This window comes from Vicia villosa, linkage group LG4 (genome assembly GCF_029867415.1).
Source record: "Vicia villosa cultivar HV-30 ecotype Madison, WI linkage group LG4, Vvil1.0, whole genome shotgun sequence".
NCBI lineage: Eukaryota > Viridiplantae > Streptophyta > Magnoliopsida > Fabales > Fabaceae > Vicia > Vicia villosa.
The window spans coordinates 91,521,918-91,594,006 of record NC_081183.1 but is presented as its reverse complement, the minus strand read 5'-3'; the positions used below and the strand labels follow the sequence as shown (position 1 = coordinate 91,594,006).

Genomic DNA, 72,089 nt, shown 5'->3' with positions numbered 1-72,089 from the left:
AAATCATGGAAACAAATAGTTCATATGCAGTAAGACTTTAAATCAAATAGGTGAGAAATCGATGTTTCAAGATTACCAGATTGACGAAACCGACAACACCTCGTATGTGGAATCTCGATCCCTCCCTTCATTCGGCTTCGTTTAGATTCTTTCTGATTTCTGCGAGGCGTTATTTCGCTATTGAAGTTCGTGTGCGATATCGGAGGTGCGGTTCGGAGCTTGTGCACTCGGTGATTGGTGCAACTTTGTCGGCACAGGGATGCGATCGGAGGACGGTCGTCGGATGTCTCACGGTCATTATGGTGGAGCGGTGGTGTCGAAGAGTGAGCGATGTTGTAGAGTTGTCGTTTGTTATTGTGTTGACGACGTTTTTGTGCAGTTCGGTGGAGTTGCAAATCGTGTTCGGTGTTGTTTCCTTACGACTTGCGAATCGGTTCCTTTTCTCCTGCAAAAGACTGTTATACGCATGTATTGATACAAAATTGTTAGTATTAAGAAAATCTATTTTCAGTGTTAATCTTTACAGGTTTATTGTGTTAGTTTAATTATTGACTGAAACGTGAATGATGATAGTGTTATTGTTTGGCTGCTGTGAAATTGTGTTTTGATTGTGCAGGTTGGGATTAAAGTGAAAGAGCATATTGATGGTGTTTTTTCTTCTTCTTTTTCCTGCACAGATATTGAAAAACAAAAATCAAGATTGTTGTTAGGTGCTGAAAAATTGTAATGGTGTGCTGAAAAATTGAATGATGTTATGTTAGAGTTTTGTGAGATATGGTTTGAATGGTTTTGTTAAATTTGTAAAAGGTTTAAAATGGTTTAGAATTAGTATTAGGTTGTGAAACAAGTTATGTGAGAAAGATTTGCACTTGCTGGTGCATGGAGAAGTGCTATTGATGGTTTGAATGGGCTTAAAGATGCCATTAGTTGGATTGACAGGACGTTGTCGGAGGTGGGCTTAAAGATGCCACAGGTCTTTTGATAGTATGAAGGTCAGAGTGTAGTCGTATGTTAGACTGCATCAGAAGATGATGAGTATATGAGAACATCAGAATGAACCGTTTGTTAGGCTGTATCTGACTTGCTTATCCTCAATCTCCTCTGAATGGAATTGTTGGCTCCATTGCCGAAGTATTAATATTAGATCATTAACTCCATTGTCTTGACCACCTATAGTTACTAAGAATCAGGACTATATTGGTGGCTCCATTGCCGTAATTCCATTGTCATGATCACTTTGACTCCATTATCGTGATTGGTTGTGACTCCATTGTCGGTGGCTTCATTGCCGGTGGCTCCATTGCCGTGATCATTTTGACTCCATTGTCATGATTCATTATGACTCCATTGTCGTGATCATTTTGAATCCATTGTCATGGTCAATTTGTGACTCCATTGTCGGTGGCTCCATTGCAGTGATCATTTTGATTCCATTGTCATGATCAATTTGTGACTCCATTGTCGGTGGCTCCATTACCGGTCATTTTGACTCCATTGTCATGATCAATTTGTGACTCCATTTTCGGTGGCTCCATTGCCATGATCACTTTGACTCCATTGTCATGATCAATTTGTGACTCCATTGTCGGCGGCTCCATTGTCGGTGTACGAATGGGCTTAAAGATGCCATTCAGTAAGTTGATAGAAAATTGTTTGAGATGGGCTTAAAGATGCCATTCAGATGTTTTAACAAGATGTTTGTCTAAAGCAGATGTTCTTCAGACTGGCTCATATGCATTGATTGTATCTGAATGAGAGATTCATCAAAATGAAGTAATGTCTTACAAAAAATTACCTGGAGAGGTTCCTGAATAGGGTAGATCACTAGCCTAAAGTAGACTATGATAACTGATGTAAAGAAGATTAGGCTTTAAACAAAGCTCGGGAAGAATTGTCTTAGAGAAGACTACCTAAAAAGGTTCCTGGCAAGGATAAGAGATGTCTTAAAGAAGACTACCTAAAAAGGTTTTTGGCAAGGATAAGAGATGTCTTAAAGAAGACTACCTAAAAAGGTTCCTGGAAAGGATAACAGACGTCTTAAAAAAGACTGCCTAAAAAGGTTCCTAGAAAGGATATAAAATGTCTTAGAGAAGACTACCTAGAAAGGTTCCTAGAAAGGATATGAAACGTCTTAGAGAAGACTACCTAGAAAGGTTCCAAGAAAGGATAAGAAATGTCTTAAAGAAGACTACCTAAATAGGTTCCTGGAAAAGATAAGAGACGTCTTAGAAAAGACTGCCTAGAAAGGTTCCTATAGAGGATATGAAATGTCTTAGAGAAGACTACCTAGAAAGGTTCCTAGAAAGGATAAGAAATGTCTTAAAGAAGACTACCTAGAAAGGTCTTAGAGAAGACTACCTAGAAAGGTTCCTAGAGAGGACAAGAAGCGTCTTAAACAAGACTAACCTAGAAAGGCTCCTAGAAACGATGAAAAGCTCTTTGATTGTTTCTGAAATATGTTTGAAGAAAGACCCATAATGAAGTATCAAAATTGTGTTTGTGTCTGGACTGAGCGTTAAGATTAAACGTTGATACGATCGTCTTTGCATCGTATCTGGATGATAACGTTCTTTTGATTGTGAAATGACCTAAAAAGGAAAAATTAGTTTTATGCAATGTCATGATGCATGTATTGTATGATGAGGTTCTCGAAATAAACAAGAATTCTGTATGTTATGTATGTATTGTAAATGATGCAAGGATGGACTATATAGTCGAAGCATATTGGTAGCTCTGTATAGCAACTGCGGGTTGAGAAAATAAATCTCTGTATGCTGCCGGAGATGATGACAAGAGGATTGAGAATTCCTGTCTTCCGTTCGAGGATATCCAGCTGGGGATTTTTGATCTTCGCTTGGGGATGAGAGTGATCTGATCCTGATGTATCCCGGGGACAAGAGAGAAGAATATTCTTTTGATGTACAATCTGACCGGGTTTTAGCTGCGAGCGTCAACTTTAATGGAGATAGTGAGTTTGAATAAACTATGTTGAATAAGAATATTGTGTCGGAGAACCGGTAGTGTCGGAGATGTAAACTTCGTTGGGGAACCAAGTCTCTGTCCCTTAGCATGCTCAGCATGCTTCGTGGAGTACTCATCATCTATCTTATGGTCATTTAGTTATGAACAATGTTTGATGAACAATAAAGTACTCGACTCTACATCTAGGATCTATAGTGGTTTCAGGTCGAAGGGTGGTATACACCATTATCACCATGAGAATAACTTATGACACTTTGCATAGCATTTTATGTAGCATTCTCATAGCGGGTCAATCCAGTATAAATATTACTCATAATATCCATACATATGTTAAGACTTGATAATTACTTATCCATGATCTATAAGATGTGATCATTACTCTATCCACATAATAGTCTCAATGCTTTAATATTATCCCATTTCACAATAAAGCTTGACTACGAATACTTAAAGAATAATGTCCTTATGTTTAATGGGATATCATGATTAATTCACACTTAAATTTTTTTTAAATGGACTAGATATTCTAGGGACTTTATTATTTTGGAAAAACAAACATAATAAATAAATGCATTTTATTATTAATAAATAATTTGATACACGTACCAAAAGTATTGGCCTCTAAGGCTTACACCAACATAACCGCACCAATTTCCCCTTGAGTGACTCCAATTGTCCCTTACAGGCATTGAATAAGAAGAGAAATGATGTACCATCTTTCTAGTCAAATCTTGGTAACTGGTGACGGAGAATCGAGAATTATTTTCAAAAGAAAGAGCTTTATTGGATTTTAAAATTATGTTCGGCAAGACATTACATCTTGTGCCTACATATCTCCTTAGTGCAATGGAGAAGTCAGAGCAAATGTAGTTCCACTTAAAAGGGAATAGGTTTTAAAAACTGGACAGACACTTTATTATCATAGAAGAGAATACTCAGCCAATTATCTTGAATATGAGAACAAATGAGCCCTTTGCATCACAAATGAAAGAAGGGCTCCAACTTGGATAAAATCAACAAGTATGCCACTAACTCCTTCAAGTGGAAAATGTTCCATCATATCAATCAATACCAAGACTTTGGGGTTTTATATCTCACCACAACAATTAATCATGTCTAAACTCTTAAAGAAAAAGCCACTAAGGGTAAAAGATATTTTTAAAGAAAGGTTTTGAAAAGAGTTTGCAAACATAAGAAGTTTTTGGGAAAAGGGAGAAGATATTCAAAATTAAAGAAGGGGGAGGAGATAAAGGGATTATCCTAAAGCATAAAGTAAAAGCTAAGGATAAGAACAATCTAACCAAAAAATAAACCAACACTTGAAATTAAAAAGTTAATGTAGATTTCCCATCCTTTGGACTACCTTAACCAAGCAAACACAATACAAACTTAGATCCAGATAAACTTGATATCTTCATGTACAACTTGTACAAAGCCTTGGAAATACACCATGAGAACCTGAGGCAAAAATTGGGCAGAGTAAAAACTGTGTTCAGATGAATTCCTTATCACAATGCCTTGGAATTAACCATTAAGGACTTTTAAAGAATGACCTACATACATAAAGAGAAATAACCCAATGCCTTGGAGTAAACTCCAAGAACTTCTAGACAAATAAGCATAATACAATCAAAGTATCAAGAACTTAGATGAAACTCCAAAGTGCTAGGGTCAAGATCCTAATTCTAAGTCCATAGATTCATCCTCCAAGCTTAGGGTAAGGCAACCAAATACCAAATTCACATTAAGTCTTTTATGATTCAAGTTGATTATTAGTGTTTTAAGCACACAAATAAAAGTATGGTCCAAGTGGACAAAAGAAAAAGAGCATAAACATAAACTTATGTCCAAGTGGACAAAGGAAAAATTGACATAAACATACAGATGATAATGAATGAGAAATAGTAAAATAAAATCATAAAGCATAGAAAGATGAAGGCAAGATAATAAAAGGCATAAAGTATAGTTAATTGTCAAATGTTAGAAATTAGTAATTAGTAGTTATCTTGAATGATCAATAATGGATGACCAATGAACTTAGGTTAAAGTTTATGAAAACTTGTTAGAAGATTGATAGAATCAAAACCTCTACACAATAAACTTTCAAAGTTTTTGAACCCATTGTCAAATAATCAACCAGCTTTAGGCTTGTAAATATAAGTTTAGGCCACCAATGATCATTCTCTAATAAGGGACAAAGATAAAGAAAAAGGAAGAAGTATATTCGAATTGTGGTATCAAGATGACTTTCTTTTGATTTTAATGGGATTTCATCTTGATGATTCATCAGAGGATTGATAGAATCAAAACCTCTACATTATTAATTCAAACAAAACTTACACCCACTAATAAAGAGAAGGGAAGAAGACAGAGAATAAAACTCAAACTATCATTAATATCATTAATCTAATATTATAGATTTGGTTCTTTCAAACCTATCAACATCCTAGATCCAATGGTATTAATGAAGTTAAGTCAAAGTATCATAAAATATTCACAAAGTCAGAACCAAAGATGAAAAAAATCACTTACTATTTAAAACATAAAAAAGGAATTTTAAAATGGTCTAAAATAAGAAATTATTGATGAAATACTTAAGTGGTATCTAAAAACTATATATGATTTTTAGAATTTTTTTTCATAATTTTCATAAACTCAAAATTATTTATAAATGACCTAAAATGACTAATTAATTGGAAATTTGTGATGAAATACATAAATGGTATCATAACATCAAACAAAACTCCCAAAAATTAACCATTGGTCAAACACAAGTCAACAAGTGTTGAAATTTTTTTATATAATTTTTAAAAGTCTGAAAACAATTTTAAATCAATTAAAATCAAGCTAATAAAGAAAAAATCAAGAAAAATAGTAAAATTAAAAATAAAAATGTGGAAAAATATAAATCAGAAAGAGAAAAATAAAAGAGGATATTAGAAAAAACAATGGTATTTTTAGGAATTAAAATGAAAGAGTTATTAATATTTTAAACTAAATCAAATAAACAAAAAGAAAATATATGGACCGAAGAGAAATGACGAGGGGACAAGGACGACTGAAGAAATCGATGTCGGCATCACCTAATCATCACAGCGACTAGGCAGTTCGTACGACGGTGGAGACTGTAGCTGAAGGTGAAGGGAAAGTAGGTGACACCACCAGTGGATCTACAAGTGGAACGAAGACGGCATATGCTCTTTCTACCCCAATTGCGAACAACACTGAAACCCTAATCAAGGATAAGGGGAAGGAGGTTGAATAGAGGAAATTATGGGTGGATGTTTTGAGTGACAATAGGAATCCGGCGAAGGGGTTGACTATGGAATTCGTTGCTCCTAAAGTGATTGATGGTGAAATTGAAATTGAGATTGTGGCGAAGGATATTGAATCTGAATTGCTCTATTGGGATTCAGTTCTGATCCTGTATGCGCTGGGTGGTGAGATTAGAATGAATATGTTGAAGCATTACTGTCAACACGGTTTTTAAACTTCGGCGAATAAAAAACGAAAAAAAATTGTTTTTTAACATTTTTGAAAAACAACAAAGTGAAGTAAAAAAAATGCTTCGGATAGCAAGAGTCGCCACCGACTTTTATTTTATCCAATTAAGGAAAGGATTATAAAAGAAACAGGAAAAGACCTTTGAGAGATTTTGGGTTCGGGGGGAAGGTTATACAAAGGGAAGGTGTTAGCACCCTTTGTATCCATGGTTATCCATGGGCTCTTAATTGCTTATCTCACTTGTTTGAATCGTTTGATTTGCTTGAAATGCTTGTATGTGGTTTTAAACATTTTGTAAAGAATTAACTTTGTAATGATCCTTGTGCGGATGTATACAAAGTGTTTATCTTTTGAAAGATGTTTTGATGGTTTGAAAAAGATCTTTAACCTTGTAATTATCCTTGTTTGGAATTATACAAAATATAGTCTTTTGAAATTTTGTTTTGAGCAAGCAATTAGGAGGTCTGCCCTAAGTTCGTAAGGTCCTTTTCTTATTCTTTCAGAAAATTTTCCTTTACTGGATATTAACAGGATATTGAATTTGTGATCGAGTAATTGAAATGAGTACTAGAGGGATTACCCTAGGAGGTGCAAGTGTGATTGTGTATTAGATTCAGATATTTTATCTTTGAGATTAGTGATCTAGCGCTTCAGTTTTTATTCTTGCCATACACGCAGTTTTATATGTACAGGAATTAAAGTGCAGAAATGTAAAGAGCGGAAAGTAAATCTACGCTATTACATCGATTGTGCGAGAAATGTAAACTACGCTATTTACATGAATTTTGCAACCTATACACTTATCTAGGAATTGAAATTGCAATAAGTAAATGGAAAATGTTTTTTTGATTTTTGGTGTGGATTTTAGGTTAAATATGTTAATTAAACAAATAATTACACAATTAATTAAACCTAAGAATAAAAATATTATTTTTTATGTTCAAAATTAAGTCATTAAAATATAAACCTAATTCTAAAAGGAAAATATTTTTGGGGTTTTTGATTGGTTGGTTTTGAATTAAAAGCAAAATATTAGTTAGTTTTAATTAAATACGCAGGGGGTGTATTAAGCAGTTTGGAAATTGAACTGAAATCAGTTGTTTTTGTGGAAATTGGGCTCTGGAGGGGTGTGTGAAAAGCAAGCGCGTGCAGGCCCAATCCATGTTTCTTTTATTTTTTCTGAATTTAAGTGAAGTGGGACCCAGCTATTCAAACGAACCAATCACAGCGCTTCCCTCTGCCACGCAAGCGTGACATGGCACCTGCAAGACATAGCGACGCCGGAGCCAAGCTCCGGTCGTCTTCTTCGGCTAGGGCATCTTCCCACCTGCAAAAATACGTTAGATAAATACCAAAGGAGGACCCTACCCCACTAAATCGAGGTCTGGGAATCCATTGGTGAAGTTAGTTTGGACTGAAAGTGGCTTAATCAAGAGATTCGAAGCTCACAACAAAACCACGGTTAAAAATGTTGTTTCAAGTATCAGGGACCTAAAGCTTCATGTAGCACGTCAAAGCTACTCTAAATCACTTCACAAACTCAAACAAAACGTTAGATATAATTTATATATGCATATGAATGAGATATGGATCACGATAAGTAAATGATAACAGAGAGTGATGGAACTCGCGTTTCAGGTCCTTCTGAACTTGGCTATTGATCCAAACTTACCTAAATATGTCCCAAGAGATGATTTATGGACTTAGTTCGCTTTGAAACTACCTGCAAAATCAAATACGAAAATTAAAGTTTCTTGTGATTTTTTTTAGTTTTAGTGTGGGTTTCTGGGCTATGATCTTGATGCTTTGAGGGTTGGGATTTGTTTTGTATGGTGCCAGGTGATGATTTGAGGGTTTGGTTGGAGTTTATGCTGGTTGTATAGCCAAACTCGAATTTATGAAATTCTTGACATATTTTTGGAAATATGAAGCGTGTGAGAGCTATTCTTTTGTGGGATTTTTCGTGTCTTTTGTTGCTGAAGGATGCATGCTATTTATAGAGAAAGATTGAATGTTGAGTTTGCCATTGGATCAAGTGTAGAATATTTTTCCATTTTGTATTCCCACCATGGATAAAACTTTGAATTTTGTGGCCATCTTTGATCATTGCTTTCAACCACTCTTGCCCATAAGTCTTCTGCACCCTCTGCACATAGATAACCATCCTTGAATGGCAACCACTCTAGGACCAAAGACTTTGGCAATATTGAATCATTTCTTCTTAATTTAATTTTAAATGAAGAAAATTAAATCAAAAATGAAATAAAAACATCAGGAATCAAGAATGGGCCGTGGATGGTCATAAGCATCTTAGAAACATGTTTGGATCACAAAAGATTAGGCCCATTCGGAAAAAAAAACAAGTTTGGTCAATGTTGGTTTCATGTATTTTCCCAAACAGTGGCCAACTTCAACAAGGCATAACTCCCTCAATTTTGATCATATGAATGTGTTCTTGTACTTTTTGGAATCGTCAAGATGCCCTATACAAGCCACTTTGGAAGCTTTTTTGCATTTGGAGAAGTTATCTTGATGTTATGGGCTTTGACAAAAAACTGCTTTTTGTTGACTTTGAAAATGACCTGTAATGTCTTGGCTCATATTTCTCAAACGGTGAATCCAATGATCATGGGACCAATTTCATTTGAAAGATAATTGAATTTCCTTCACAATGAGCTTTGGTTGGAATTTTTCTGATGTTCCATGAGAGAGTTACGGCCGGTCAAAGTTCAGTTGACTTTTTAGGTAAAAACCGTAATTTTGATGTGCACATCTTGAGGTGTGGCAGTTGAATTGACTGTTGATACAGATGCGGAGAATTGCGCTGATAACGAGATTTGACTGGTAACTGGTTGTCCGGGTACTAGCGTGACAGTTAAAGTAAAAACTTAACAGTTAAAGTTAATTTTTTTGTTTTTGTTTTTGTTGTGTTAATGGTGAAAAATTATTTACATGATTTGTTAGAAAAACAAAAACATAATAAATAAAAATATATACTGTACGCGCACAAATATTGAAAATAAAACGATAAATGATTTAATGCACAGAAAAATAAATATTTAACTAGCAATAAAACATAAACAATATTTCAATATTTAAATAACAGTACAACAGATAGTACGATATTTAATACAGACAATACAAATATTAAATAACGACAAAAACAATGAACAATACATTATAACACATACCACGAACGATACATTATTTGAAAACGACAAACTTTAATTATGACGATTAAAGACCCACGCTATAAACAACAGTAGATAGATGGCCGGGAGTGAACACAACCGAGGCTGCATTCTTTAGGATTATGAAGATAAAAAAAAAGACATGATCACCACAAAAATAGTGATGACCACAAGAAGAAACGTTTCCGGTACTTTGCCATTTTTTGCCGAGGAAGAAGAGAAAATGATTTTATGGAAGATAATATGATAGAAATTTGGGAGATGAGTGAAAATTTGATGTGAGAAATTATGGGAAAATGAGGAGTATTTATAGAGTGAAAAGAGAGGGATAGAGACGTTGGGGAATGGAGTGGCACCGTAAAAGAGGAAAATTTGAATGATAGTAGGATTTGAAAAAAAGATGGTAGGTTTTGAAAAGAAAGGAGTATAGAATAAAGTTAGGATTTGATTTGAAAGAAGGAGATTTGAAAAGAAAAGAAGATATTTGAAAATAAAGAAAGAGACTTGGAAAATAGTAAGAGTTTTGAAAAAAAAATAGTAGAAGATAAAATAAAAAATTAGTGGGAAATAAAACCAATAATAATTTAATCGTTACCAGTAGAATCTGAAACCCCGGACTCTGCGCCTGCATATTTTAATCATGTACCAACTGTGTCAGCATTATTTATTCGAAAATAAATCTCAAATAAACAGTGTATGAAGTGATAAATAGTATTTGGCGTTTATGTACGAATAAATTCAACAGCGAACCAAAATACTATATAAAAATTTCTAAAAATTGAGTATTCATAAAATTAGGATATTTATGAAATAAAAATCCAAGATTGTAAAAACTTCAAATTTTTAGACAGAAGTCTGTTGACTTCTCTTTGGAAAAAAACGCGGGCGAATTTTGGGGTATAACAATTACATGGAGCGTATGTGGAATTTTGTGCAACTTCCCGATATGGTGTACCATGGGGAGGGATATTTCTTGCTGAAATTCTAATCGTATAGTGATAAGGAGGATGTACTGATGAAAGGACCCTACACCCTGAGAAACATGCCCCTTTTTCTAAGAGATTGAACGCCAGGATTTTGCTTAAAAGATGATATGCTGCGGACACTACCAATCTGGGTGAAGTTTCCACATTTTCCACTACAGCTATGTGGTGTGAGGATCTAAACAAGATTGGGAGTGCCCTAGGGAATCCATTGGTGACAGACGAATGTACTGCAAGCAAAGCTCAGATCTCATATGCGCGTATCTTAGTAGAGATTGATGTCACTCAAGAACTGAAGGATTCAATCACTATTAAAGATGTTGAAGGAAAGAAGATTCAACAACCTGTTGAGTATGAATGGAAACCAAACTTCTGTGGCAAATGCCAGAAATTTGGTCACAATTGCAAAGAGAAGGTTGTTAAGAAATGGATACCAAAAGCCCTTGAAGAGAACAAAAAGGCCCCAGAGGTGAACAAAAAGGCCCCTGGGGTGGTTGTTTATGGATCCTCAGTGCCAGTGGTTCAAAAAGCCCCTACAAGACATGATAATGGAGAGATCAAGATTGAAGACTGTCATACCCCAAAATTTTCCCATCATATTTATGCATATTTCAGTCCATCTGACTTTGAAATGCTCAAAGATACACAAGAAGGAAGCATGCAGTCTCTCTCCTAAACAACAACCTCTAAACTAGGGTTTTGATTCTCTCAAAGTAAAATCAACTTCTGATACCTCAAGTGGACTTCTTGGTCTCTCATATGCCTCAAAGGATCCTCATGCCAAATTTCAAGCTCTGATTCATAGGATTGCTCAGTCAACTGCTCAAACGATCAATAATCGACTGGTTGACCTAAAGACTATGGTCAAACCACAGTCAAAACTTCTGATTTTTGGTCAATATCCTCGTTTTGAAGTATCATTCATCATTTGATCAAGAATTGATCATGATTCATCAAGAAAAGATCAGAAATCAACAAAACCTGAAGTTTCCAAATTAGGGTTTTCATGGGAGAAAGTCAACTGAACTTTGACCAGCCATAACTTTTACATGGAATATCAAAAATTTCCTATCCAAATCTCATTTTGAAGGAAATTGAATTCTCTACAAATTTGTCTCTCACATGCCAAGGCTAAAAATGCTTCATATGAGAGATATGGGTCAAAACATTAGAGGTCCTCCAAAAAGTCAACAAAAACACCTTTTGGGTCAAAGCTCGTAACTTGAGCATGGAAGATCCAATTAAGAAGAAACCAAATGGAGATTTTAGAGGACATCCTAAGCTTTCCAAAAAGTCCTATATCACCTCCATATGATCAAATTTGAAAGAGATATGAGGTGTACAAGTTGGCCAAATTTCAAGAAAGATATGAAACCCTAATTACATAACTTTGTGTTTTTGAACTAATGGGCCTAGGACTTTCACTTCACACATATCCAAGACCTATATAAAGACCCTTAAGTCCATCATCATATTTTATGACTTTTATTTTTTATTTATTTGGATTTTATTCACTTAAATACTAAATAAATTGAATAAAACATAAAAAAATGGGATTTAATTGCATAGTTTGGATTTTAATCCTTTAAAGGCCCATATTGAAACGATGAAGGTCCAAAAAAAACGTTTAGAGCTAGGTTATGAAGAAAATATCTAAAAAATAGTAATTTTCATTTTATTTTTCTTCGAAATTCCAAGTAATAAGAAGGATCCAAGCCCACAAAGAAAAACCCTAAAAGGCTCTCCTATATATGAAAGACACGTTCAGGAAGAGGGAGGAGAATTGGCCAAAGGAGTTAGGGTTTCAAGCTACAAACTTTCAAGAAATAAGGGCACGGCCAAAAATTCTCCATAGCCAGTTTCAGTCCATTCCCATCATTCTATTCAGTCCTTGAAGGTCTCAGTAGCATGCCCATCCATCAATGAAGCCAGAGACATCGTGAATCACCCTCTCCAAACTCACGGTTTTGTTTTTGTTTCCTTTAAAACTCAAACTATCAATTTACTATATTTAAATAAGTTTGACGTGTTTCTTCATGTTCATGTTGATGTTGGGAGTGGTTTAGACCCATCGATGTTAGGGCACATCTCTTTTTTTGTTCGTATCTCTCTATGCAGGAGGTTTCAAGCAAAAACGAAGGTACCGTTGAACTCGCAATGGCCTCTTTAGGGGATCTGGGTAGGGTGAGGATGCGTATAACGTCGTTCATGGCCGTTTCGAAGGTCACGAAATCGGAAGAAAAAACCTGCGGAAAATCCGCAGGTAATTCCACAGCTAACCTCACAGAAAAATCCGCAGGTACCCTTAAGGAAGATGATGAACAGGGATGAAGACCCTTTGACCATGTGTGTAAGGCTGCGATTCGTTGGTCAATAAAATCACTTCCTCTTTCCCAACATCATTGGTGCGCGTAGGATAAGGTGGGCCCGGTTCAGTTCCTTTTGACTTTTCCATACAACCATTATTTAGGTATATGTTGTTTTTTGTGTAGCCTGTAGACAACAAATCAAGTGCAGAACAAATGGTTTAGTGAAGTGTGAGGAATGAGTAAATGCCAAGTCCTTGGTTCGAGCCTTGCCTGGGACATTTTATTTTGTCACGTTTCATCCACAAATCCAATGCACATAAGCCATGAGGATTAATTAATTTTAAATAATTAAATAAATAGGTTTTTTATTTTAATTTAATTTAGGTTCTTTAATCTACTAATTAATTTAATTAGGCAATTTAGGCTAACTTAACAATTGGCATAATTTTAAACCTTGGTCAAGAGTGAGGCTAGGTTTTTAACCCTGTTAGGTTTTTAACCCTGTTAGGTTTTTAACTTTAGGTTTACCCTTTTGTAATCAAATTGAATTTTCTTTCAAAGCGCGATTTCTCTTCTCACCCCTCATGCTCTGTGATTGTCGCATGCCTTTTTAAATTATTTTTCCTTTATTTTTATTTATTTAATTTATTTGCCTTCATTATTTTTCCTCATTATTTATAATATTGTCTTTATTTAATCATGCTATTTATTTTAATTATTTTACCTAATTTCTGTCAATTAAATTCTGCCTTTATTTAATTACGCCATTTACATTATTTAATTTCTGTTATTTAAATTCTAGAAGGTGTATAGGTTGCAATTTTTGTGATGTAATAGTAATTAGGACTTTATTTTTTCGCACTTTACTTTTCGCATCCCCCAATTTTTGGTTATGTACCCCCAATCCCGAAGCTCTGTAATAGCGTAGGATTTAATTTCCACAATTTATTTTCTGTCAATATTAACTGCGTGGTTAGTAATTTAGGGAGTGACAACTGATTAATTGGACTTAATTCACCTAATGCAAGATAAATACTCGAATCTAACTCACGTGATTGGTGCACACACACACCTTTAGGGTAACTCCTCTAATGTTGCCTTTCGATCAAAATAGTCAAGTCCCTTCGAGCGTAGGGACTCCTTAGCCTGTTGCCTTTGATAAAATCATCATAGTCCCTCGATGTAAAGATCATAGTCCCTTCGAGTTGCCTACGATAAATGTGATCTCGTCCCTCGATGTTGCCTCGATAAATGATGATTGTCCCTTCGAATACTAAGGAGTCCTTACTGTTGCCTCAATGACTATTATATCCTTCCCTTAGACTACCTGCCCTCTTTATGGTGGGGACAGTCTTGTCGCGAATGATTATTCTCGATGACCCGCACATCCAATTGAAAGACTTCCTACCCTCTCATGGTATGGATAGATCCTTTCGCCCGAAAGACTTAAAGAACAAGAAAGACAACTTAGGGTAGGTAGTTCTCAATTGCCTGCTCACACATTCAAAATCAAATGCTTTTCACACCTCCTTTTCAAATACTTTCAAACAAGGCTACACTTATTTACAGGCTAAAGTCCTTAACGAAATCTTTTTACTATTCACACACGACACTTCAAACTTTTCAAACAAACAAGTGAGCCAAGCAATTAAGAGCCCATGGATAACCATGGATGCAAAGGGTGCCTTACACCTTCCCTTTGTATAACCTACCCCCCGAACTCAAAATCTTTCAAAGGTCTTTCCTGTTCTTTTTGCCTTTCCTAAATTAGATAAAATAAAAGTCGGTGGCGACTCTTGCTATCCGCACATTTCAATAAAGTCAGTTCACCGTATTACAGAACTGGCGACTCTGCTGGGGATGCTTTCGAATAAAAGAGGGGTTACCTTAAAGTTTAGGATCACTTAATGTTTGTTTTGCTTGCTTTATTTTCAGGGTTGTTTTGGGAATTAACTGAAGGACGAATCCTATACTCGAATTCAAGTACACTTAAAATAGGAGTGGCATAGTCATGGCGACCTCTTTCACATATGTGGGAGATGAGTCAATATGAAGTTCACGCTTGAGTTAGGACTCCATAGATATATGCACACCTTTCTCAAATGTAGGAGGTCTATGTATGTAACTTTGGGTGCGCCGGAGCTCAAGGACCTTTAGTCACCTTTAACCCATCTTGGCCATTAGGAACGTAGTGGGGGGACTACTCTTGACAAATGTTGAGAACTAGTCGCTACCCGATGCTACAATTCATATAGGTTCTCTCTCAAAGTATCATTGCATGGTGCAAATTCATCATGTCCGAGGGTGCTTTAGAAAGGCTGACAATTCTGAATAACTCGGTAGAACCCGTTGCTGATATCATCCTTATCCATAGAAGTACCTTTGGGGAAGGGTAGTTACCTGATCAAACTCCATGCAAGCCTCTAAACCTAAGGACACCTGTGTGACTTGCTTGTGTGTTATCTAACCCTTTTATTTCCTTGTAGGTTTTTCTTGTAGGACTTATTTGTCCCTACTATCTCATGCTTTGCCTGATGCATTGCATTCGCATAACATCATGACATCATAACATATCATGTTAACTAAACCTTTCAAGGATCCTAGGAATTTAGGGCGCACAATTTCAGGTGCCCTTATCAAGGACTAAATTCCTATCAAGGGGCAAGAGGATTTATTTTCCTCTGGCCAGTCGTCTTCCAATCAGATGAACATTCTGGAAGCTTGACCCCCAGACTTCTGAAACATTCCAATCAGATATACATTCCGGAAGCTTGAACCCCGGACATTCTAAAAGTTCTAATCAGATGAACATTCTGGAAGCTTGACCCCCAGACTTCTGAAACATTCCAATCATATATACATTCTGGAAGCTCGAACCCCGGACATTCTGAAACATTCTTATATGATACACATTCTAGAAGCTCGAACCTCGGATACTCTGAATCTCTACACCAGTTCCATAATAACGACGCAAGCCAGATGCACCTAAGCGTCAATTCACCAAAATTAATATGACATTGGCTCAAGCATTACAACATCTGTTGAAGATCGAATTGATTACTCTGAGGGACCCTCCTAAGAATCCTAACACCTCCACTCCTGGCTATAAACTCAATGCGAAGTGCGCGTACCATTCCAACAGTCCTGGACATTGCACAAACAATTGCCGAACATTAAAGAATAAGATTCAAGATCTGATCGATGATGGGGAAATCAAATTCAACCCTCCTGAAAAATCCTATGGTTATCACCACTCCTATGCCCAGTCATGACAAGACTGGTTGACGTCTAAAAGGATGAACTTTTGGATCCTTAGATCTACTTTCATTTGCAAGTTACTTTTCTGTTTGTTTAAACATTTGACTCATGATAGACATTATCTGTTTTAATAATCATCATCAGTGCATTGCATATGTTTGTCTTGAATAAATTATTTCGCTATCACTCATTTTAAATTATGTCTTTACTTTGCATATGTTTTGTGATATTCAACTCCTGCTAAGCTGTAAGCCTCTTAAGGGAGGATGATGAAAACGACACCGCAACCTCATACAGTATGCTTTTGAACGGACTATGCTGATGATGTACAGGCATTGTTTCAATTCCTAAATAGTGGAGATATAAGGATGTTAATCCCTCGTAAACCCCTTTGAGCCTAAGGAGTAGAAGTTTCTTTCTCATACAAATTAAACCCTTGATCACAACCTGTGGCAAGGTAGTTACTCGGTTAACTCAATTGTATTAGCTGTTGTTTATACAAATAATGATGGGTTCCCGCAACTAGCAAGTCACACAGTCAATATCCACCAAAAAGAAAAAAGCTATTAAGTCAAAACCTATGAAGGAGACTTATCCAAAATCGGAACATCCCGCTGACTGTAACCTCAAAATAAACAGTTCAGGCAAAACTTAGGGATAACAAAATCAAAGTAAAAAAAGAGGTCACTACAAATCCTCGACAAAAAATCATATTACAAAAAAAAAGGAGGACTGCCTGTCCAAATAAGCTTCCAGTGCTGAAACCATCATCAAACTTCAATGTTACAACTTCAAATTAACTGAGCATAGGATCGAAGAACATCACGAAGATTGGGATGGGTACAGATAAATTTTGAGCCGTTATCCTTTGTTTCTTAAACCGTGAACCAAGCCAAGTTACAACCCTTGAAAGTCCTAACTGAAGCATGGTTAGTTCGAAAGCATACTATCACCAAAAAGGTATCCTGACTCCTTAAAGTTTACCAAAAATGCTGAGTTGATATTTCATCTTTTTACAAAGATCACGCTTTTACATCTCCTGTTTTAATGTTTTCCAGCAAGGATCGAACCTGCGCCTTAGGGGACAAGTAGACTAAGTGCACACGTTCTCCCACTGAATCACTCTATTTTTGTTGTATGTGTAGCGACCATGAACCAATTTAAAACAAACAAACGATTAGGAAAAAAAAAATCAAAACAGAATCAGCGCCAACACTGTTCATCCTCTTGTCGATCCTCTTTCTGGGCTCAGAATTACCTTCTTGCGATACCTGCCAATTGTTACCAATAAACACAAATAGACAGCCCAGATTGGTTCTATGCAACCATACGAATCTAACGGGACCATTAATAATGTCTAATTTTGCTTACATCCATGGTTCCCAATTTGAAGCTTTGGAAACCTAGCAATGGTGAATCATTATATACGCACCTAAGCTTCAATTAAACTATACCAATAGCTTGAAAACATCATAATAAACAAGACGGGGCAGTCAAATTTCGTTTATGACGCGTAAAAATGCTAGAATCAAAATCAAGAAAACAAGAGCAAACCGTGTTATATAGGTTATGATTCTGAACGCTTTGAAACTCGAAGATGATTGGGAAGGTTTCAAAGGTGTCCCAGGAACGCGTTAGAATCTTCAAATCTCCCTAAGAGGGGCTGCAATCTTGAATTCGAGATTCAATTTCCTTTCAGCTTTAAACGCTCGGCTATGGCTTCTGTTGGCTGCAAAAACCTCCTCTTTTTCGTCTGAACCTCTTGCCTATATATGTGAGATAGATTAGGTTAAACAAATTGAATCCAATCTTAGTGAATCAAGGAGATTGGTATTTGATTGAAAATCAATCATCCAAGCTTTCCAATTTTTGCTCAGTTTCGTTCTTCTCTTTCCAATCTCTCCTAATCACAAAATTTGATTTAATTAATACCAATTTAGTCACATAATAGACTTAAACACATTTTTTTTATTTTCCATTATTTGTTTTAATAATGCTGAATTTAAAATTAATTAAAAACTAAAATAACTAAAATAAGTAATAAGATGCTATAGGATTGGGCCACTAGACTTCCAACAAGATTAGAATCAAGTTTGGATCAAAGAAATATGGGCCCATTTGGAAAATTTTCAATTTCAGTCAATCTCCTCCTCAGGCATTTCTCCAAAACTTTACCAACTTTAACGAGGTTTAACTCCTGCAATATTTATCATATGAAGGTGTTCTAGGACTTTTTGGAAAGCCCAAGATGTCTTATACAAGTGACTTTGGAACACTTTTTGAATTTGAGGATTCTTTGAAGCATATATGAGGCCACGGAGTCCATTGGAGATATCAGAACCTGACTTTTCTTTGAGAAAAGCAAAACCCTAGTTTTGGGTTGATTGTTTAGGAGGCAAGCAAATGAGTCCAATTCTTGTATTATCTTGAGCAGTTGAAGATCATATGAGTCAGGATAATTTGAAACATGATGGGCAAATTTTGGGGTATGACAAAGACTCGGGGAGGGAATGGGAAACTATGTTAAATGGAAGAGATAGAGGAAAGAGACCCATCCAGGAACACCATGTTTCTATTTGGAATGGTTTTGATGCATTGGGGGACTTGAATAATCCCTTAGTGTACCAAGACGACGCTTCATGATTGTGGCATGGAATGTACGGAGGTTGAATAAAGCTGGCAAAATCAGAGAGATTAGCTCCCGCCTCAGAGATATGCGACCAAGGATTAGTATTTTGCTGGAAACAAGAGTAAAGATGAATAAGGCTGATGAGATTAGGCAACAACTTCACATGGGAGGTATGTATGCTAATAACTATAGTAACCATTATAATGGTAGGATTTGTATTAACTGGGATAATAATATGCTTGATCTGAGAATTAGGCACACTACTAGTCAGTTGCTTCATTGTGAGTTGTATGACTTAACGGGTAAGTTTTTGTATTGTATCATTGCCATTTATGCTGCAAATACCATTGACCAAAGACAAAAACTATGGACAGATGTTGAGAATTTACATAGGAATCAGCAGGGCCCTTGGGTGCTTTTGGGTGATTTTAACAATGTTACCAAAGTCCAAGATAGGATTGGGGGGAAGAGAGTCACCCAGGATGAGATCAAAGACTTGCTTAGCATGATGGATAACATCGGCCTTTGTGAGATGGATGGTATGGCTAGCTACTTTACTTGGTCTAATAAACAGGTGGAGAATCCCATTTACACTAGAATTAATCGTGTGATTGCTAATACTAGTTGGTTCCAAAACCATATGGATACCACTCTGCATATTCTGCACCCTGGGATTTCTTATCATGCCTTATTATGGTTGAGGGACAAGGAGCCTGTGCAACATAGTAGGAGTCATTTTAAATTCTACAACTGTGTGGTGGATATGGAGGGTTATGAGCAGAGTGTTAGAGAAAGTTGGAATATTCCTTTAACTGGCAGGCCTATGTATATTGTTTGGGAAAAGTTAAAAAGGCTTCAATATGTCATTAGAACCTTGAGTAAACCCTTGGCTACCTTGAAGCAAGATATTTCGCTAGCTAGAGAAGAGCTCAATACTGCTTACCAGGATCTCAACAGTGATGTTATGGATAAAGATAGAATTCTGAAAGTGCATCTGTGTACAACAAAGTTGATAGCCCTCAATGAGCTTGATGAGAAGATTTTGAAACAAAGGTCTAAGATTGAATGGTTGAAGTTAGGGCATGGAAATAACTCTTATTTACGTGCCTCTGTTAAGGCAAAGCATGTTAGGAAAGGTATTCATATTCTGTACAGGGAAGATGGGACAGCTATGACTACTCAAAAGGATATAGAGCAGAATATTGTATCTTTCTATGAGTCTTTGATGGGGGAACAACAGCTAATGATATCACCCATGTGGACATTGATGCCTTGAGAGGTGGACCTCAATTGACCTTTGAACAAAGACAAAATCTGTTAGTTCCTATCAGTGAGCTTGAGGTAGAGACTGCTTTGAAAGGCATTGGGGACCTTAAAGCACCTAACATTGATGGTTATGGGGCAAGATTCTTTAAGGCTAGTTGGCAGACTATTAAAGGTGATGTGTTGGCAGCTATCAGAGATTTTTATGATAATGGCAAGTTATATAAAGCAACAAACTGCACCATTGTTACATTGATCCCAAAAAGTGAGGAAGCTAGGACTATTAAGGATTATAGGCCTATAGCTGGGTGCACCACTCTATACAAAGTTATATCTAGAATTTTGACTGGAAGGTTAACAAAAGTGGTGGGAACAATTATTAGTCACAGTCATGCAGCATTTGTGCCTGGGCAACAAATTCAAAATCATATTCTCCTTGCCTATGAGCTTTTGAGGGGCTATTCAAGGAAAGGTGGGGTGCCTAGATGTAAGCTACAACTTGATCTACAAAAATCTTATGACATGGTAGATTGGGGGGCCTTGAAATTATCATGAGAGATATTGGAATTCCCCAACAATTCATTAACTGGGTTATGTTTACAGTGAGGACAATTTCCTATAGATTTAATGTGAATGGGATTTATACCTCAATCATGCCTGCTAAGAGAGGTATCAGACAGGGGGACCTGTCGCACGCTCGCGACAGGACCCCCTATCCCCTCTATTGTTTGTTATACTGATGGAATACCTTCATAGATTGTTGTACAAGATGCAATTGGATCCTGGATTTAAACATCATAATAGATGCAAAGTTGTTCAGTTAACCCATATCTCTTTTGTAGATGATGTGCTGATGTTTTCAAGAGGTGATATCAACTCTCTGAAGATGCTGATGAAAGTGGTGCAAACCTTCTCTTTATCTACAGGGCTTGTGGTGAATCCCAGGAATTGTAGGATTTTCTTTGGAGGAGTTGACTTTGATACTAGGGTAAGACTGAAATCTGTGACAACTTTTCAGGAGGGAGAGATGCCTTTCAAATATCTGGGGGTCCCTATGACTAGTAGGAGACTGGAGATCCACCACTATATGCCACTGATTGACAAAATTGTGGGCATAATTACTCATTGGAGTAGTAAGCTTCTTAGCTATGCAGGAAAAATTCAGCTTGTCAAGAGTGTTTGCTTTGCCACTGCTAATTACTGGCTGCAATGCCTCCCTCTGCCAAAACATGTTATCCAACATATTAATGCTGTTTGCAGGTCTTTTGTGTGGACAGGTGGGGCTACTATCAGTCGAAAGAACCTTGTGGCTTGGCATAATGTTTGCAGACCTAGAAAGGCTGGTGGACTAAACATTGTGGATCTTCAAGTGTGGAATGAAGTTACCATGATGAAGTTGCTCTAGAATATTCAGCAAAAGAAAGATAACCTTTGGGTTAGATGGATTGATAGCTATTACACAATGGGGCTTGATGTTATGCATATGGAGGAAAAAGAACAACATTCCTGGATATTCAAAGCAATTCTTCGACAAAGAGAGGTGGCTAGTGGCTTGTAGGGCTTGTTACAGTGGCAAACATATAGTACCAGACTTGTATACAAGTAGTTGAGATGAAAGTTCATGGCCAAGCTCCTTGGTACAGGATTTTCTGTGGGAACAGTGCACGGCCTCGAGCCCTTTTTATCATGTGGATTGCCTTCCATGGCAAGTTTGCCACGAGAAGTATATTGTATCGGTTTGGGATGGTGGATTATACTACTTGTTGTTTTTGTTTGCAGGAGGAAACTATGGAGCATTTGTTATTTGAATGCCTTGAGACAAAGAACATCTGGAAGTTGGTTCTGATGTGGATGAATTTTCAACATGAACCGCTAGTTTGGTATGAGGAACTGGTTTGGTTAATTCAAAACTATAGAGGAAAATCTATACGGTCGGATATACTAAAGTTGGCTATTGCAGAAACGGTGTATGGAATTTGGATGTATAGGAACTCGGTTAGTTTTGGAAAGGATATTGATAGATTGAAAATTGGAACAAATATTATAGACATGATAGTTTATAGAGGGTGGGGTAATTTGAAATTGAGGCCTCACATTGCTAGACTAATGTTATAGTCCGTGTTTGATGGGCTGGACCCATTGGGGTCGCTTTGTACTTAAGGGTTTTTGAATTAATATACAAGTTGTTGATTCAAAAAAAAATATGGACCATTGGATAATGTCAAAATGCGTTAGTAAGCTGATCCAAGGGACCAAACGCGTTGTGCATATCATGGATTCTCTTAAATAAAATACTGAATCACGTTTAAAAACAATTTTAAAACATGCGTGGCATTTTTCCATTGGATGAAGACGAACACGTCATCGTCTTCAACCTCCAGCCACCCTAAACTCGTCCTCTACAAATGGTAAAATCAGGAGCTCAGACCTATACCATTCTCTTTGTCTCATCAAGACGAAGACAACCATACCCTCGCAAAATATTTATTTAAATAATGGCTTACTCGTTTTGAAGAAAACTGGAAGAACATTTGATAGGGGATTTGAAAATACATGAGCATAAAAAACTTCCAATTAAAAACAAACCATACCACGAGCATCAGAGTGATGAGATCTACATTGTAGCCTAAAATTTGAAGATAATTGGTGGAGGAATCTACCTGTAGAAGTTCACTTTCAGAGCTCTAAAAATGGAATTCGTATGCTTGATTCAGGTCAGAATTCTTCAATGTAAGAGTGTGGTTAGCTTTAGAGAAGTTCAATGAAGCTAACTGATGGAGAATTTAGTGAAATAAGGTGAGGAATGAAGAAAAGGAAAATCCAAGTTCAGAGTTTGTGTGGGATCTGAACAGGGGTGATTTGGCTCTCAAAAGCTTGGGAAATGAATGAGGAATGATCCTCTATTTATAGGGAAGCTGATGGAATCAAAAAGCGTGTGAAATGATCAAGGATTGAGTGAATTTGTGTGAAGTTCGAAGAAAGAGAAATGTTACCTGCAATTCACTCAAAACGCAGCCAACACTTGAGTTTCAATGCACTAAACTCCTTCTGAAAGTTTGCTAAACATGTTTAGATGCAAAAACGCGTGCCACATTGGATTAATTTTGATTAATTTGAAGATTGACCAAATTGATCATTAGCTTTCTTCAGCTTCAAGGTACCAACTTTAAATTCACGGCGTAAATAATGTAGGAAGCTTTATGATGCAATCTTGGGCTTTTTGGAAAGAGTAACTTGCAAGCTTTACAATGTGCCAAGAAAGGTTACATTTGGTGATCTTAATTGCTAGTTATGGCTTCTCAAAGTGGATAAAAAGATGCCTAAAACACTTAGCCAAATTTAGCAATTTTGGACACTCCTGGTCAGATCACTTCAACCTTAGGCCTCTACCAATTGGTTCTTACATTTTCCAATATTTCTTGATCCAAATACTCTTACCACTACATATAACATGATGCAAAAAGAACCAAATTCATAGGTGCCACGAATTAAAACATATAGCTTTGGAAACTTAGACAAAAACAAGGCATTCCCCCGGGTCATTTCATCCAACACCTTGGTGCATGTGCCAAAAGTGCATCTCAGAGCTTGAATTTGACAAACGTCTCAACATGAAAGTTGTAGAGAATGGAAAATAATCTTAACTACAAAATTTACGCAAGAGAAAGTGATTTTTGAATCATTTGGCCTTGGGACAGTCTTGCACACCAAATATGCCTTGAACTCTAGGCACACCATCATGACCTAAAATGTCTCTTCCTCAAACATGATCTTCCACCTATATTTTACTCTTGAACTTCAGAGATGTATCAAAGTAGACTCTCTTAATATTATTTTACAAAAATAATGGGCTCAAGATGATCAAAATTGAGCAAGTTATGATTCTTTGAAGTTGGTACACAATTCCTTAAATTTCAAAGGAGACTTATAATGTCTTATAACTTTTGAGGACATTCTTCACAAAAATTATTCTTAACTTGTGAAGAGTAGTTGTAGATGATGTCAAAGAGAGTATCTTGCAAAACAAAATACTTAAAAATGTTGAAAATTGAGAAAGTTATGCCCTTCTAACCATAGAACCAAGAACTTATCCAACTAGGTTCATCTTCTTGAATCAACTTGGAACCCTTTGAACTTTTCTTGCATGATAAAACATGAGGAAGTATTTAAGACATTGAAATGATTTTATCTTGAAGCACACTTGATTGTTAGGTCCATAAAATGATAAAACTTGTTGAAGAAGGCATGGAAATAAACACATGAACCTATGGAGTTCCTTGATGAACCCAAACCACACAATCTTGAGATGAGCTTAAACAAGTTAAGTGGGGATATGCTTAGAACATGACACTTGATGATAATAAGTCCCTCTTTAATTAAATCCATTTAGCTTCCAGGAATTCTCAATCATTTGAAGATTACCTTCAAAAACCTAATTTGGGAGTGGTGTAGATACACTTGCTTCAACACCTTCCTTGCATTAAAAAAACATAGAAGACAAAGACATATTTTTGTATTTTGGTTACTGTGATATATATATATATATATATATATATATATATATATATATATATATATATATATATATATATATATATATATATATATATATATATATATACAAGATAAAACATAAGTGCTTTATGGTCCCTCCTAAATATAAGGTGAGCACAACATCAAAGATCAACCCTCAAGAATGTGATCTTGATCAATGATTAGAATGCAAATGGATGGATAATCTTAGGGTCAAAACTTTGGGTATGACAAATGCCCCTATTTAAGTTTCTTATTCCGGAGATAAGAGTAGTAAAATCTTCATTTTGACACGATTGAAGAGACTTAAATATAAAAGACACAGTTTTTGAACCTAAAATACAATTATAATGAATGCATCTGGCGCGATTATGAAATAGATGGAAACCTAACATCACTGGGGAGAATAAAGGACTCCACCGTGGAAGATAAATATCTTGTGGGAAGACCTCCACTAGGGAAACAAGGCTTTGCTGGGAAAAGAAACTTCGCTGGGGAAAACATCTTGCACCCGAAAGGTCAAGGACAAATGTCACCGAGGAATAAAGCCATAAGATATACCGAGTCGTAATCGATGTCAAAAAACCTAGATGATAGTCACCGAGGCATAATCAATGCAAACTATCGAATGGTAAGAAACAATCTAAACATTAACTTTTATTGAAGATGTAGACACAAAAGGTACACCAACTTTTACTGACGGTTAGCTACCAACTTTTATTGAAGGTAGGAAGAGATTTAAACATCGACTTTTACTGAAGATGTAGATACCAAAGGTAAACCGACTTTTCCTGAAGGTGAACTACCGATGTTTAATAAAGGTAGGAAAAGATCTAAACATCAACTTTTACTAAAGATGTAGATACGAAAGGTACACCAACTTGTACTGAAGGTGAACTACTAATGTTTACTGAAGGTAGGAAGAAAAAAGAATACACCGACGTTTACTGAAGGTGAACTACCGAAGTTTACTAAAGGTAGGAAATGTCTTTATCTGAACATCAACTTTTTACTAGAAGATGCAAATGCAAAAAGGCTTCTTTGTACACCAGCTTTTACTTAAAGTGAGCAAGCAAACAAAGGTATATTGTAATACGGTGGGAGACCTGACTTTTTTAAAATGTTCCGGATAGCAAGAGTCGCCACCGACTTTTATTTTATCCAATTAGAAAGGCTAAAAGAACATAAAAAGACCGTTTAAAAAGACTTTGAGTTCGGGGGGTAGGTTATACAAAGGGAAGGTGTAAGCACCCTTTGTATCCATGGTTATCCATGGACTCTTAATTGCTTAGCTCACTTGTTTGTTTGTTTGAAAAAGAGTGTAGTGTGTGTTTAGAAAAAAGGATTTGAATAAGGACTTTAGCTTGTAAAATAAGCGTAGCCTTTTTGAATTGATTTGAGAAAGAGTGGGAAAAGTATTTTTATTTTGAATTTGAATAGAGTAAGCATTTAAGAGAACCTACCCTAAGTTTAATTTTTTTCCTGTTCTTTTAAGACTTTTGTTTGAAAGGGCTATTCATACCATAAAGAGGGAAGGTAGTCCTTTCATTGGATTTGAGAAGGGTCATCGAGGATTATCGTTCTCCATAAGACTGTCCCTACCATAAAGAGGGCAGGTAGTCTTAGGGAAGGATATAATAGTCATTTAGGCAACCAGTGAGGATACCTTAGCATTCGAAGGGATGATCATCATTTAACCGACGCAACATAGAGGGACTAGATCTCATATGATGATTTTATTTGTAGGCAGCAAGCTAAGGTATCCTCGTATTCGAGGGACTTGACTAATTTTAAATTGAAAGCCAACATGCAACAGGCAACATAAGAAGGGTTATCATTAAAGGTGTATGTGTGCCACAATCAAGTGATTCAGTTCAAATATTTATCTTGTAAATTAGTGATCTAAATTAATTAATAGGCTTATCACTCCCTAAATTACTAACCACGCAATTAAGATAAAGGCAGAAATATAAATATTCCTACGCTATTACAAGGCTTCGAGTGGAGGATTACATAGCCAAAACCCGGAAAGAAAGGCAGAAAAATTTTTAAAAGCGGAAAATAAACCTGCTACAAGGCTTTGGGGTAGATACAAGAATATAATTATTTAGGAAAACAATGAAAAATAAACGGTAAAAGGGTAAACCCCAAATGGGGGAAAAAGTTAACCACAGTTAATAGAATCACATTAATAAATCAGCAAGGCAAGGTTAAAAAAAACCTAAAATTATAAATATAGTTAACAATAATAATAAACCTAAAAATAAAATCAAGGTTAAAATTATAAATCTAAAAATAAAATCAAGGTTAAAATTATAAATCTAAAAATAAAATCAAGATTAAAATTATAAACCTAGAAATACAAATAATTTGATTTGTTTTTATTGCTAAGATTTATTACTAAGAAAGAAAAGTTTTCGTTTCGAGGTTAAAAGGTTTTTCTAGATTGTTTTTTTTTTTAAAAAGAATTTATATAAACAAAATATAAAAGAAATAAAATAAAACCTGGTGCTGATCTAGTGTGGTACGCCTTTGAAGGTCCATGATGGGACCTGCATGCCTGGGACGTCAGATCTACTGAGCGCTGGATCCGATGGTGGTTGCGTGAGGGTGCATTGTGAACCCGCGTGTGTTGGGCGCACTGAATCTACAGATAAAACATTAAAAAAAATTGTGTCATTGCTGGGACTCGAACCCACTCTCTTCTAGTCAAACGCACATTTCCTTTTCCAATTGCACTGCCCAAGGTTTCTTGTCAATATAACAGCTTAATAATAATAAATACCAAAATAAGGGAAATAATGGAACAAGTTAAAAGGAAAAGTCAGATGGGTCCCCTGCTTCGCATCTTGGCCAATGAGGAAGAGAGAGAATGCCCTTGACTTTTGACCAACGAATAATATTTGGAGAGAGGCAGAGAACGTTTGACTGGCCACCAACTTCATGCTACGCGTACGAGCCAAAGATTATGGATACTATTCATCATCTTCTTCGAGGGATCTGTGGAATTTCCTGTGGAATTTCCCATGGACTTTCTTGCAGATTTTCTTGCAATTTTATCCTCCTCCATGGCAACAACGTGGAACCTGCAAAATCGAATGGAAACAAGAAAACTACCGGCCCAGATCCACTAATTAGGACATTCTGAATCGATTGGTGGTATCAGTTTGGCGTAAAAACCCCAGCATATACGAACTCGACCAAGAAACTCAATTTTCCGTAACGATGGTAGGTCTCGATTTAAGGCCTAAAACTCCCATGCTATGCGTCATACCTGCTCTAAGGAACTTCAATAACACATTAGCATAGTTAGTTCTTCTTAAAACAAAGTAAATGTAAGAAAACAAGAACCATGCATGTATGAAATATGAAGGATATGCAGCAAGAGTTTTAGGTTATTATAATCATACCTCTTGACCAATACCTATCCTTTTACCTCTTAGGAGGAGACTGGAACGATTTGTATGGATTGATATGGGCTGCCATGCAAAAACGAAATTTGGCTCATTATTGCAAAATTTGGAATATTGAAACCCTATTCTCTCTTGCCAAAAATCCGCCCCTTTTCTTCTGACAACCTTATGTATATATAGGGCTCAGAATTAGGTTAAAAGTTTGGAGAAAAAATCAAGCTTTAATTTGGAAAAGATTTGATTCAAAATTTGCCCAAAATCTTTCTTATTTTTTATTCAAATTCCATATTTCTCTTTCCAATCTCTTTTGTACAAAATTTGTATCTAATATAGAGCATTTGGATGATTGGATTTGTTTATAAAATCAAATCTTTGATTTAAACTTAATTATTTCATATTTATGTGATTTACTTATATTTAAATGAATTAAAATTCAAATAAATAAAATAAATACTATAAAAATAAAATAATTAGTTTAAGAATACTCAAAAAGGCCATAGACACGTTTGGAATCCATATTTTAGGCCCAATAGTCCAAAACATCAAACTTCTCCATTTTGTATTAGGTGCATTTTCTCAAAATCGCCCAACTTGTGAAAGCTATAACTTCTTCAATATTTATGGTCTGAAAGTGTTCTAGAACTTTTTGGAAAGCCCAAGATGTCCTCTATAATCCACTTTGGAACCTTTTTTGCATTTGAGAATTTTATCTTGAAGATATGGCTCCTGACAAAAAAACAGCTTTTTGCGAGCTTCTAGAAGGATCTATAATGTTTTGGCTTATATCTCTTAGGCGGAAGCATTTCTTGACCTTGGGCCCTACATCAAAGTTGTAGAGAATTTAATTTCCTTAAGAATGAGTGTTGGTTAGGAAATTTATGATGAATTATGAGAGAGATATGATCAGTCAAAGTTGGGTTGACTTTTAGTCCAAAACCCTAATTTTATAAACTTGAACATTTAGTGATTTTGAAGCTTTCCTTGATGAATCATGATCAATTATTGATCAAATGATGAATGTTACTTTAAAATGTTGATGTTGACCAAAAATCAGGAGTTTTGACTGTGGTTTGACCATGGTTGACTTTTAGGTCAAACTAGTCGACTGTTGACCACTTGAGTAGTTGATTGAGCAATCTTGTGAATCAGAGCTTGAAACTTGGCATGAGGATCCTTTGAAGTATATGAGAGTTCATGAAGTCCACTTGAGATCTTAGAACTTGTTTTGGCCTTGAGAGAAGCAAAAACCCTAATTATGGGCTTGTTGCTTAGGAGAGAGATAGTCAGACTTATTTCTCAGTCCATGATCCAAAAATATTTTAAAGTATGATAGGCAAATTTTGGGGTATGACAGCTTCCCCTATTCAATCTTCTTAGACCTGAGGATGTAGATTGGCTTGTGTGCCTATCAGAATCTAAAGGTGGAAGAGGATTGAACACTAGAATACCCAGAAATTTGCCCTTGCTGAGATAGGGATCTTTTTTCGGAGATGGGATTAAAGATGTCATCCGGATGTTGGCAGAAGGATGTGTGAGATGGGCTTAAAGATGCCATCTGGATGTTGACAGAAGGATGTGTGAGATGGGCTTAAAGATTCCATCTGGTTTTGATAATATGAGAGTAAGAATGAGTCATTCATTAGACTATATCTGAGCTTGAGAGGTGTAATGATGAGCCATATGAAGTATAGAAAAACACTTAGAAAGGGAGGTTTGATTAAGTGTGACTTCAAAAACTTGTAAGATAAAAACAATTAACATAATTATTTTTATCCTGGTTCGTTGTTAACGAAACTACTCCAGTCCTCCCCCTTAGAGTGATTTACCTCAATTGAGGATTTAATACACTAATCAAACTAATTACAATGGTTATCCACTTAGAAAACTTCTAAGTCTTCTAGAGTATACAGATCACAACTTGATCACTCTAGGAAAACACCACTTAGAAAACTTCTAAGTCTTCTAGAGTCTACTGATCACAACTTGATCACTCTAGGAACCTTTTACAAACAATGTAAAATGATGTTTACAAGAGTAAGATTGCTTCTAATAAAGCTGTAATCACAACAGTGATATTTCTCTTAAGTTCTAAGCTTAACACTCACTAAAATATTACAAGAGTTTGTGAGGTTGAGGATGAAGTTTGTGAGCTTTGATTTTTCGACAGCGTTTCAGTATTTTGCACAAGAGTCCATTAGCTGCTTCTGATCATAACTTCTATATTTATAGGCGTTTGAGAAGATGACTGCTAGGTTGCATTTAATGCATTTCGTGAATAATACAACGCTGCATTTAATGTTTCACACTTTTGTCAACTACCTCGCGCCATGCTTCTACTGCTTTTACTGACTTTGCCTTTTGTAGCTTCTAACGTTCCTTTTGTCAGTCAGAGATTAGACTTAATAGTCTGTCATCTTGTACTTGCTTCTGAACTCATATTTGTAGATAACAACGTTTAAATTTCAGAGCCAACAGCTTGCTGCAGAGCATCTTCTTGTCTTCTGACTTTGAAGAGCTTGAGCGTGATACCGTTCAGAACTTCAGTGCTTCTGCTTCTGATTTCATGTTCTTTTGATGCTTCATAGTTTATGTTCTGATTCTGTTTGACCATCTTCTGATGTCTTGCCAGAGCATGTTCTGATGTAGCCATCCAGAACCTTCTGAGTCAGTGCTTCTAAGCGCTGATATGTGCATACTCTTTATGTATTTCCTGAAATGGAAAATGTAAAGGATTAGAGTACCACATTGTCTTATACAAAATTCATATATAATGTTATCATCAAAACATAGAATATTGATCAGAACAAATCTTGTTCTAATAATATCCCCCTTTTTGATGATGACAAAAACATATATCATTGATATGAATTTATAACCAGAATATCAGATAACAAAAGACAATTACACAGATATAGCATAAGCATATAATCAGAGTGTGTGAATATGTCTCCGCCTGAGATTAACAATTTCCCACTGAAATTAATACTAGAAGAATTTTATAAATAAAAGACTTCCCTGAGTGTTTTTCCATTTCAGTCGAGACTTTCACTTTGCATAGAACTTCAGAACATTCAGAGCTTATGCTTCTTGCTTCCATAGGACAGCTTCAGAGCTTTGAATTTCTCCTTTGTAATCAATTGAATCATAGAATGCTTGATTGTATCAGAACATTCTTGACTGTCTCAGAGCATTCTTATATTCTGAAATGTATCAGAGCATTCTTAAAAAAATGTATCAGAGCATGAATGTGCCAGAACATTCTTCTTACTTCTGATCTTGAAGCTTCACAGCACTAAGCTTGCTTCAAATCTATAAGAATATGTTTCTTCTTAGAATTGTTTTTCCTCATGTATTTGCTTCTCATGTTTAGCTTTTTCAGAATATCTTCAATCCTGCAAAAAATATCGAAAACATAGAACTTGCAAATAATGTTAGGAATGACGAGACTTAATCCCAGCAACTGATATAATAAACTAAATCAATTATCATGTTTCTCCCCCTTTTTGTCATAACATCAAAAAGCATAAAAGATTTAGATGCAAAAGACACACAGAGTGAAGAAGATAAAATTTCATTGATAAAAATATCAGAAGATACAAAATGATTGAAGTAGATGGAAACATATGCAAAAACAAAGAAAACAAGCTAAGACCAAAGACAGACTACGACTGGCTAAGCTTAGAAGGCTCAGAGTCTTCCTTTTGATTCTTGATGAAGGATCAGAATTCCTCATGAGTATCCTCGTGCTTGTCTAGATGAGTAGCCAAATCAGCTTGATTCTGTTGAAAAGCCTTCATAGTGTTTATCAAAATAGAGACATGAGGTCTAGCAGAAGAAGCATCAAGGCTATTGTCCATAAGAGGAGGATTCTCAGCATTTGCTTCAACCATGAGAACATCTCCAGGATTTTTCTCAACAGGAATATTCTCAGCAGGATGATTCTCAACATCAACTTCAGTCACAAGAACATCTTCATGATAAACAGGAGCAGGGATCTCAGCATCTGGATTTTCAAGAGCTAGAAGTATTTCAGCCATATTTTCTGGAGGTGTTGGAGTAACAGGTTCTGATGGGTATTCAACTTCTGGATATACCATATTTGGTGCTTTAACAGAGGGATTCTCCCTAAGCCAGTTGAATAGAGACTGAAAGTCGCCAGTCAGAACATTGTATTGAGGTTTCCACATAACTATAGCCAGAGGATGCACTTCTTCAAGCTCATCAACAGACTCCTTCTCTTCAAAAGGTTTCTAGCTGGTGATGGGATAGAAGTAGCTTTCTTCAAAGTCCCGAAGGAATCCAAAGGGACCAGGAGCATCAACTAAACAAGCTTCTTGCAGCTTCAGAAAATCAGATTGAATTTCTCTTCTGAAAGCTCTCCAAAGATTCCCAGAAGCAACATAATCCATCTTGGCATTATGTGCTAACTTCAGTGCATTTAAACCTGCCCGTACCTTAAGTTTTATAAATTCAAAACGTACACCAACAGAAATTTCAGGAGAATTGGTTTTGAATCTTGTGGTTGAAGAGTCTGGGTTAAGAATGCAGTAGGGTTCAGGTTCTCTTTCAAGAGCCAGCAACGATTCTGCTTCATTGTCAGAGTCCAAGACAACAAAAACAGGGTCAGGTTTAGGTTTATAATTGCAATCACGCAAGAGGTTGTTGAAAGAATCAGAATCAAAAGATTCAGAAGTGGCAGTATTGCAGACCTCAGGATTGTCTACAATAGAGGGGTTGGAATGTGGAGGAGGTTGAGAATTGAGATAGTGGTGTGAGGAGGAAAGAGGGTGTTAAGGGGTAAGATTTCAAGGATTGGTTCAGAAACAGGGTGGTCAGAAACAAGAATAGGCATAGTTCCTTTAGACTTGGGTGAAGGAGGAGGGGTGATAACTTTGGTGGTTGGAGATGATATAGCTGGGGCTTTTTCTGGTTGTGTTTCTGGTTGAGAAATTTTTGGAACTTCTGTTGGTACAGATGTTAAAGATAAAAAAGGTACAGAACCTGATTCAGAAATAACAATACCTGAATATTGCTTCTTGAGAGGCCTTTCAGGTTCTTCTCCAACAATCTTCCTCTTCTTCTGAAGCACCACTTTCTGCTTTCCTTTTAACACTTCCTTCTTCCTTTCTTCTTCCTTCATCTCTTTTTCTTCTTTCTTCGCTTCTTCTTCTGTATTCTTTTCTTTTTCAACAACTTTCTTTTCTTCCTTCTTATTCTTGTCTTTCTTCTTATCTTTCTTTTTCTTCTTCGTTTCTTCTTCCTTCTTATCATCCTTCTTCTGCTTTTTCTTTTCTACTTCTCCTTCTTTCTTCTTATCATCAGCTTCCTTTTCATTTCTCTTCTCTTCACTAATTGATGGAAGGTCTAACCTTCTCTTTGTTCTCCTTTCTTGCACAACTTCTGGAACTCCATCCTTAGTAGTCAGAAGCTTCTGCTTGCTAATCCAGATAGGATCACATTCAGAACCAGCTTCCCTGTGCATAGTAAGGTAATTAACCATAACTTCTGGTCGTTCATTTCTGAAGAACACTTCAAAATCAGCCAAAACAGGTCCTATTCTAGTTCTAACTTCTAGATTTGCTTGAAGAGTGGAATCAATAGTCTGGATAATCCCCATCTTCTTTTGAGTATTAGTATTCAGAGTACTCCCAATAATGGTGTAAGGATTATTGATTATACCAGCAGATTCCAGTTGTTCAACAATCTTAGCTTGAACCAGCAGGTTGGTGATGATCCTCCCAAAAGGAATAACATTCCTCTTTTTGTTTGGACACTTCAATCTATTTTCATCTCTAGAGTCATTTACAGCATTCCACAAATGATTGAATATGATGTAAGGAACATCCACCTTTTTCTGAGTACCAAGGCAATACATGATGTATTGTTGGTCTCTGTTGACGAAGTTTAATGAACTAGTTGACTTCCTGTGGTAGAAGCAACCCAGAATAATCTTAGTCCATATCTTGTATATGGTTTTCAGATCTTTAACCTCCTTTTATTTCTTCCCATTCTCAAAGATTTTTGAGTAGACTGCATCCCAATCAGTTCTTGGAGTTGCTTCAGTAGCACCTTCAACATTCATCAACCCAAACAACTTTCTCAAAGTGGTATCAGTGATAGGGAAGAATTCACCATGAACAAGAGAGATAATAGCCTTAGGCATCACGGTTGCATGAATCCAGAATTCCTTCACAAGGTTTGGATAGACTGGTCCACAAAAATCATAGAACATTGGCGCCCATCCTTGAAACCTCAAATTTTCTACAAAATGAATCTCATGTTTTTCCAAATTTTCAACATCTACCATTAACTCACAGATGACTTCCAGTTGATCCAATGGAATAGAACAGGTGATTGGAGGAACAAGTTGTTACTCTTGTTCTTGTTCATGTTGTTGCTGAGAAGAAGAACTAGGGTTCTGAGTAGAAGGGGAAGCCATGGAAACTCTTCTGAGATTTTTGGGTTTCTTTTTAGGGTTTGAGAAAAGAGAGAAAAGGTTGCAGAAATGCATAAACAAGAGAGAATGAATGGTGAAAAGAGAAAATGAGAGTATGAGAGATGTTTAAATAGACACGGATTTGAAACAAAATGCAATTAAATTCTGAGAATGAACAGTTACAGAATGCAGAGAATCAAATGCATTTAATGTTGAGTGACGTTAGGGTAAAGCGTGATATTTGAAATGATTTGCACAGTTACCTAGGGTGGCGTCTCATCAACTGCACGCATGCTTGTCCCTTTAGAGTAAACACATGTTCATCTTCTGGAATAGCTGGTGACAACAGTTTTTCTTTAAAAGAAATTCTAAATCAACTTAGACATATGAAACGTTAGTAATAACAGAATCAGAATATCTAACTGATCAATATTTTCAGAACTTCTGATAAGAAAATAAATAATCTTTTCAAATCTAATCTATATATCAGATCTTCTCATCCTTTCACTCTGGGCATAAATCCATACTAATATTCTCCAGAATGAACTTAAACCTATCTTCAGCAAGGGGTTTTGTAAAGATATTAGCCCATTGATGGTCTGTATCAACAAATTTTAAAGATATAACGCCCTTCTGAACATAGTCCCTAATGAAGTGATGTTTGATCTCAATATGTTTAGCTTTGGAATGTAAGATTGGATTCTTAGATAAACATATAGCAGAAGTATTATCACAGAAGATAGGAATGTTACTCTCATATATCTGATAATCTTCTAGCTGACTCTTCATCCAGAGCATCTGTGTACTACATCCAGCAGCAGCAACATATTCTGCTTCAGTTGTAAAGAGGGCAATTGTAGCTTGCTTCTTGCTGTACCAGGAGATCAGATGACTTCAAAGAAACTGACAACTTCCAGAAGTACTTTTCCTTTCAAATCTATCTCCAGCGTAATCAGCATCACAATATCCTACTAAATTGTAATCTTCAGATCTTCTATAGAGTAAACCAACATTAGTAGTATCTTTCAGATACCTCTAGGATCTGATTGGAATCTTGCACACAGACAAACACTGAATAAAATATCAGGTCTAGAAGCAGTAAGATATAGAGGAGATCCAATCATACCTCTGTAGAGCTTCTGATCTACCTTCTTACTTACCTCATCCTTACCTAAAACACACGTTGGATGCATAGGAGTCTTTGCTTCTTTGCTTTCTGAAAGATTAAACCTCTTCAGAAGTTCTTTCAAATACTTTGTTTGATTAACATAAATTTCATCAGAAGTTTGATTGATCTGGATCCTAAGGAAGTACTTGAGTTCTCCCATCATGCTCATTTCAAACTCAGCCTGCATAGACTTAGCAAACTCCTTTCCAAGTGTAGCATTAGATGTTCCAAATATTATATCATCAACATAAATTTGGAAAATTAAAATATCCTTTTTAAAGGTTTTACAGAAGAGTGTTGTATCCACTTGTCCTCTAGTGAAACCATTATCCAGAAGGAAAGAACTTAATCTTTCATACCAAGCTCTGGGAGCTTGCTTCAGGCCATATAATGATTTATTTAATTTGAAAAGATGTTCTGGAGACTTAGAGTCTTCAAAACCAAGAGGTTGGTGGACATATACTTTCTCATCTATATAACCATTTAAGAAGGCACTCTTAACATCCATCTGATACAAAGTGATGTTATTCTGAGTGGCAAAAGAAATTAGAATACGAATAGTGTCATACCCCAAAATTTGCCCAAAGATACACAAGAAGGAAGCATGCAGTCTCTCTCCTAAACAACAACCCTCCAACTAGGGTTTTGCTCCTCTCAAGGCAAAATCAATTTCTACTACCTCAAGTGGAGTCCATGGTCTCACATATGTCCCAAATGATCCCTATGCCAAGTTTCAAGCTCTGATTCACAAGTTTGATCTATCAAATGCTCATATTTTGATCTATCAAATGCTCAGATGGTTAACAGTCGACCACTTTGACCTAAAAGTCAACTATGGTCAAATCACAGTCAAAACTCCTGATTTTTGGTCAACATCAATATTTTGAAGTCACATCCATGATTTGATAAAGAATTGATCATGATTTATCAAGGAAAGCTCGGAAATCATCAAAACCTAAAGTTTCTGAATTAGGGTTTCTAGGAGAAAGTCAACTCAACTTTGACTGATCATATCTCTCTCATAATTTATCAGAAATTCCTCAATTAAAGCTCATTCTCAATGAAATTCAATGCTATACAACTATGATGTTGGGCCCAAGGTCAAGAAATGCTTCCGCATAAGAGATATAAGTCAAAACATTACAGGTCCTTTTCGAAGCTCGCAAAAAGCTATTTTTTTTTCAGAAGCCATAACTTCAAGATAAAATCTCCAAATGGAAAATATGTTCCAAAGTGGCTTTTAAAGGACATCTTGAGCTTTCCAAAAAGTCCTATAACGCCTCCATGTGATAATTTTTGAAAGAATTATGGCTTGCGCAAGTTGGAAAAAATTGGTGAAAATGCACAAAACTTTAATTGGCCAAATGAGATTTTTTACTAATGGGCCTACCATTTGGGTTCTAAATATGCCCATGAACTTATGAGAGGTCTTTAATTCCATCATTTTATTTTTATGATTTTATTTATATTTATTTGAACTTTATTCACTTAAATATTAAATAAATCATTAAAGATATGATATATTTGGATTAAATCACAAATTCCATTTTTTGCATCATTCTAGAAGCCAAAAAGGATTTGATTTCTAAGGGCAAGAAACGTGTGAGGATTGATTGCGATTTGGTTGATTGAAGACTGAAAAAGAAAGGTTCAGTTTTCATTAAAAATCAATTGCAATCATCCAATTGAAAAAGATTTGATGCAGTTTTTTGACCTAAAAACATTCTGTATAAGTATCACAATTGGTCTAAGGATTTGAGGACGAAAAAATAAGGATTGGAGGTTGAAGAACTCTAGACAATATTGGAAAAAACCGTGCCCTTCAAGAGCTAGCAGCCAAGATTTTTTGGATCGATTCAGGCAAAACAAGATATTCCAAGACACTCCTTGATCCTCTTTGATTCATTCCAGGCATTTACAAGTCATCCATGCGTCCAAAAACTCAAGATACGACCACAGTTTATGCACCTTTTTTTAATTTTCGATTTCACACATTCATGCAATTTTAATTGAATTTGATCCTATATTCCTGTTTGTCTTGATGTTTCGATGATGTCTATTTAGTTTAATTGAAGTTTCAATGCAGGAATGGAGTTTCGCCATTGTTAGGGTTTTGTGCTTCACAAATGGGGTTTTGTATAGGAGCAATTTCAGGCCAAATTGACAGACTCATTAAATTCGTGATGATATTTGCAGTTGATCTGGGTTTTTATTTATTATTTATTGCACTTGAATCGTGACTTTGGTGTTCGCAGGTTTAGCCACCAAGAAAATCACAACAGATCTGTAGGCAATTCGTAGCAAAATATCCAGTATGAAGTAGGAAGACGACTCTTATTCTTGCGCGCGCGTTTCTTTTAATTTTCGAACTAAAGCGAATTTGTATATTTTCAGTGTGAGGCGTATCATTAACAGCGAATGAATCATGGCCCAGTGGTTGGAACGAAGCGCTTGAGCCCTTGAGCATAAGGGAACCGGTTCGATCCTTGGCATTGACAGGTATTTTTACTATTTTATTTGGGATAACTTGCTACAAGATCCAGCACGCCTCACCTCCGCACACCCACGGTACACCCTCAACAACAGCCAATGGATCGGCGCTGGGATTAGATCAAGAGGAGCATAGTGTGTGTCCACCATGGACTTCCCAGAAGCGCACCGCACTCAATTATACGCCCCAGGTTTTCTCTTTTTTTTATTATTTTGTTTGTTTCTCTTTTTTCTTTAATTAATCTTTTTAGTTCTTTTATTATTTTATAATTAGGATTGTTTAAATAGGGTTTCAAGATTAGTAATTTAAAATTAGTTAGAATAATTAATAATTTTAATTAGGTTTAATTTTATGTTAGAGTAATTAATTTAATTAATTTAGTGATTAGTTTAGGTTAAAATTAAATTAATTTAATTTAAGAATAATTTAATTAATTAGGATAATTAGACTAATTAATGTTTAACCAATAATAAGTTTTAGGTTTGTTAGCCCTGATTTCAAAACCCTAGAGATCTACTGGTAGGTGTTGCCCATTAACCGTAGGTTTAGGTTTATCATTTTCAAACCTTAAATTTCAAACGCAATTCTCTTCTCACCCCATACTCTGTGATTGTCGCATGCGCCTTTATTATGCTTCATTATTTATAATCTTGTTATTTGCATTATTATTGCTTGCTATTATTTATAAATTATGTATCTGCCCCAAAGCCTTGTAAAAAGTTTTCTACCTTTCTGCCTTTAATTTCTGTTACCCTCAGGATTTTATTGTAATAGGTTTGGATTTTATTTTCCGCCTTTATTTTTTTGCCCACAGGTGTTTATTGTAATAGCGTAGGACTTTTAATTTCTGCCTTTAATTTTGCTTATATTAACTGCGTGGTTAGTAATCCTAGGGAGTGCAAGCCTTGAATCAATCTAGAATAATTAATTACAAGATAAATATCTGAATCTAATCACTTGATTGTGCCACACACACACCTTTAGGGTAACCTCTCTTGTTGCTTGTTGCCTTATTATTTGTTGCCTTGTTGCCTTATCTTTTGTTGCCTTTTTTTGTGAAAAATAGTCAAGTCCCTCGATTCCGAGGATACCTAAACCAAATGCTGCCTTTAAAGTTATTGAAATCATCATATGAGATCTAGTCCTTCGATGCTGCCTCGGAAAAACACGATGATTGTCCCAATTGCTAAGGTATCCTCGCATGATGCCTAAAAAGATTAATGACTATTATATCCTTCCCTAAAGACTACCTACCCTCTATATGATAGGTGTGGACCTCCGTTTTTCGGGCCATACCTCTGAGCGGGAGAGATACGTGAACTGGCTCTTTTTTATCGCTTATGCTTTCGCATTTTTGAAAATTCACAGAGTCGCCACCGACCTTTTATTTTATCCAATTAAGGAAAGGTTTATAAAAGAAACAGAAAAAAGACCTTTAAAAAATTCTGGGTAAGGGGGTAGGTTATACAAAGGGAAGGTGTTAGCACCCTTTGTATCCATGGTTATCCATGGGCTCTTAAGTTTGCTTAGCTCACTTGTTTTTCAATCACTTTTCAATTGCTTTAGAATGCTCATATGTGGTTTCAAATACCTTTGTAAATTGAATTTGTAATGATCCTTGTGCGGATGTATACAAAATGTTTGTTTATCTTTCGAAAGATGTTTTGAAAAGAACGTTAACTTCGTAATGATCCGTGTTTGGATGTATACAAAATATTGTCTTTTTGGAAAGTTTTGTTTTGAAAAACAACAGTGTACGAGAATTTTGTTTGTTTTGATTTGAGCAAGCAAACTAGGAGGTCTACCCTGAGTTGTAAGGTCTTTATCCTATTTCCTTTAAAAGTCTATCCTTTCACCGGATACAAACAAAAGGTTCGATTTTGTACTCGAAACAGTAGAATTTTGACTTTGATTTTGAAAAGAATGAGAAGGGATTACCTTAAGAGGTGCAAGTGTGATTGTGATTGGATTCAGATATTTTATCTTTGAAGTTAGTGATCTAACGGTTCAATTTTATCTTTGACATACACGCAGTTTATATTTGCTGGAAATTAAAATGCGGAAATGTAAAGTGCGGAAAGTAAATCTACGCTTTTACATCGATTGTGCAGGAAATGTAAACTAAGCCTATTAACATGATTTTGACATCTATACATTTATCTAGGAATTTAAATTGCAAGAAAAATAAAAGACATATTTTTGGATTTTTTATGATTGATTTTAATTATAATTAATGCATGATTAATTAAATTAAAATGAAGAAAAAAGATTAAAATAGATTTAAACCTAGAAATTAAGTTTAAAATATGTACAAAATATTTGTCAATTAATTTTAAAACAAAACTAATTTTTTTGGAATTTTTGAAATTGATTTGAAATTGATTAAGCTAATTAATACATAATTATACAAATAATTATACAAATAATTAAAACTTAAAGAGAAAATTATTCAAAATATGTACAAAATTAGTCTATAATATATAAACAATATTTTATATAAAGAACAATTTTTTTTATGATTTTTTGATTGGTTAGAATAATTAAAAAGCAAATATATAAATATATACTAATTAATTATGCAAAATATTGAAATTATGAAGAAAAATAAAATATTTTTATTTCAGAAAATAAAATATTATTTTAGAAACTTAAAAATATTTTTTGTGTATTTTTTGGATTTTTGAAACTATTTTTAATTAATTTTGCAAAGAAATTAAAACAAAAATAGAAATATATAATTAATGATCCAGTGTGGTATTTAAATAAAGTCCATGGTATAGGGCTTCATTCTGATGCGTTGGATGAATTAATAAATGAGATTTGATGGCTCAGATTGTGAGGGTCCACCACTTGTGACACGCCTGCAAACACTGAAACCAAAGGTTAATTTAAAAAAAAACGCGCGCGTGCTGTCCAATGAGGTGAGGACACCTCATCGTCTTCAACCTCTCGCCAGGACCTTTCATAGCGCTTTTATGAAAAAAACGTTGTAATTGATGAGCTTCAGACCTGCAAAATAGCGAATAGGGGTAAACCTGAAAAGAAATTTGGCGCGATATGTCCATTCGATTCGTCTTGTTCCACTGAATTCAACCATGCTCTTAATTTGTTCTGATTTTGGCTCTAACTAAAAACCCTAAATTTGAGCTGGAAAACCCTAAAATGGTAGATTCGTATACAAGCATCCAAAGCTCAATTAAACTTCCAGAAACGATCTACACACCACACTAAGTTCAAATATATATCTACATCTTGCTAGATATGCGTGTGTTATGAGATATAAGTTGGTTTTAGTTTGAACAAACCGTGAGGTATAATGGATGATTCTGAGTGCTTCAAGGCTTGAAACTGATTGGGATATGTTCAATGATGATTGAGGATTGTATTTAAGTGTTTAGTTTGAACTGAAACGAGCTAGAAATTAAAATTCGAATTTTAAATTTCTTTGAAAAATTCAAGTTGTTACAAATATGTTACAAGCATTCTACTGGCTATGAACTCGTGTCTCCTTGATTGCTGAAGTATGATAGCTCTTTTATAGGCCAAGAGCTGCTTGGAAGTGAAGCTAAGAAGCATTCATTAGCTTTGTGGAATCTTGACTTTTTCAACATGAGTAGCTTTGCATTTAAGCCACCATGGCTTGATTTTCCACCCTCCTTCTGTTTGTACTTGGCTTGGGGCAGAGTTGAATGATTCTCTTGATGAGTCATGCTTGGTTTGTAAGCTATTCTTTATCCATCCATTTTTCTTTTTTTAATTTAATCTTATATGTGATAAAATTAAACCAAAAATGAATAAAAAATGAAGTGGGCCTTGTCTTGGTCGTGGGAGGCACATAATATTATGTTAATGATGTTTGAACCATGAAAACTTGGCCCCATTTGGAAAAAATGCATTTTTGAGCAATGTTGTTTTTATGCATTTTCCAAATTTTAGCCAACTTCAACAAGGTGTAAATCCCTCAATTTTTTTCATATGAAGGAGTTATTGCACTTTTTGGAAACCTCAAAGAGTCCTCTAACCAATGTCTTTGGTCTCATGTCAAAATGATTTTTGATGCTCCTTGTGTGTCCTTTTGAAAAAAGTGTCTTTTTGTTGACTTTGAAAATGACCTGTAATGTCTTTGGTCATATTTTTCAAATGGTGAATGCAATGACCATGGGATCAATTGCATTTGAACGATAATTGAATTTCCTTCAAAATGAGCTTTGGTTTGAATTTTTTGGATGAAGGATGAGAGAGTTATGATCAGTCAAAGTTGAGTTGACTTTTCAGGCAAAAACCCTAATTTTGAATCTTAGGGTTTTGTTGATTTTTTATCTTTCCTTGATGAATTATGATCATCCAATGATCAAATGATGAATCCTTTGACAAAATATGGACTTTGATAAAAAAATTCATTTTTGACTGTCTGTTGACTTTTTGGTCAAACGGGTCGTCTGTTGACTGTTTGAGCTGCTGACGGTGCGTCTGAGTGAATTGAAGTTTGAAAATTTGTATGATGGTACTTTGAGATATATGGATGTCCATGAAATCCATTTTAGGTCTCAAAAACTTGTTTCTCCTGTAAAAACAAGAAAACCCTAGTCAGGGACTGTTTGTGTAGGAGACAGTTAAGCGTACCTGATTTTTGTGCAGTGTTGAGTCTCTGCTAATCGCGTGATATTCAGAAGACTTCTAGAACAAAAATCTTGGAATTTTGAATTGCAAAAGATTGATTTGATTGATGGTACAAAACACTGAGAATTGTACTGCCAGCAGTTTGACTGTCGACTGACTGTTACCAGTACAGTCTGAGTTTCCTGATTCTGCGCCTGCAAAAAGATTTAACTCTGTACCAATTGTGTCAGTACTATTTATCTGTAAATAAATAAATAGCATGTGTGAAGTAATAAACAGTATTTGGCATTTGCGTAAGAATAAATTCAACTGCAAGCCAAATTACTGTATAAGAGAAATTCTAAAAACTAAGTATTTCATATGTCAGGATATTTGTTGAAATAAAAATCCATGATTATATGAGACTCTTAATTTTCAGATTGGAGTTTTCTTGAAAAAAGATGCGGGCAAATTTTGGGGTATAACACCGTTGATGAAGAAGAAGTGGAAGTAGTGGCTATGATGGAGACAAGTCCCATAGTAAAAAGTTCTAGACAAAACCGGTGGGAGGATCTTAGACAACCTTTGGTTGAAGAAAAAAAAGAGGAACCTAAGAAGGGTGCTGAATTGAAACAACTCCCGGAGAATTTAAAATATGTTTTCCTTGATGCTGAAAGTAGGTGTCCTGCCATCATAAACTCGCACCTTGAACGGGTGCAGGAACGTAAGCTAGTAGAAGTGTTAAAGAAACATAAAAGTGCCATGGGGTGGTCTATTGAAGATTTAAAAGGGATCAGTCCTACAATGTGCATGCACAAAATCCTCATGGAAGATGATCACAAACCAGTGGTCCCACCTCAGAGGCGTCTGAACCCAGCCATGAAAGAGGTTGTGAGAAAAGAAGTTGTGAAACTTTTAGATGCTGGGATGATTTACCCGATATCTGATAGTGCTTGGGTAAGCCCGGTTCATGTTGTGCCCAAGAAGGGAGGGACAACCATAATAAAAAATGAGAAGAATGAGTTGATTCCTACAAGGACTGTTACAGGGTGGAGAGTATGCATTGACTACAGGAGACTAAACCTAGCAACCAGAAAAGATCACTTCCCGCTACCTTTTATTGATCAAATGTTGGAAAGGTTGGCGGGACATGATTACTATTGCTTCCTAGACGGATACTCTGGATATAACCAGATTGCAGTCGCACCAGAAGACCAAGAAAAGACTGTGTTTACATGTCCCTTTGGTGTTTTTGCCTACAGAAGGATGCCATTCGGGTTATGTAACGCTCCGGCCACTTTTCAAAGATGCATGCAAGCGATCTTTGATGATATGCTTGAAAAACACATGGAGGTCTTCATGGATGATTTTTCAGTCTTTGGTAAGTCATTTGACAATTGTTTAACTAACCTTGCTCTTGTTTTAGAAAGATGTCAACAGACCAATTTGATCTTGAATTGGGAAAAATGCCATTTTATGGTTCGTGAAGGAATAGTTCTTGGACACAAGATTTCCTACAAAGGAATCGAAGTGGACCAAGCAAAGGTTGAAGTCATCTCAAAGTTGCCACCTCCGATGAACAAAAAAGGTATCAGAAGTTTCTTAGGACATGCGGGGTTTTACCGTAGGTTCATAAGAGATTTTTCAAAGATTGCAAAACCTTTAACCTCACTTTTGGTTAAGGATAAAAATTTCACTTTTGATGCTGAATGTGCGGTGGCTTTTGAGACAATTAAGAAGAAATTAGTCTCGGCACCCATTGTTGTAGCCCCTGATTGGTCTCTACCTTTTGAGATCATGTGTGACGCGAGTGATATTGCAGTAGGGGCAGTATTAGGACAGCGGAGAGAGAAATTGCTTCATGTTATATATTATGCTAGTCATGTTTTGAACCCCGCACAGATTAATTATGCGACTACCGAGAAAGAGTTGCTAGCTGTTGTTTATGCCTTTGATAAATTCAGGCAATATCTGTTAGGGTCTAGAGTCATCGTTTATACTGACCATTCTGCTTTGAAGTATCTCTTTGCTAAACAGGACTCTAAGCCAAGACTTTTGAGGTGGATCTTACTCCTTCAGGAGTTTGATGTTGAAATTCGAGACAAGAAGGGGTGTGAAAACACCGTAGCTGACCACTTATCTCGAATGACACCAATAGACGAAACAGAAGAAAAGCGACCGATCAAGGATGAGTTCGCCGATGAACACATCCTAGCAGTGACTGGTGTACCTTGGTTCGCAGATTATGTAAACTATATTGTCGGTGGTATCATCCCCGACGATTTTGACTCTAATCGAAGAAAAAAGTTTGTTCATGACTGCAGGTTCTATCTATGGGACGATCTGTTCCTGTATAAAAGAGGAGTCAATGGTTTGATCAGAAGATGTGTACCTGAAAAAGAGCAAGAAGAAGTGTTGAAGGCATGTCATGCTTCAGATTATGGGGGACATTTTAGTGGTGATCGAACAGCAGCTAAGATTTTGCAATCAGGGCTATACTGGCCAACAATATTCAAGGAAGCTCAAGAGTTTGTGAGACATTGTGACAAGTGCCAAAGGACAGGCAACATATCAAAAAGAAACCAGATGCCTCAAAACTTGATGCTGGAAGTGGAGTTGTTCGATGTGTGGGGTATAGACTTCATGGGACCATTTCCACCTTCATTTGGAAAAAATTATATTCTGGTAGCTGTGGATTATGTGTCCAAATGGGTTGAAGCTGTTGCTCTACCTTCGAACGATGCTAAGGTAGTTGTGAAATTTTTGAAAGAAAACATCTTTGCTAGATTTGGAGTACCAAGAGCTCTAATAAGTGATGAAGGAACGCACTTCTTGAATCATCTCATGGAACGGTTACTCCAAAAATACAATGTGAAACACAAGATAGCCACAGCTTATCATCCTCAAACAAGTGGACAGGTTGAAGTTTCAAACAGGCAACTCAAGCAAATTTTGGAAAAAACAGTGAGTACCTCTCGGAAGGATTGGGCTATCAAGCTGGATGATGCACTGTGGGCATACAGGACCGCTTTCAAAACACCAATTGGTATGTCACCATATCAACTTGTGTATGGGAAAGCATGCCATTTGCCTTTGGAGTTAGAACATAAGGCGTTCTGGGCATCAAAGGTTCTCAATATGGATCTATCTAAAGCGGCAAGTTCTAGACTTCTTCAACTCCATGAGTTAGAAGAATTCCGCAACCAAGCTTATGAAAACGCTAAGATCTACAAAGAGAAAACAAAAAGGTGGCATGATGGGAAGATCCAGCATAAGGAGTTCTGGGAAGGACAACTAGTTCTCTTATACAATTCAAGGCTAAGACTCTTTCCAGGAAAGTTGAAATCAAAGTGGTCGGGACCGTTTATGGTTCACAAAGTTTTTCCTCATGGAGCTATAGAGATAAAAAATCAAGCGAATGGGGATATTTTCAAGGTGAATGGGCACAGGCTCAAACCATATTACCAAGGTCAACCGAGCGGAAGGATTGAAGTTGTTCGTTTCGAAGGATGAAATGAATAGCCGTCGAGCCATGCGACGTTAAACGAAGCGCTTCGTGGGAGGCAACCCACGGGATTTATTTTTAACTGTTTTATGTGTTTTTCTTTCTTTAATTACATAGGTACAACCAATGTGTTTCTTGTGGCGAAATCAGGATGAAGAAAAACAAGATTTGAAGAAACCAGAGTTGTGACACGGGCACCCGTGTCATGTGACACGGCCGTGTCACAGGCCCTGGGTAAAAGAAAATGAAAAAGTGGATTGGAAGAAAACAGAGTTGTGACACGGGCACCCGTGTCCTGTGACACGGCCGTGTCACAAAGCCTGGAGAAGAATTTTGAAAAAAAATAAAGTTTGCAAGGTCCAGAGTTCTGACACGGGCACCCGTGTCCTGTGACACGGCCGTGTCAGACCAAAACGCAAATTTTTTTTAAGATTTTCGTTTTCACTTGGTGGGCCCCTCTTGTTTTAAAATTTTTTTCTCTTAAACCACCCAATTCCACATCAGATTTTTATCTCTTTCTCCACTATTCTTCATCTCTCTCATTCACTTTTCTTTCATCTTCTTCATCTCTAACCCTAGCCTCCATTAAACCCACACACAAAATCTCCTTGTTCTCCCTCAAATCTTCATCAATTCGCAATCCGTCTTCACAAAAGTTCATCCTCTCATCATCCAAATCACTAATCTCTAATTTATTTTTGCTTTCACCGTAGGTTTTTGTTTTTGAATTTTTGTAGGTTGCAAGGATGCCTCCAAGGAAAGCTGTACCAAGAAGAGACACTGCTGGGACATCAAGACCCGCACAAAGAGCGCGAAGAGAGGGGAACAACCATGGAATCACTTTCCAGTTGGACACTCAAAGAGAGAAGTATAATGCTCTTCTTCGTAGGAAGATTTTGCCGACAAGGTATGTTTGCGACACAACTACTGAAAGTTTAGGCATAAGAACTGAGATCCATCGTATGTTCCATGCTTTGGGTTTATTAAGATTGATTCAGTTTAAGGCTCCTACGTTCGAACGATTAACATATGAATTTCTGAGCACTCTTGAATTTGAGATGAAATTGAGAACGAACAGGTTAGAACCCGAGCATTACGGGACGCTCAAATTTCGTATGTTTGACATTGATCACGAGTTAAGCTTGGATGATTTTGGGCAGGCATTAAGAGTACCAAGTTCAGGTGCGGGGCGAGCACCGAACTCTTTTAACCCCGAAACATTTTGGATAGCTATAAGAGGTAGAGAGTCTTATTGTCCTAAAGGGGCAAAAGCAACAAGCATCCAAAACCCGTGCTTCCGCTATGCCCAGAAGGCTCTGGCATACACGCTCTTTGGTAGAGGAGATAGCCCAGGTGTAGCTCCCATTCGGGAGTTATATTTCTTATACTGTATGGTTGAACAAACTCCGCCAAATGCGGCCGCCTTCATAGCCGATCATTTGAAAAAGGTGAGTAGGGCTAAAACAGGTGCTATTTCTGTTGGTGGCATTATTACCGCTTTAGCGGACGGTTTGGGTTATGGTGCTGAGCTGCGGAATCTGCCAGAGGTAAATCCGCGTACTTTAAAAATTGATATGGCGGCTTTAATTAAGCAAGGTATGATCTCTGTGCAGCCCCAGACTTACTCTTTAATGATTCATGGGGCTCACATTTTAGAATTGCCAAATCCTAGCCGTGTATCTGTTTATGATCGAACTAACTGGTTGTATACTAGCACCACCCCTATGGGGGAAGGTGACATGGAATTGGAATTTTTGGATGCAGGTGATGAAGAGGATGATCCGCAGTACCATGAGGAACCTGAACAAACAGGTCCACCCCCTAGCGGATTTAATGAGGGAACATCTCAAATGCCACAGGACAATTGGGGATGGATGCATTCTGAAATAGAGTACCTGAGGGCGGAACAAACCCGACAGGGCGAGGAGTTATTAAGGCAAGGCTTAGAGCAAACTCGCCAAGGAGAGGAGCAGACCCGACAAGGGGCTGCCATTTATAACATTCAGGAAATGATGCAACACATGATGTTGCAATTTCCATATCCTCCACCGCTGCCTCAGTAAGCTCTATAAGTTTCCCTCATGCTTGTGTATCCATTGAGGACAATGTCAAATCCAAGTGTGGGGGGGAAGTTCTTTTATGTTATTTCTGATTTTGTTATTTCTATTCTATTTTCTTGTTTTATGTGTGTTTTGAGTTTTTTGTTAACCAGGATGAGTGTAATTCCAAATAATTAAATAATTATTATACCATGATCGGCCACCAATTTCACCTTGTTTCTATGTTCTGATCAATGGAAAAACACTTCATCCGGTGGTAATTTAAGTTATTTTAGTCTGGTTATTGTTAGTTTTGCTTAGTTTTATGTTTGAGTTGGTTGTGTTATCTTTTCTAGTTTTTGTTGTTTTTCCTCTTGCTTTTGATCTTGTACTGGTAGTGTTTAAGTATTGCAGGAATAAGGCACGATTCAAGTCAAGGAAAGGCGATTTTTGGCAAGCCAGAGGTCTGACACGGCCACCCGTGTCATGTAACACGACCGTGTCACACTGGCTGAAAGGAGGCATTGGAAAATCTTGGAAGCATCAAGTCAGAGATCTGACACGGCCACCCGTGTCCCATGACACGGCCGTGTCAGACATGCTGAAGAGAAAAAGTTGAGAAATCTTGGAACCAAGAAGTCAGGGGTCTGACACGGCCACTCGTGTCCCATGACACGGCCGTGTCAGACATGTGCGCAGAAAAATTCTGATTTTTAACTTATGAAATCTGTCACCTAAGTAAGGGTATGATGGACTTTTCGTATGAGAATATTTGCTGTGAGGTATTTAGTCAGTGTTTGGAAAGTAGAAAATCACTTTTTGACGGTCGGAGAACGTGAAAATAGAGATTGAGAGCACTAGGGCTTGGAGCGAAGAAATCTTCAAGAGCATCCGCGATTGAAGATCAATTCCGGTTCAACCAATTGTAATGTCTTCATCTTTAATCATTGTTATCTTGATAATTGCCATGAGTAGCTAAACTCTTTACTTGTTAGGATTGATGTCCCTGAATCATGTGATGTAATGAATATAATTTACCGTTAATTTTCGGATTATCTTTATGAAATTCAGTTTATGATTAAAAGTGCTTATTGCTTCTTTATATTGGAAAATATATGTGTTGATATACGGTTGAGGGTTCGTCGGACAAACTACCTCAACGCCTTTTTAATCATAACGCTATAATTAAGAATCACTTAGGAATAAGGGTTTAATGTGTAGCGATCAAATTATCCGGGCTATGTCTTTTAGAATCTTGAGATAAAATTATCTTGTTAAGGAATTGAAAGAGGGTTTTAATCTCAAGAAGTTTTCACTAAGGAATTAGGGAAAATCAATGTTCGGTGTCGATAGTGAGAATTTCTAAAGTTAATTTGTTATTCGGTAATTATTTCATTGCAGAGCGATTCATACATCTGTCCTGACTTGTTCCCGAATTTTTTCATTAATCAAACTATTTTAACTCTTTCGTTGCATAAGTTGTTCTTTTAAATTAAACATAAAAACCAAACTCCCCGATGACTTTTTATTCAACTGCACTATTCTGAAACATATAATTCCTACGCAGTCCGCGAGTTCGATACTTGGTAAAATTTATCCACTTATAACTACATCGGTAAAAAAATAGTACACTTGCTATTTTACCGGTCATACCACATAATAATTAAATAAGTAAATAATTAATAAAAACACCAAATAAAATAATTAAATAAATAACTTATAAAATTGGGATGTAACACAATAGATACTTCAAACGGTACTACTACTGTATACTCATAATGACCATATCTCATTCTGAATGTCGTCTTCGGAACATCGTCTAGTTTCACACAAATCTCATGATAACCAGACCTCAAATCTATCTTGCTGAACACCCAAGCACCCACCAATTAATCAACCATATCATCCTATATGGAGAGCCATTGACACCATACTCGTACCTGGTACTAGGTCAATGGAAAATTACACCTCACACTCTGGTGGTAAATCACTGACATCGTCTAGGAACACATCCGAAAATCACACACAACTAGAAGCCCCATCATCATAGCTTTATTGTCGATTTCCAAATCGGAAAACATCGCAAACCTCTATGCCTCATCCTTTAAGAGTTCTTCTACTTGCTTCGCAAATATAAACATCAACTCTTCATCTTCATCGAACTTAGATTCATGCTTTAGAGGAAAGTCATAGATATCTTCAAGAAAAACATCAGGAATTACACACCATTGGCATAACACTATCTGTCACATCATTCTCCATTCTCATAAAGTGAACATCACCAAAACCTGATCATTCTCCCTTAAAGACATCTCGATTGACAGACAAGAATCTCGAATCTGCCTCCTCTTTGGGTTTGGGAAACAACACAGTTTCAACATCACATGAGCTCTTGCAGTTAGCGGCATGTTGAACCAACACTCCACACCGAAAACATCTTAGAGAAGCATAAGCTTCTCCCCCACTTGTTAAAATCCCGCTTCTACTGACAAGTGGTTAGAAAAAATAAACAAGCACTGAAAGTGTTTCACAAACATGTTGCGTACTAAGAAACAAACAACAGTAGACAACCTGGTCTGACGGACCGACCTTTTCTGATACCAACTATGTAACACATGGACTTCCCCACGCATATTATAACAACTAAGGCAAGGGTATGATATTTAATCGCATTAGGATGTCACACATCTCATTTCACAACTTGTTCTATAACACAAATTCTTTTTAAAGAAAAACAATCAACACTTGTCATCGCATGCTCACCTTCACTTAGAGTATCATCGTAGCGGAATTTATTAATAAGCATGCATCATAAATCAAATATGTCTCATAAAAATTCTTTATCAAATTGAAAACAAATACGGTAAAAAAATCTCTACAAAACCAACATAAGCAATCAACCATTGAGAATATAACATCCAACTCTATATTTAACATAAACATAAATGAAAAGCATCGTTTGCCCTGCCCAGTGTTACAAATCAAAGCACGTATTCTAAAGACGCGCAACTAAAATAAAAGAAGAACAGTCTTGTTTCATCCTTCCACTCTAGGTAGCTACTCAATTATCTGATTATTTGTACCCCAATGAGGAACATAGACAACAACAACAACAACAACAACAAAGCGGTGAGAATACATTCAAATGACAAATGGTGCATAAACAATCAGAGTAGATTGCTACATATCAAATCACACATATGTCAATTATACACACCAACAACAAGTATTCATAATTTATTTACATCTCAATCATATTCATTTATTTCTGCAATGCGACTCATAACATATCAACAAATTATATGTAAGTGGTACCGATCTCAACAATGGTTCTTATCATGAACTAGGTTCCATCTGCCGAACCCCTGAGCCCCATACTAATCTCCAAGCCCCACATCGAGCTTGGTACAAGTTACAAGTCCCCTCACCGAGACTTATAACCAGTCTCTTTAGCCAACAACAACAACATATGATGCATGAATAAATGGATGCATCATCACAATAACTACACAACATGAAATGGTATCACATTAAACTGTATCATTTCTGCATAACAATAGAGTAGATTCCACACTAAAACTACACATCTCAACTCAAACAAATTATCAATATATGATTATCACACAATATTTATTCATTTTACTTCATGATATCCTCAATTCATCATTATAGAATTACAATGACCCGCTAAACAACCATATATGTTGTCACAAAGATCTCTACAGTAGACCTATATATACAAATCAAAATTTTCACTAAACAGTGTTGCGAGGAAGTTCAGTGTGTTCTCTCTCCAACGCTTCAAGCGAAAACTCATTTGAACTTACAAATAAAAAGTTATGGCCAAAATTGTCGGACGATGCAACAAAGGGTAAAACTGAATTCTTTTCCAACTATTTAAGGCAGCAATCTATTGTAGTTGGATGACATTCAATTATCATCATAATGTTACGCCTCTATTCCAAATTTTTTACTATTTAATATATTAAGAGTACTGGACAATCGATTGACATAATTTTTCTTTTCCAAAAATACACAAAAAACAATCGATTGTTATCTAGTGTCAATATTTGTCATATCAACTATTTCCAAAATTAACAGACATGCAATCGAGTGTAGTATGATGTCAATCAATTTTCATAGGAAAAGTTTCCAAAAATAAATCCTTCAATTGATTGCTACCAAATGTCAATCAATTGACATTGTTGATTTTTCCAAAAATCCCATTTTATACAAATCGCTCGTCTTCTTCCTCACCTTCTCTCATACCTTAAAATTAGTCTAAATTAATCCATCAAAACTAAACAAATTCACTTCCTAACATGATTAACATGACTATTGTTTACCAATTCACGTAAATCTATCAATTTTATCATGAATTAATCTCTTATGTTCATACTCCAAAACATCCAATTCCACATCAAATTCATCATTTAACAATAGATTCATGAGCATCACAACAACATGGCAACACAAACAAATTATCACTTCAATTAATGGTAAAGAAACATAATTATAATCGTTCAATCATCATACTTGTCATCAAACAATAGAGATTCATAAACCCTATTGGAGGTTAAGGAAAAAATCTCTACTCTTTCATGATTTAGGCACCCGTACATGAATAATCTCCCCTATTATCTGAATTTCCAACAAAAATTAATTGATTCCTTGAACTTTTCTCCCTAAGCCTTCTCTCGCTCTTTCTCTTGTCCTAGACTTCTTTTTCTCTTTTTTCCTAAAAATTCTACGTATCAGCAGACTAAATCCCACAATATTCTATTTATTCACCCTAAAAACAATTCCCTTAATTTCAATTTTACTCTCTTGCCTCTCACTTATCCACAAAACCCAATATTGTCCTTCCTCCTTTATTTTCTATTTTATTTAAATTCAATCTATCATTTAATTTTACTAACAATACAATAAAATACAAGGCTAAAATAGTATGTTGGTCCCTGTAAGTTAGCGCGTTTTTGTTTTTAGTCCCTAATCTGAAATTTTTGTAAAATAGTTCCTGAATGTCAAATATTTTTTTTGTTTTAGTTCTAAAATTCAAAATCCGCATGAAAATCAGTAGATTTCCTGCGGATTTTTCTACGAATTTTTCTGCGGACTTAAAATCTATTGATTTTCTGCGACTTTTCCTGCGGATATAATCGTCAAGGACTAAAACCAAAAAGAATTAACATTTAGGGACTATTTAAAAAAAATCTAGATTAAGGACTAAAAACAAAAACACACTAACTTTCAGGGATCAACATACTTGAATGGGTGCATGACCCGCTCAAGCAGAGTATAAGGCTATATTGTCCAAAGGAAGCATCGGACGGCGACCCTCGTATGAGAAGAACTATATGTCATTTGCTACGGTGCGGTCAATATACACTTGGAACGACTTTATGGCCTGATTCCTATTGTACGAAGCAAAGGCGCGAGTACGTGGCCAATCCTCAGTGTAGTATATCTCACTTCCCACGTGGATATGCGAAGAAAATGAGAGATGATCCATGTCTGAAAATGGTTTTGATAAAATATTAGTATCAAGTGTAACACAAGCGTCTTGAAAATATTAGTAATAGTAAAGGTTGCCAATAAATTACCATAAATAGTATGCAACTTCCAGTCATCTGTCTTGTCTTCCAAAGACAAGTTTCTCCTAGTTTGGAGTACAGATATACCAAACACGCGGCCCCCAACAGTACTTGTGGATCCACTTTAAATTGGTAAAGCATGTCTCGTAGACTACATTGACATAGGTTACATGTTTGTCCATAAATTTTGTCGTGTCAACCAAGTATAGGAAGTATGACCTCAATGCACATTGTCTATGAAACAAAACTTGTTCATTATCACCTTCAGTGGGAAAATTGGGTCTGGGCGTCTCTCATGGAATCAAGATCCTTTTGAGTCTTACCTGGGTCAGCTCCCAAATGGTTTACCATCAATTCAAGTGTCTCATATTTGTTGATTCGAGAATAGTTTAGTTATCTTCCCTTAATGAGAAGATGCAGAAGGTATGAGACATCATCAAGGGTAATGGATATCTCACCATGAGGGATATGGAAAGATGACGCCTCCTTGTGCTATCTCTCCACAAAAGTCGCCAACATGCTATGGTTAATGGTCTTGCATCCAATGGGGCATAAACTTGCAAGCCTTGAGTAACAAACACAATCTTGAAACCATGTTCCTGCATTTTGTTCCAGGTTCAAAATCTTTCTAGTATTGTTTACATATTTTACCGTTTCACGCTCTTCTAAAAGTAAATATATCAACATCAGTTGCAACTCAATAAGTATGAAATAAATGTAAAATAAAAGTAAATAAATATACATCTCCTTCTCACACATGCTTAGCAGGATGTTTTGCATATATAGGAAGTAAGGAGATAGGTGTAATAGGGACCTTTTGGAAAACTATCAGGAATGAGATCAGCAGCACCAGGTTCCTCCTATTGAGACCGACGACCTTTTAAAGTCTGGGATACGTGATTATGTGAAGTCGACATTTCTGCGTCAAAAGGACTAGCACTAACTTGTGGCCTCGTCCGCAGTGCTCTCTCTACAAACAAACGCATGTTGGGATACACGATTGTGCCTCAACCTATCTTGATTTTCAACCATTATTCCTATAATACACAACAGAAAACAATATCAAAATCAAGTAAAATTCGGAGATGCATCTCCTTAAAACAGAAAAGAAAAATCCAGAAAAAACAGGAGATGAATCTCCATAAAATTGAAAAGGCAAAAAAATCAAGAAAATTCGGAGATGTATCTCCGTAAAATTGTGTAATAGCAAAAATTCTTGAAAATGCATACAATACTCTTAACACCAACAAATGTATGCATGTCTAAACAAAGTACCTATTTTAAATGTAACTACTAACTAATGCATTTAAACAACTTATTTTACCTAATACATGCATCACAACTCAAAAATATAAAGAAAATAAGAAACTTACAAAGTGAGAGTTGTGGTGCGAAAGCTTGAAATAAGTGAACAGAATCTAATGGAATTGATTGTATTGGAGTTAAAATAGTTTTGAAACTTAAAAAAAATGCCACACTTGAATTTTGCTCAAGAGTTAGTTGAAAAGAGTTTGTGAATATGTAACAAATGAAGAAGGAATGGGAAAGATTCTGGCACGAGGTTTATAAATTAATAAGTTTGGAGATGCATCTCTGTAAAACTCATTGAACATATAACTCAGTGTTTTGAATTAAAGGTGGTTACGGAAATGCATATCCGAACATATTTTTGAGAAAATGGAGATGAAAAAAATTTAAGATACAATTTTTTAATTTTATTTCACACAAAAATAAATAGAAGTTTGTTGGATTTTGTATTGTTTTTATAGTTTCATAATTTAGAGATTAAAGTAAAACCAAACTTAACTAAAAAAGATAGGTGGTGTATTGAGTAAAGGTAGAGTGCGAAAAGAAATTCGGAAGTGTTTGTTTTGACTTTTTGTACTTAGTTGAAATTCGTTGAATGGTAGCAACTACCAAGCAAAGAAAGCAGTACTAGCATTTATGAAAACAATGGAGGAAGAAGCTGTGGAAATAGAGAGCTTAGAGAAGAGTTTATTAGAAGACAATGAAGAAGAAGCAGTGTTATATGCAGCATCGTTTAAGGAAATGGAGAAGAATTTCATCAAGTACCAAACAGTACAGTGGATACTTTACTCATTGTTACTTATATTAGCTTGGGGAATTGGGTTACTCATGTTGCTTTATATACCAATCAGAAGGTTTATAGTTAGGAAAGATATTGGTTCTAGAAGCCTTTACCTTACTCCAGATGCTATTGTTTATAAGGTAGTGTTTTATTTTCTTTCTAACTTTTTATTTCAATTTGTTGTGTTTTGATTTTTGTTGGAAATCATATTGGATTGGATTTGAGAAAATGTTATTACAAGTTATATGAATTGTTGTTGTTCCGTTATGGAACCAGAATATTCGGTGAACGGTGAAATGTGATGTTGGTACTTCAACATTTAAGTCAGTGAGAGAATGTGAGAGTGAGAATGAATTTGAATACCTGAAATGATACATTTCTCTTTATATAGTAAGAACGGTTAAAACCGTTCGTATGAGGTGAAGCGTGTTGTACGGATAGAAGTTGGATCTAATCAGCCAGTGATAGACGTGTCTGAAGGGAGAAATCGCCTGCTCTTGAATAAATGAAGGATCACCTGCTCCACGCGCTTTACCGTTTAGTGGTGGTCTTGAGCCTTTTGCTTTGGACCTTGGGAATGGCACAGAAACAATTGCTGTTGGAAATTTGTTGAGATTGTGATATATTACATTAATGTGTATAACAAACAGTGAATTTACTCCAATACTAGGTAATTTTCACTGAGAAAAATCATTTTTTTAATCACTTTTGATCAAAACTAGTAACTGGCATCAAGAGTGCTTGGATAAGATAATACTAGTGTATTTCAGTTTAAATGGTGGTTTGAGTTTGATTTGAGACTCGAGAATGAAGCAACACTGAATGTTTTATAGAAGAACTTTGTTACTTTGTAGCTGGCGTGGTTCTTCCTACTTGAGAGATTAGTCTTCGTAGTTGCACGTCTTCGTAGTTGTGCGTAAGAATATCAAGTTTATATCTAAAGATAACTGTTCACTCTAGACATGTTGTTAGATGGTTTTGGCTTTGTACTGATTCTGATAGCTTGTGACTGTATGATGTTTGCATTCACATGTATGGATCTCTTGACATGTAATCTAGTTATGTGTTTTATCTAGTTCAGGTCACAAGGCCTGTACCATTTCCGTGTTTTGGGATGCTGCGTAAAGAGAAGCATGTTTTACTGCATTCTGTGGCTGATGTTGTGGTTGAACAAGGTGCGCTATTTTCTGCATAGGATACTTGCTCTGAAAATGGGTTTTAATTTCTAGTATCTGATTAATGATGTATGTTTATAGGGTACTTGCAATCCCTTTTTGGTGTATACTCTCTTAGAATTGAAAATGTTGGAGTTAGAAGGCCACCCAGTGACGATGTTAAAATCCTCGGCGTTGCAAATCCTAACGATTTCAAGAAGGTAGTATTTTACTGTGTATGATCAAATTGTGTTTGTGAGCGCGTTTCTTTCCTTATTTCTTCTTTCACTTTGAACTATTTTCAGGCTGTTATGATGCGCCTATCAAACATAAGAAATGAGATAGTTTCAAGACAAGCGTCAACATTAGAAGACTCTTCACATTTGATGGTAGAAACCTCAAGGGTTGTTGATTATATGTTTAACTCGCCTTGTTCATGTTGGTTACTTATGGTCTTCATCTTGGGAGTTCACATTGTTTTCTGTCATTGTAGATGTCTCCTCGTTCTATGGAGCTGCTGCTAATGCAGAAACTAGAGGAAGTTGGAAGCTCTGTCAAGGTAAAAATTAAATGCATCATATAGTACAATCGCCTGAACATATATTTATAAGTGGGACAATTCTCACTTTATAAGTCGGTTTTGTAAAATTGAGTTAGGTCCAACGACAATTTTAAGATAGTATCAAAGTTTCGCTTAAGATCCGTTGGACCGCCTGCTATCAGCTTGGTTTGGTATTTGTTTTTATTGACTAAGGATTTTATGTACATTGCAGCAAATACAGACTTTTTTTGAGAGACAACAATCTCAAACAAGGGAACCATAGATTGAGGTTAGTGAATTTAATGCAAAACAAAGTTCCTATGAGCATTGTTATAACCTAGTTTTTGGTCATATGATGCAGAGATTAGAGAGTGGTGATGGAATAAGGTAATTGCATCAGATATCTCTGTCAGAGAAGTTCTGATCCAACAAATATTAGTACTACTGCTACTTCATTGGCTGCAACCTGGAAGAGCAAGATAATATGCAATGTAGCTAGATATTCATTATTTGTTTGTATCTTTTAGGGTTCAATAAATTAAAGAGATATTTTTTTTTTTCTTATTTTTTATGTTTCTTTTTTTTGGCTAAGAAGTTTTGGTTATTCTAATATTGGGTTTATGTATTATAAATTAGAAATCAATAGAATTGATACAAATCAAATACAATAAGGAAACGTGTCGAAGTTTCTATACGCGTGGAAGCGAGTTAAAGACGAAATACATGCAAGTGAAGACATATCAATTTCTGGAGATATGAACGTTCGCGACAGTTATTTAGATTTCAGTATTGTTAAGAAGTGTGGGTTTGGCCTAACTCAACCCTACAAAACCGGCTTGTAGGGTGAGGATTGCCCCCACTTATAAGGACATGTTTAGGCCATATATTGTCCGATGTGGGACTCTTAACACACCCCCTCACGCCCAGGACTAGACAACTGGAGCGTGGAAATAAACAGTGGGTGGCCCGATAGCGGAAACCATAGAAGGTGGCCCACCGGATCTTAAACGAGGCTTTGATACCATGTTAAGAAGTGTGGTTGGGCCTAACTCAACCCTACAAAACCGGCTTGTAGGGTGAGGATTGCCCCCACTTATAAGGACATGTTTAGGCCATATATTGTCCGATGTGGGACTCTTAACAAGTATAAATAAGAAATTCTAGCGTTTGATTTTGGTGTGTTGAAATTACTGTAGAAACTCAATATACTCAATATTCGAGCAAAGTGAGAAAAGAGTCTAACCGAATGAAATTCAATATACTCAAAATATCCGAGTGAAGTGAGAAAAGAGTTTAACCGAGTGAAATGTATGTATGCAAACACCATCTTTTACTAATACAAAGTATTTTACGTTAAGTTATTTTTTTCTACGTTTTCATTTCATCTCAAAGATTTCGCCTACATTGAAATCTCCGCCTCTTTACACAAAAACTATACAAACATTATAAACTTTGTGCACATACGTCCTAGGATCATTTAGTCAATACTGCAAGTAACCTTTCATGAAGACTAGCGCCTGTTTACCAAATCTCACAACAAATAACATGATACCCCTATAAAAGAGGATTGAATGACTTTGTTTTTACAGCGACTTTGTAACTTTAGTGTATTTAAAAGATAAAAGAATAATTAAAATAAATTATTTGTTGAGAAAGAGTGATTATTTTAGAAGGAGATAGAGTGAAAGTTACAAATTCACCAAAATTTAAAGTAATTGAAACCAACTTCGTATATAAGTATGTTATCTGCCTGAGGTTTATGAAGAAATTGATAATTTGAAGCTCCTGTTTGTAAAATTTGCCATCCTGTGAAAAAATCATGCAAAATATAAGTACCATTTGTACGCCCATTATCAACCCGTTCTTATCTAGATTAAGAAAAGATAGCTTATAAGTGACCATCCTGAACAATAAGCTGCTTCAATAGCACACAAAGAACAAATGTTGCCTGTTGTTTCCCTTTTTCTGATGCACTTTTTATAATTTTCTACATCCGGCAAAAGGGTCACATAATTCAACTAAAAATTCTACCAAGACTAGTAGTTGTTACCTTGTTCAATTACAATACATGTATGTTTCACAGAATTTACCTACTCTGCTCCAACCTACTGATGCCTAATAATTAAGCAAATCTATTACTTTAAGAAAAAACTTTCTCAAGTATGGAGTTAAGTTATACATACAAAACCTCAAAGTCCAAACTAAGGTTTTAAATTAAGGTATACAGCCTCAAAGTTAATATTTTTGGAATTGTATCTAATTTTGTAATATCGAGGATTGTGAGGACTTGAGACCGCAATTTAAAACCTTAGTCATAGAAACTTAATTAGCTCTATTTTGTAGGTGGCTGGGCAAACTGTTGTAGCTGATGAACAACATGCGACATTCTAGGCCGCATAGAAGGGACGTGCTGCGTGCATGAATAAACGAGGTCAACAACCTTTTGGATAGCACTAGTCTCGGGGATGATACTAGTAGACGAGGAAGATATATAAGGATCCAAGAGTTCAGGGTAGCGGTGAGCTTGAACAAGAGGTGTTGCCCATTCGAATATACTCTGCCAACCCACGGAATCAACTGCCTGTGCAGGTCTACGTCCGCTTACTATTTCAAGTAGTAGGACACCGAAACTGTAAACGTCGCTCTTTGTTGTAAGCTCGTTTCGGTACACGAACTCTGGAGCAAGATATCCATAGGTTCCACCTGCCATCACAGTCCTCTCATGCATCACTTCATATGGCACAAACTTGGACAAGCCAACACCCATAAGATGCGCTCCAAACTCCTCGTCCAGCAGCACGTTACTAGCTCTTATGTCTCGGTGAACAACTTGTGGCTTAACTTTGTCATGTAGAAACCTGTTGAAACAGGAGAGAAAATAATTAGTGAGTAACATATCTGTCAAGTTTAAAATGCTATGGAGTCCTTTTTTCTTGTTGGTAAATCAGGTTTGTAATGATTTCGAGAAGTCACGGTAAATACTTTTGTTTGAAGGAACGAAAACAATAATACATTATTATGTGAAACTCAACAAATATGTGATACACTGGTAACATGGTTTTAAATGTCAAACATAGTTTGCTTTCATAAGATAATAGGAAAACTTTTATTATTTGTTTGAAAACAGTGTAACGGCAAAAGAAGGTGTATAAACTAACATGAAGAAAGGTATCACAAAAATAAGTATATTTTGAACTTACGCTATCCCTTGAGCAAGCGTAGTTGCAATTTGCATCCTCATAGCCCAATCTAAGCTGCGACCTCCCCTTGGTATGTGATGTAGCCATTTATCTAAGGGACCATTAGCTACAAACTCGTAAACAATATAGCGGTCACCGTGATCATAGCAGCACCCCATCACAGCCACCAGATTTGGATGTCGAAGCCTTGCAACCCTGCCAATTGCAGAATTGAACTCCTTTTTCCTCTGAAAGCTTGACCTCTTTATTCTCTTAACAGCAACCTTTGAGCCATCAGGTTGGACCCCACTGTACGTACCACCAGTCTTGGTATCCCCAGCAAGACGGTTCCCTTCACTGAAATTTTTCGTAATTGACCTTAGTTCCTCTTTGGTATAGACTTTCCATGATGGAAGTGAAGTGGCAGGATCAGATAGTTTTCTAGATCGTCTTCTCTTTTTGCCTCGCTTAAATACAAGAAGCCAGACAACAACTGCTAATGTTGTTGAGAGTATCAAGCCACTCACCACCGCAAGGATTATAAGGTATTCCCTGTGGCAGTGCATGTGATTACATTTCGTATCTGAGATGGAAAAAAAAAGGAGAAGAAGAGTAAACGATTCAGCTGGCAATGATTATTACAAAAATTATGCATAAATATAGTCAAAATAGAAGAAAAGAAACAGAAAAAAATAGCAGGCACAAGAATAAAAAACATAAAGACAAACCTTTTGGAAGAATGAGTTACATAATTGGATAATATGCATACTGAATTTCTAATGAATGTAAAATGAGAATCCATTGGTAATATAAACAAAAGCATACCTAAGTCCAGTATACATAGAGAAGCATGAGGATTATCGCATCTCTCACTCACGATGGATTTTGAATTATTAGTCACTACGGTACATAAATTAGCCGTACTGTTTCTAAGACATGACCGTCCAGTTCCAGTACAATTAAGTGGAACATTAGCCAAAGGAAATATGGACTTGTTCCATTGAGAATTATCCGACCACGTCCACTGAAAACCTGATATAGTGCTGTTGAGCAATCTTCCTCCAATCCAACAGCTATTTATGGATTCGCCACAAAGACTTTGAGCAAAATGTTGCTCCTGAACCGATGACAATGATGCTAAATGTCCACCATATTTATTACAACATGTCTCAGAGTCATTCCAAGATTGAGGCCTCCCAACATGGAGAAAGCATTTGGTCTTATTAGGGTCCATAACCCAACCATTTGGGCATCGTGCTGCACAAGAAGAGGGGAAAATGTAAAATACTTGGGTGCTGAAGCATGAATATATTCATGTAGATTGATAATCAAAATGAGACTTGAAGCACCTTCAGATAAAGTGCATTACAATTAAGATAAAACATATTCTGTTATAGGAATATTAAAAAACTAAGAAGTATTATGCATTACGTCATTTGGATGAGAGCATGAGCATGCATCTGCTCTGGACACAAACTCATCAGAAAATCGAGCCTGGCAGTTATAATTAGAAGATTCTATATTAATTTGTTTGTTTATCTCAGAATTTGGGTTGGGCCTAACTCATCCCTACAAAACCGGCTTAAAAACCCATTTGTAAGGTGAGGATTGCCCCCACTTATAAACACAACAAAGGCCATATATCTAAGCAATGTGGGACTAAATCCACCCCTTCAAAGCCAACGCAATGAAGGTTTTGGGGGCTGCAATGAGGCAAGCCAAAGTGCCGCAATTAAGGCGGAAAGTCCGACAGTTTACTATTTGGCTTCTTAATTTAACTTGGTGGTCACTACCTACCTAGTCAAAGGAGGATAGAAGAGCATAGCGCAGCGACTGTCCTCCAAAACATTATAGCAATATAATAGGTAGCAATATGGCTGCTATGTTGTAGTTTAGAAAAACAATACTTGAAATTTATACCATAAACATGTAAAGACACAAAAAATAGAGACAAGTTCATAACTAATAATTGAAGCTCATTGTTACCAAATATTCAAACCAAATATCAATACTAGCAATTAAGTTTTATCCTCCAAGGCATAAAATAACTCATCTAAGCATTTAATATAAATGCAAGTGATTCCTTACATGGAATCACTATTTACAAGCCCTTCCTCATCATCATGCTCACTCTCTTCACAACTAGACTTCATTTGTTCTCCACCCTCCTCTTCTGCCTATATGGTTTGTATCTTTAGTGGCATCTTGGTTCCTCGTTCTATTTCACTGCCTAGTGGTTGTTGCCGGATGCGGACTTCTGGAAGGCAAGGAAGGGAGAGAAAGTTATTTAGGGGGTAAGATAAATCTGTTTTCGAGGAGAAAACACTAGAGCTATATTTCGTTGTTATTCGAAATTTGAGGGTGAAATGACCAAAAAGTCTGAGAGAACGACTATAAGTTGGAGACATATTCGAGTTTTTACAAGAGCTTTGCGGTAGGTAGCGAGAGAGGCCACTACAATCACAATTTGTTTTTCACAAAAGATTCTACTGCTTCTACTCAAAACTACAATTCGATGGAGTTTTGCAAAGTATCTAGGGTCCGCTACCCCACTACGGTTGCTATTCACTACAATGAGTAGTTAATAATAACTTCCTTATAAATCTTGTCATTCAGTTAGTAACTAGTACTAATTTCATGTGGGACAAGATTATACGTGATCGAGTATACAGTACCTTCATTTATACCAAACTTGAAACTACATAAATTGCTCATGTCTAAGCTCAGATATCAATTAGTTTTCATTTTTTTTTTAAATCTTGGTATCCGGCCTTGCGACCAACTAATCCAAGTGGACCAATCCCACCGTCCACTTGCGGGAGCCCATTTAAAGTCAGAGCAAGACTTTGTATGGACTGACCCAACACAGAAATTATTAGCACCTAGCAGACTTCAAACCTGAGACCTTGAGACGAGCACACTCTCAGAACTCAAGCCTTCACCAATAGCTCAACCCTAGGGTTAATCAAATTTCATCTTGAATCACATTTCCATGAATAGTAACTCTCCTTTTCAAAATGTCAATCAACTATTGTACTAATTGTTTAAGCAATGATATTCAATAATCAATATGCAAATCCTTATACAGTAACAATTCTAAAACTGAAAGAGTACTGCAAGATCAGAAACATTGCTAAAACATTCTATAAAAAGGGATTAATTTCATAGATTTGAAGTTATGAGTTAGATATTATACCTTTAGGGTCTCTATTGAGCGAACCATTGAAGTGACCACAAGTTTCATTGAGATTCTACAAACAAACACACACAAATACATTCAATTACAAAATTGTTCAAACAAAAAAAAAATGGTTAAAAGATGAGGAAAGAAGAAAAATCACCGCATTGGAAGCGATTCCAGGAAGAACAAGCAACGGTAGAAGAAGGAGAACGATATGCAGAACCGTGGGATTGACCTCCATGGAAGAAATCTCAAAATATCGTACAGCGAGAAGGTGCGAGAAATAAAGGACAGCGAGAGTTGTTCATTTCTTAATCTTAACTCTCGCAGTGTTGTGTTGCTGTGACTGTAGTTGTGGAAGTTGAATCCTCGTTTTTCAATTGTGTTTCTTTTTTAGTCAAAATAACATGGTTTAAATTATGCAAATGTTCTTCGATAAACTTAATTAATCTTTTAATTTTAATTTGACCTCTCAAATAATTTTTTTTTACATTAGAGGTGGTAGAATAGGTCTTGCCCTTCAATCATGTTTGTTTTGTTTGTATTTTTTTTGGGGCGGGTTAAGGTTTTAGGTTCACACTCTTTAATTTGTTTGTTCTGTCGAGATCCATTTTTTGTAGGTTTTTGCTGGCACGGGCATTAACATGAAAATTTGTAATTTTTAGGCTTAAAAGGTGCAAGGCGCAGGCCCACCCCACCTCGCACTCATTTTATGCGGGACAGGAGAAAGTTTTAGACTCGCACCCTCAATAAAGTCTGCCCCTCCTTGCCCTATTTATTAATGTTTTTTAGTTTGCTTGAAGAAAATGGATGCAAAGAAATGAAGAAAGGGGTGCCAAAATCAAAATGGAAAAACCTAATGTAAATCTAAGATCCAAAAGATCAAGGATGATGAAAATACAGCAGATAATCGATTAGATATAATGGAATACTGAGCATTTTAAATTCAAATTTCATGCACTCTAATTGATTAGCCCTAAAGGGATAATCAATTATAACATTTGAAACAACAAGCCTCCCATTTTCTCAACAGCCAATTGATTCCATTAATGGGATAATCAATTACAAGCCCTTATAATCAATTACTTTTTGCCTATTTGAAGGTTATCCTTTTCCTCTCTTCTCATCTCATGTTGCTTTCTCATATTATGTGTTCTTTTGTGAGTGTTAGAGCAAAAAATATTTCTTTCTCTCCATCATCATCAAGGGGGCCCAAAATATCTCACACATTTGTCGGCTCCTCCTCATCTGCTTACTACTCAGAATTCTTCTCCTTTAGAAGATGCTCTTGAAGATTAAGTCATCTCTTTGAAGTCAACATTGTGGTAAAACGACATTCAAGTAAAAACTCATGTGTTAAAGTTCGTCAGTGGTTTGGTCTCTCAACTCTCTAATGATGGTAATCAACTTGAAGATATCTTAAACCTCGTCAATCTAGAAGATTTAAAGTTCTTGAGTGATACTTAAATTAAATATAATTATGTCAATATTTACGGCTTCATAGTTGTGAAATAAAGGAAGTGTGAAAGCCCGTCTAGTTGTATATGTTTGAGTGACCAATGTCTTGTAAAGGCATAAAGGTACTTCTGGAATTACTAAGGCAAAATTGCACATACGCTTAAAACCTTTGAAAAATCTCGCTTTTTTCTTGTGCCTAGTGATGGTCATTGTTTTAGGTGAAGGCATTATTTTAATTTACCCAAGAGTGTATTATCTCTTGAGTAAAGTATTCTTCTGTAAGAAGTTGTTTGGTTGCGAGATAAACTAGGGAACTGTCTGATTAATTAGGAGTTGTATTACAACTAAATAATTTACTAGTGCTAATGTTATAATTGTTTATTTTGTTTCGTAAAGCTAATAATAGATTGAAACAATACTTTTAATGTTTGATAACAATTAATATCAAATCCTTCTATTTGTGGCTTGAACAATTGATTATTCATGTGTAATAATTGATTGGCTGATCAATTACGATAGTTAATTAGCCAATGGATTATTTCCAAATTTAAACCTTATTTTAGACAATAAATAGAGAGATTCTATATCATTTCAAATTTCTCAAAAAACAATGTTTGATCCTACTTTCTCACTCTCTCATTTTTTTCTATAAATATCTCCTTTTTTCAAATTTTTCCTTAGTGTTTTGAGAGTGTTCTTGTGCCTAGTGATGGTCATTGTTTTAGGTGAAGGCATTATTTTAATTTACCCAAGAGTGTATTATCTCTTGAGTAAAGTATTCTTCTATAAGAAGTTGTTTGATTGCGAGATAAACTAGTAAAGTTCTTGTTTGGGGATTGTCTTATGAAGTCTCCATTTGGTTTTTGAGTTTTGCCTGTAGGGATGGCAAATAGACCCAAACCCACGGGGTCCACCCGCACCCGAACCCGAGTCAACGGGTGAAAACACGAATTGACTGGGTTTGGGTTCGGGTGCCACCCGATATTTCGGGTGCGGGTTTGGGTAGTGTGAAACCCGCGCCCAAAACCCGAAATCACACCCGAATATATATATATATATATATATATATATATATATATATATATATATAGATATTATAATATATATTATATAATATATATATATATATTATGTATAATATATTTTTTAATATATATATATTATATAATATATTTTATATATATATATATATAATGTTATTTTTTTGTGTTGAAATTTGTAGGAAAAATATATTTTATGTATTTTGTTGCGGGTTTGGGTTTGGGTGAAAAAACCCGAACCCAACGGGTGTGGGCGTGGGCGTAATTTTATCACCCGAATAGCTTTTGGGTTTGGGTTCGGGTGGTAATTTCGGGTGCGGGTTTGGGTAGTATAAAACCCGCACCCGCGGGCACCCATTGCCATCCCTATTTGCCTGCTTCAAAAGCTCTCTTTTGGTTAGTGAAGATCAACCACTAAAATCTCCATAATGGTTCTTGAGCTCAGCCCGATATAAAAGCTCTGTTGGTTTGAGATTAACCTTTTTGAAATCTCTTCTTAGTTCCTAAGCTTAACCCGGTGTAAAAGCTCTTTCAGTTCTAGATTAGTTTGTGTTATATCTCATCTTAGTTCCTAAGCTTATCTAGAAGATTCAAAGTTCTTGTATGATACTAAAATTAAATATAATGATGCCAAGACTTGAGGTTTCATAGTTGTGAAATAAAAGAAGTGTGAAAGCTCGGCTAGTTGTGTCTGTTTGAGTGGACAATATCTTGTAAAGACATAAAGGTACTTCTTAAATTACTAAGGCAAAATCGCACATACATTTGAAACCTTTGAGAAATCTTTTTTTTAAAACCACTTGAAAATGTTTATAAGGCCTAGCTAATTGATTAGGGAATAGTCTAATCAATTAGGAGTTGTCTTACAACTAAACAATTGATTAGCCCCAATATTATAATTGTTTATTCTATTTTGTAATGCTCATAAAAGATTGAAACAGGTCTCATTATGTTTGGTAACAGCTAATATCAAATCCTTCTATTTGTGACTTTAACAATTGATTATTCATGTATAATAATTGATTGGCCTAATCAATTATGGTAGTTAATTCGCCAATAGTTATTTCCAAATTTAAAAATTATTTTAAACAATAAATAGAGATATTATCTATCATTTCAAATCTCTCAGAAAATAATATTTTATCCTACTTTCTCACATTTTGCCTTAGTGCTTTGAGAGTGTTCTAGTGCCTAGTGAGGGTCACTGTTCTAGGTGAAGGCATAACTTTAATTTACCCAAGAGTGTATTATCTCTTGAGTAAAGTATTCTTCTATAAGAAGTTGTTTAGTTGCGAGCTAAAGTAGTAAACGCTGTTGTTTGGGGATTATCTTATGAAGTCTCCATTTGGTTTGAGTTTTGCTTGCATCAAAAGCTCTCTTTTGGTTAGTGAAGATCAACCACTAAAATCTCCACAATGGTTCATGAACTCATCTCGATGTAAAAGCTATGACGGTTTGAGATTAGCCTGTGCGAAGTCTCATCTTAGTTCCTAAGCTTAAGCCGGTATAAAATCTCTTTCAGTTCTAGATTAGTCTGTGTTATATCTCACCGTAGATCTTGACCTCATCCTAGTGTAAAAGCTTTGCTGGTTTGAGATTTTCCCGTATAAAATATCATCTCAATTTGGATGACAGCTCGTGTAAAACTATGGTTTGGTTTAGAGGATGGCTAATACAAAACTCCATATTGCTTTGGAGTATAACCACTATAAAACTCCATCTTGATTTGAGATGAGCTCGTGAAAATTTTATATTTGGTTTAAAGGATAGTCACTCTAAACTTTTTTCATTGTTTGATTGGAATTTAGCCATTAAACTTCAAATCCTTGTAAAAGGAGGTTTGTGGGCACATCCTATTAAAAACTGTCAAGACAGTGAAAATTCTCAAGAAGAATTCTTGGGTACATTAGTAGGCCAAGTGGTTAGGTCGAACTTGTATAAAACATTATTGTCTTTCTCTTTCCCTTATTTATTTTACTTTATTTTCTTTCAGTTGGTTTCCATCAATTTCCTTTTGTAGCGGTCTATTTACTCGTTTGTTTTAAAATGATTTTAAACCTTGATTTTTGCAATGATTCTGATTTTAACCAACGTTTTTCAAATCCACATAATTCACTCCCCCTTGTGTTTGGATTCACATGCCCAATAAGTGGCATCAAATCCTAACTCTTATTTAAATACTAATCGTCTCGGTAGGATAAGGACTTCATACATTTCTTCTAATAAGATGATTTTCATAAACACACCTCCACCGTTTAACAGTGATATGTTTGGTATATAGAAAGCTAAATTTAAAGTGTTCATTGAAAGTTTCAATTTTTAGTTATGGGAGACGATAATCAATGATCTATTTATCCCTACTCACTATGTCAATGGTGAATTAGTAGATAAACTTGATTTTCTTTGGACATAAGATGACAAGATAAAGTTCAAATGTTATTTCAAAACTAAAACCTTTTTTGGTTATGTCTTTGAGTGAAAAATAAATTATTTATGTCGACAATTGTAAATCCTCCAAGGAAGTGAAGAACAATCTTGAGATGATATATGGAATCTCTCCAAGTATCAAACAAGAGGAAATAAAGACACGAGTCCAGGAATATGGAACAACAAATGGACGTGAAGGTTATATTCATAGATGGTGTTCAACCTAGAAACCTAGGAGTACATGTTAGAACTTTCAAAACTAACAAATATTTAAGATTAAAGAATTGGAATCAAAAACATGACCCAATCCTTAATTAGAGAGAAGGAAATGTTTGTGATTTTAAGGAAAAATCTAAGAAGAAAGAAATCATCGAAAAATTTAACGAGTTGATTCAATTGTTGAAATATGAATGAATGAGTCTAATAAACTTAGAAGAATATTTAACAACTTCATCAAATTATTTTGAAGAATAAATATCAACCATGTTAATATCGTTTGAAAGAACAACCTCGATGGACGAATGATCCTCAAAAGATTTGTCATATGATAATGAAGAAACTTCATCAAGAAGAATATTTGATTCTAAGGCCTTCAGTGATTGAAATCCATTTGAACTCAAGAAAGTCGAGCAGACTCTCTCCAGCCTTCGGGTACACCATCTCCATTTGAACTTCATCTTTTTGGACACGCATTTCGACCTTGTCCATCCCACCAGACTGATCGAAACCCACCATGTTCAATTCAAGGTTGGGACCATCAGTGATTTTGACTTCTTGGAATTTGATTCTAAGGCCTTCAGTAGCCTTTTCCATCTCAACACCTACAACAAGACTTTCGGTAGTCTTACCTTTGGCATCCTTGATAATAAGGCCTTCAGTAGCCTCCTTAAATACGACATCTGCAGCAAAATCTTCAATGACTTTGTCCTCCGAGTCTTGTTTGATGGCGTATTCAGCAACCTCCACCATGTTAATGTCTGCTAGTTCAGCGTAGTCGGTATCTGGTATTGGTAAAGGGTAAGCATCAGCTTTCATCTAATTCTTGCTCTTTTCGCCAAACCTCATACGTCCTTCCTTGATAGAATTTTGAATTAGATCCCTAAGAAGAAAACATTGGGAGGTTTTATGCCCTAAAAATTATGATATTTACAAAAACCTCTTTTATTTCGTTGTTCTAACTGAGGAATTTTGGCACCAGGTGGCACAATCATCTGACCATCTTTCACCAGTAAATCAAAGATTTCGTCACTCCGAGAGTGTATGTTTTCTTAGGGAATTTATTGTTCTTTTTTTGTTCGACTGGATTCTTTTTATTCAAAGGGGTTAAAACTTTACAGGGATAAGGCGGACCTTGCTTTAATTCAACTAAGTCCACTTTTCCCTATTCGAATCTTGAAACGTTGTTGCACCCTGATTTTTACCCTACGATTCCAGTTCATTTACACCATTGCATTTCATCAAATTATGCTTTATGTTTGCTAATCTTGTACGATTTTATGATTTTAATTTTTAATTCAATTTAAATCAAGTTGAATTTTAAATCAGAGTTAATAAAATCATTCTTTTTATTATTATTTTGTTATTATTACATGCTTTTTATTTTCTTGCTAATAGGTGCAATTCAATAAAGTGGAGTTCCAAGTTAGTCAAGATTTGAAGGCCCATTTGCTTTTTGTTTGATCCAAGTCTGCTTTTAGAGAAGCCAAGCCATGAAGAAAATTAGTGTTGGGACCACAAGTGCAATACACGTTTCTAGCTTCAGCAAAAAAGACAAAATTCAAATTTCCAATTTCCATTTTCACGTTGCAGCGTGAACTTCACCAATATTCCATTCAACTAGTAATATACATGTGCGTCCGCACAGGTAAAAATTATTTAGTACTGTAAAATTGTATTCATGCAAATCGAGAGTTATGTTTATGTATGTTTAGCTGCTTAGAATCTAATTGGTTGTGTCCCGTGATATTTCATAAAGTTTGGAATGAAAAGATTGGAAAATATATTAATATTTAAAATATTTTATCATTGAATTGAAAGCAATATTTATGTACATGACCATTTAGTTTGACCTTTATAATTCATGATGAAAGTAAGGAAATATGATTGCATGAGACAAAATAATTTGGAGTTCTAAGCATAATTGTACTCAAATGCAAATTGAGAATACTATTTATACATGTTCTCTTACTTGGATCTAATTGTTTATATCCTGTGTCAGTTTATTAAATATTTCGATAACATTTTCAAAATTACTGAAAAATTATCACACAAAATAGAAATCATTGACATTGTTTGAATTTGAATGGATTACTTGAGTGCAATAACTACATCTTGACATTGTTTGAATTTGAATGGATTAAAAAATTCAATAGATCAGCTGTAACATGAAAATAACAAAGTAGATAAGTTGAAGCATAAAAATAGCAATATGGTAAAATGTGAAAATAATAAAGTAGATAAGTTGAAACATGGACATAGCAATATGATAAGCTGAAACATGAAAATATGAAAAATATGGTAAAATATGTGGCTGAAATGCATTAACGTGACATTTTAGCACATGTTTTGAATACCATCCAAGTAAAGCTTCATTATAATATTGTGAGGTTTGTTCCTGAAAATCTCGTTTGCATCCTTTATATACGCACTGTAATATTTACCAGCTACATTCATCAATGTAAGATCCAATAGAATCAAAAGAAAAACTGCTAAGAAAATTGCTACAGAAAGATAATAATTACGAAAAATGGCAAACCAATTTAAATTACATATGCAAGAGTAAACTACAATCAAAAGTAAACTACAGTAAAGTATAATTTAGTATAATTGCTGCACAGGTGTAAACTACATTAAAAATTACAAAAGGAAGTAAATGATGAGCAAAAGGAAGCAATACTTGATTCATATGTCTTAGTAACTTGTCATTAAAAATTACAAAAGTAATGTTAACTAAATAAATGCAGGATGCACAAAATGAGCCATAAGCTGTTGTTGTAAGCCACAAAATATGTTAGATGTTAGGTGTTGGAAGCAATTCTTCATGGTTGCAAAATTTCGGTAATTTGCCGACACTCTGGTAATACACAACACAACAATAATTAGGTAATTGGATTTTAATTCAGT

At 35.8% G+C, this 72,089-nt stretch overlaps 2 protein-coding genes across 2 annotated transcripts; one reads left to right on the top strand and one right to left on the bottom strand.

Annotated features, from left to right (window-relative positions):
- Positions 1-55,775: 55,775 nt before the first annotated feature.
- LOC131594975 (uncharacterized) lies at positions 55,776-58,586 on the top strand. The gene is made up of 7 exons (XM_058867186.1): positions 55,776-56,126; positions 57,068-57,161; positions 57,243-57,361; positions 57,446-57,529; positions 57,634-57,699; positions 57,914-57,970; positions 58,043-58,586. Exons 1-6 carry the CDS (start codon positions 55,842-55,844, stop codon positions 57,962-57,964), a joined length of 699 nt encoding a protein of 232 aa, XP_058723169.1. The 5' UTR covers positions 55,776-55,841; the 3' UTR covers positions 57,965-57,970; positions 58,043-58,586.
- A 1,011-nt stretch (positions 58,587-59,597) lies between these two features.
- On the bottom strand, positions 59,598-64,416 carry LOC131594974 (C-type lectin receptor-like tyrosine-protein kinase At1g52310). Its single transcript, XM_058867185.1, has 5 exons — positions 64,202-64,416; positions 64,057-64,111; positions 61,686-62,117; positions 60,882-61,443; positions 59,598-60,539 (listed from the first exon to the last, which is right to left on the bottom strand). The coding sequence occupies exons 1-5, from the start codon at positions 64,280-64,282 to the stop codon at positions 60,014-60,016; spliced, it is 1,656 nt and encodes a 551-aa protein (XP_058723168.1). The 5' UTR covers positions 64,283-64,416; the 3' UTR covers positions 59,598-60,013.
- Between the last annotated feature and the right edge of the window lie 7,673 nt (positions 64,417-72,089).

Bases quoted from the DNA above. Each gene is read 5' to 3' on its own strand.
- LOC131594975 (XM_058867186.1), top strand. From the start codon at position 55,842: ATGAAAACAATGGAGGAAGAAGCTGTGGAAATAGAGAGCTTAGAGAAG. The intron at 57,362-57,445 runs GTAGTATTTTAC...AACTATTTTCAG, and splicing joins ATCCTAACGATTTCAAGAAG to GCTGTTATGATGCGCCTATC. The intron at 57,530-57,633 runs GTAGAAACCTCA...CTGTCATTGTAG, and splicing joins AAGACTCTTCACATTTGATG to ATGTCTCCTCGTTCTATGGA.
- LOC131594974 (XM_058867185.1), bottom strand. From the start codon at position 64,282: ATGGAGGTCAATCCCACGGTTCTGCATATCGTTCTCCTTCTTCTACCG. The intron at 64,112-64,201 runs GTGATTTTTCTT...GTTTGTTTGTAG, and splicing joins CTGGAATCGCTTCCAATGCG to AATCTCAATGAAACTTGTGG. The intron at 60,540-60,881 runs GTAAGTTCAAAA...CTGTTTCAACAG, and splicing joins ACGCTTGCTCAAGGGATAGC to GTTTCTACATGACAAAGTTA.